This window comes from Cryptomeria japonica, chromosome 5 (assembly GCF_030272615.1).
Source record: "Cryptomeria japonica chromosome 5, Sugi_1.0, whole genome shotgun sequence".
Classification (NCBI taxonomy): Eukaryota; Viridiplantae; Streptophyta; class Pinopsida; order Cupressales; family Cupressaceae; genus Cryptomeria; species Cryptomeria japonica.
The window spans coordinates 765,548,838-765,620,926 of NC_081409.1; positions in this window are offsets into that span (position 1 = coordinate 765,548,838).

Below are 72,089 nucleotides of genomic sequence, written 5' to 3' on the forward strand. Positions count from 1 at the left end.
TACTCATAAGGGATCTTAGTAGGATAACCTCCTTCCATAGTATTAATAGGTTTCTTAAGAGTGCAAAAATAATAATTAGCATAACAACGTTGAAACACTAAGATAGGCTTACATTGAGAAATTTGAGAAGGACAAGCACCTTGAATTGTCAAGAAGGGTTTATTAGGTGTTTCATTCACATGTATCAAATTGATTGAACATGGTTTAGGAATATCAAAGGCATCCTTATGAATTTTAGAAGAAGAATGGACAAGATTGTTGGAAGAATTGTTGATAGTCTCTTCTTGCACCAAAATTTTATCATGGATAAGATCAATTTTAGGAGGTAGACTAGAAGTAGGCATTGATGTTTTAGAAGAAAGAGTATTAGTAGGAAAGTTCATATCATCCTTTATCATCAAAGGATCTACATGGAAAATAGACTCTCTAGGAGAAGGATCAACATTACTCTTTAAAGTTTCACCTTTGAGAGGGAGACCTTTGAAAGAGATGTTAACAATCTCTTCTTGAACTAAGGTATCCTTATGAGTAGAACCTAGTCGGGGAGAAGGAGATGTCTTACCTTTAGAGGAAAAATTATTGAGATTCATGGAAGGTGAGATGCTATCAAGGGGGTTACTCTCATATGGTAGAGAATAATCAACACCTTCTTCTAATGGATCATCCCAAATAGTGAGGTCATTGAAAAATGTATTAGAGATTTCTTGAACTAAGATCTCCTTATTATTATTGCCAATTTTGGGAGAAGGAATAATATTGTTCATTAATTATTCATCCTTAGGAGGAGGAGCATTACTACATGTGTTTAAATCATCCTCTTGACTCAAAATGTGTTCAATAGGATATTTAGGGGAGAGATAATTCAGGAAATTTATTATGATTTCATCTTCTTTTACTAAGGCATCTTTATGGGTAATACAAGCTTCGGGGCAAGGAGAAGCATTTCTCATTAATGCATCATCTCTAGTGAAAATTTGTTGAAGTAGAAAGAGGAAATTCCATCACTAGGAAAAGTAGGGACAATACCATATTCTTGCACAAAATGATCCTCATGAGGGGAGTATTCTTTAGGAGGGAAATGTACATCTTTCCCCAAAGATTCATTCTTAGGAAGGATATGTTTGAAAGAAGTGCTCATAACCACTTGTTGCACTAACATGCCCCCATTGGTAAGACAAAATTTAGGAGAAGATAAGTTAATGTTCATCAATAATTTTTCACTTAGAGAGGAATCATGTAAAGAAGGTAAAGTAACACTAAGAAAAGTGTGTATGATGTCATCTTCTTCCTCTAAGATAGTTAGATGGGAAGGGCATATTTTAGGAGAATTGTCAAGATCACTCTTCAAATATTCATCCATAGAGCATGGGAGAGTTTTGAAGGGGTTGGTATCAACTCTTTTAGGCACTAAAATGTTGTCATAGATAGGATGAGGTTCTTTAAGAGATGGAGAAATTGAAGAAAGGGAATCTAACGCATTATAACATTTATGAAACAAATGCATTATGACAACAATTTTCCTTTTTCAAATGATAACATATGCAAAACAAAATGAAATATTCAATTTTAACCAATCCAAGAATGCTAAATGTTGATTTAGAAAATGAAATTTTATGAGTGAAATCTATGTTGGCAAATAGGAGGAATTGATTATGTGCTTCATTGATGTTTTTCATTTATGTCAACAATAGATGTTTTGTTATCTACCAGATTTTGGTAGAGTGGTTGGATTATGATGTTGATCAGGAGATTTGTCTTCATTTTGGTCCATCTTGTGGAATTATCTTGGATTGGTTATTAATGTGTTCTTGATTCATATCGCATTTAGTTGGTTCAATATTTGATGATCCGAATGCTATCATTTGTTCTAGTAAGCCTTTTGGTCACCAGTAAGGGTTTTACCGATGGTGGTTTGATGAAGATCTTTTGATGAATCTGATAACTGGTGTTGGTGCAGCTTCTAGAAGGTTATCATGTTCGTGTTCCAGTTGATCATGGTATTTCATTTGGCTTATGGTGACCTATTTTGGGTCCGGTGTTATTTTGCTAAGTTATGGACCAATTTATGTAACGTGTTGGTTGATGCTCTCGATGTGTCACCGATTGGATTTATTGTTTGTATTATGTTGTTTCAGTTTAGGATGACTTGGTTTATCATTGGTTTGTGGGATTATGTAATGGGTCTATTGTATTATCTTTTAGGTGGCCAACTTAATTATTTAGGTCCCAAGTTGGTATAAATATGATGTAATTTCTCTTTGTAGATCATGTGTGGTCATGGGTTATTGGATTATCTCTGTGTGAATAAAGTTGTAATCATATACAGAGGCTTCGATCGATCATAGGTGATCGAATTGGGTTTGTGTAAGAGTTTTAAGACCTCTGGTATTTAGTTTAACAGAAATTGTACTTAGGAATAGGAGATCTTACTCTTGCAGTTTGCTCATCTTTCTGAATTGTAGTCTGGATTTCTTTGTAGTTAGTGAGACTCCTTTTGTGATGAGCAGTGCATTGTAGGCAGCGTGCCTTCCTACATGTGCAAGACCCTCTTATTGTAATAAAATACTTGCTGCAAAAGTATTATTTGACTGTGGGTAGGCTTCCCACCATGGTTTTTCTCTTTACCGGGTTTTCCACGTACAAATCTTGGTTTTATCTGCTATGGATGGTTGCTAACTATTTTGTAATTTATGATTGTGCTTAATTGTGATATCTACTATTCATGTATTTTGTTTATGCATTATGGTAGATGGTTTTTTGAGCTTAAAGTTTTATAATTTGTTGACAACTGATTCAACCCCCCCTCTTAGTTGTCCACCAGTTATCCTAACAATTGGTATCATAGCTTGGTCCTCTTTGCAGAATCTTAATCACTTGAGGAAGATCCTATGGCAACTAATAATTCAACTGCATCTATTTTTGAGAGAGAAACCCCTAAGCTTGATTCGACAAATTACTGAGTATTGGAAGATTCAGATATAGACTCATTTGAGATGTATTGGGAAAGAGATTTGGGAGATCATGGAGAAAGGCTATACCCCTCATAATCTAGCATCTGGAAATCCTCACATGAAAAACTTGGATAAGGACATTGAAAATGATTGTAGAGAAAGAGAAGCACTCTTGAGTGTACTTTCTGATCATCAAATAATGGGATTAACTGACCAATCAACAACAAAGGCTATATGGGATAAGTTGGAGGATCTAAATGAAGGTGACCCTACTTTTAAAATTGATAAACTTGATGGTTAACGAGTGAGGTATGAGAACCTGAAGATGGAAGAAGAAGAAAGAATTACTGCTTTTATGGAAAAAGTTAATGAATTTTTTATGGGAATTCATATTGTGGTGGATCTCTAAGAGAAGATGAGATTGTTTCAAAAGTATTCAGATCTTTTCCATAGCCTTACAAGATGAAGGCTACTACAATTAATGATTTGAGAACAATGGCTAACACTTCTATTAACATGGATACTTTGGTTAGAAAGTTATCTACTTTTGAGCTTAAAGAATTTTATCCTCAAGGAGTTGCAAAGGCTAAATCTGTTTTTCATGCACCTACATCATCAATCAGCAAGAGTATTTGGAAAACCTTATATAGGAAGGAAATGGATGAAATTAAGAAAGAAGATGGAGAATTTGAGAAAATTGAAGCCCGATTTGGTAGAAGAGTACCTAAAGGTCCGACAAGAAGTATGTATGAAGGAAAAACACCTTTTAAATGTTTCGTATATAATAAGATAGGTCATTTTGCATCTATATGTCCTGAGAGGAATTCAAGATTTGAAGAGAAAGCTAGAAGATATTTTAGGCCTAACCTTAATTATCAAAACAAGCACAAGTATAGAAGAAACAAATACAAATCATGTTACTATGTGGATGAGGAAGGTGTGGCTGATTTTGATGGTGAATCGACACAAGATTCAGCTAGTGGATCTGGAAATGGAAAGGCATGGGTATTTTTGGTTATCAAGGAAGATGCTTAGAAGCCTATCATTCAAAATGAGAAAAAGGCCCTTGCTGCTAAAATTGAAGACAAGGATGAATGGGTTATAGATAGTGGTTGTTCACATCAAATGGCTAAAGATAAAAGGAAGTTTTTATCTTTAAAAGAATTTGATGTTGGACTAGCTAGATTTGGAGATGACAAAGAATGCATGATTAGAGGAAGATGAACTATATCATTGGATGGTAAGTATAACACTGATAATGTTTATTATGTTGAAGGTTTAAGGCATAATCTTTTGAGTGTAGGACAATTGATCGATAAGGGATTTCAATTATAGTTCAAGGATGTAAAATTCAAAATCATTAATAGGTCTAGATTGGACATTGCAATCGGTAAACAAACTAAAGGTAATATCTTTCATTTGAACTCCGATGAGAAAACATGTTTGATTGCACAAATTGATGAGAGTTGGATATGGCATAAGAGGTTGTGTCATGTGAATTTTTATTGTATTGTAAAGATCATTTCAACTAATGTTGTTAAAGATATACCTAGGATTATGAAGCCCTATAATCTGGTATATAGGGAATACCAAATGGGAAAGTAGGTCAAAAATTCTTTTAAGAGTATACAAGGCAAATCTAATGTTGTTCTTGATCTTATTCATACTGATTTATGTGGTCTTGCTAGAATAAAAAAAATTCAGGGTGATAGATATTTTATGCTAATCATTGATGACTATTCTAGAATGATGTGGGTAAAATTTTTGAGGGAGAAATTTGAAGCTTTTAAAAAGTTTAATATCTTTAAAGATAAAGTTGAGACAAAGACAGGGTTGAAGATTAAATGCTTAAGGTCATATCGGGGTGGTGAATTCACATCCGGTGAATTTAATAGTTATTGTGATAAGCATGGGATAAGGAGATAGTTGTTTGCACCCCATACACCTCAACATAATGGTTTTGTGGAAAGAAAGAACATAACTATCTTGGATGTGGCCAAAACTATGATGATGGAAGATAATCTGCCTCATATCTACTGGATAGAAGTTGTGTGAATGACTGTATACACATTCAACAAAGTTTATATCAAAGGAGACACTGATAAGACACCTTATGAGTTATGGTTTGGTCATACACCTTTAGTTAAGCATTTTAGAATCTTTGGTATTAAATGCTATATCAAAAGAGATGATTCCATTGGAAATTTTTATCGTAGATGTGACGAAGGGATATTTCTAGGTTATTCTAATAAAATAAAAGCATATAGATGTTATAACAAGAGATTGGAGAGAATTATGGAGAGAGCTAATGTCAAGGTCGATGAGCTATAAAAATGTCAAATCATAACTTATGAGAGAGAACTGGAAGTGGAGATGATCATAATTGAACCAATGGCACTTGTATTGGAAAAAAATGTTGAACCGATTACTCTGGTAGTATTAAAAAATTCAATAGTAACTAAAGATCAGAGCAAAGAAACAAAAAGTCAGAAGACTCCTCGATATGTAAGGTTAAATCATTTAGAAGATCAGATCATTGGAGACAAGAACAAAGGAGTAATGATAAGAAGAAGGTTGGTAGCTGATGAGGTATATTTAGTTTCTCAAGTTTAACTAACATCTGTTATTGAATCTTTCAAAGATGAATGTTGGATGAGAGTTATGGAAGATGAATTAGATGAATTAGAGCTATATAAAAAACAACACATGGACTTTAGTTCCCCAGCCTAAAAATAAGAATGTTATTGGAACTAAATGGGTTTTTGGGAATAAATTGAATGAGGATGGAGATGTTGTGAGGATTAAAGGTAGATTGGTATGCAAAGGGTACTCTTAGAAGGAAGGAATTGATTATGATGAGAATTTTTCTCTTGTAGCTAGTATTGAAGCTATGAGATTATTTATTTCTGATGCTTCCAATAAGAAATACAAGGTTTATAAAATGGATGTTAAGTGTGTATTTTTTAATGGATATCTTGAAGAGGAAGTTTATATTGAACAACCTGATGGATTTTCACTTTCAGATGATAAAAAAATGGTTTGCAGGTTAAGGAAAGCTTTATATGGATTGAAACAAGCCCCTAGAGATTGGTACGCTAGATTGGACAAATATCTTTTGAAGCTTGGTTTCACTAAAGGTAATGTTGACAATAACTTAAGTTATACAATCGCGGATGATGACATATTGATTCTTGAATTATTTTTTGATGATATCATTTTTGGAGGTGAGGATAAATTATGCATGGAATTCTCTGAAAACATAAAGAATGAATTTGAGATGTCTATGATTGGGAAGATGAAATTTTTCTTAGGTTTGTAGATTGCTCAGAATGATAAAGGTATTTTCATATGTCAAACTAAGTATGATAGAGAGTTGTTGAAGAAATTTTGTATGGAAAATTCTAAACTGGTTGGTACCCCTATGGTTACAAGTGAGAAATTGACAAAGAAAGATGTATTAGCTCTGGTAAATCCTACAAGGAATAAATCCATGATTGGAGGTTTGTTATATCTAACTCAGACTAGACTGGATATAATGAATGCAGTTTGTTTTGTATCAAGATATCATAGTGATCCTAGAGAGAATCATGAGAGTGCGGTGAAAAGGATTTTTAGGTATTTGCAAGCAACAATTGAGTATGGTTTGTGGTATCCTAGAAATGAACTTTACACTATGTACATATACAGATGCTGATTGGGCTGGAGATGTTGATGAATAGAAGAGCACATCCGGTGGAGCTTTCTTTCTTGGAAAGAAACTTGTTTCATGGATCAACAAGAAACAATCATGTACTTCTTTATCTACTACTAAAGATGATTATGTTGTTGTTGCTACTAAATATACACAAATTTTATGGATGAAGCAAATGTTGAAGGATATAAGGGTTGATTGCAATGAACTGGTAGTTATTCACTATGATAACTCTGCTGCTATTGATATATCAAAGAATCCTGTATTTCATTCTAAAACTAAGCACATTTCTATCAAGTATAATTTTCTGAAGGAGAAGGTGGAAGCAAATGAAGTCAGACTAGTTTATGTGAATAGTAAAGAGAAGATTGCAAATATCTTCACTAAACCTTTATGTATGGAATCATTTAAGTACTTCAGAAATAGATTGGGGATCTCTGCCCCTTTGGTAGAGATGAGTGTTATTGATTGGCATTAGTTTGATATGCATTTAACTATGCTATCATTCATTTAGGATTGATATGTTGATGCTACTACTTATGGGGTGTAGTCAGTTGTATGGTTCAGAGGTTCTATGATTTTTATTTGATGTTTATGTTAGGTTTATGGCATTGATGTCAAAGGAGGAGAGATATATGTGAAAAATAGAGCTTAACTAGGATATCATTCAAGGGGGTGTTTGGTCTGTTGGTTCATAACTTCATTGTCATATCATCGGAGAGTTTGTTGGATGTCTTCCATTAGGGGAGAGTTGTTTGGCATTTCTTGGCACTTGGATATTTTTCACATATAGTTTTTCCATCAATGCCAAAGAGGGAGATTGTTGGCGAATTGGACGAATTTCTTAATCTGTTTGTTGGTAAATAGATTTGTCACTGCGGTTGTTTATCTGAAATTGACCCTTTTGCCCAAGGAGTAGTGACAAACGTCCCATTAGTTGGAGAGATTGGAGTAAAACCATAATCTTCCTCTGTGTTTGAGAGGGGCAACTCCCTTGTATGATAGGGGTATTTAGGATTTTTGTGTATTTTTAACCTAAAAGTACATAAAGGAGAAAACATAGAACTTAAATAAGATTAATCACATAAACCCTACTAGAAGACATACAAATACCAAGTAGGATTCCATAAATGATAACAATTAAAAAAGTGGTTACCACCAAATAGGTTAGTCATGTAACGATGATGAAAAAAGTACAATAAACCTCGACACACAAAGAGATAGGTTGTACTAGCACATGCAAGTCAAGATACCATGAAATGATGTGTTTCATCAATATGTTTCTCCAATACATAAAGGGATTACTAATTCAAAATATGAAAAAATTAGTAACCATAATTCATGAATCAAGACACACTAACTCAATGAATTCTTCATTATTCTTTTTGAAAATATACAAGTACAAAACCCCCCTAGTACAAAGGTATGAACATCAAAAGTTCTCAGTTATTTCCTCTACAAAAATTCTGCAAAGTTTCTCCCTCTCTGTAAGAGTCTCCCCCCTTGTATAATGCAAAAGCCTTGTCTTTATAGGCTTGTAGGATAACTACCTTATAACCAACTTTAATCATGGGTTAATAACTAACTCTTTTCTACGTAAATTTCAAGGAGTTAATAACTTACACTTTTATGCGCAGAAGAAGTCAACTTTCTAACCTTTGGTTACAATAAGTGACATAAGTCACTTTTTACAAAATGAATTTCAGACCCATTAATAACTTACACTTTTATGTGTAGAAGAAGTCAACTTTCTAACCTTTGGTTACAATAAGTGACATAAGTCAACTTTCTAACCTTTGGTTACAATAAGTGACATAAGTCACTTTTATTCGTTGTCAATTTTGTCGAGGAGCCTCCATCTTTGTTTGTTTCATGTGCATTGGTAATTATCTCAAAGTATCAACTATTGCAATGCTAGTCCCATCTCAATGGAAGATTCTGAGATGATTTTTGAAGTTCTTCAGTATCCTCTTTCAACAACATGTTCCAACATATCACCATAAGTTGTGTACTCTGAAATCAATGCACCAACAATATCATTTTCTTCTATGCTTTGGAAATTTCAAATTAGCATCTCCAAGGTAGGTTGAACATAACATATTAGTACCAACGGGTTTATATGGGCTAGACTCTCCATGGAACTTGAAATTGTCAAGACGTTTTATGCAATTTTCTTGAGGATATGAAACTTTTCCCATTATCAAATTCAAATATGCTACAACTGATTCAAATAGTGCAAGGAGTGTGTGAGGAACAACATAATGTTTTCAAACAACATGAGAAAATATTTTAGACCAATCATGGTAACCAACTGATTATCTAAGAGCACAATTTCCCACCAAAGGAGAGCCAACTGTAATGCATAAAGGATAGATATTTTTCAGCCTCTTATCCAGAAAGCAGATCATAGCCAGGGTCTCTATAATACCTCCTATAGAATGACCCACAAATATAATGGGTTATTCCTTGTTTTGTTTGATAAATTCTCGATCTGGGTTTCCAAGTCTGGTCAGTGCATAACATGAAGGAATTTGTAGAGAGCTCCTTTGTGAACAAGAGTCGGTTGATCATCATCATCCTTGAGACAGATAGAGAAGAGATCATTCTCATTCTTGATATCATATTGTTCATATGAGCTATCACTGAAACAGACATCTCCAATGTGAAAGGAAGCAATTTTGATATATACTACACCTTCAAGTTCATACTCACTCCAACAAAAATGAGTATTTGCATTGTTTTCTAGAGTACTGTGCTTATCCTACAATCATTGCATTACATGAGATGACATCTCTTTGAAACATTCTTTCAATTGGTTCACTAGCCTTGTCTAAGATTTCCACATTACATATATTTCATGGCATTCCTTCACTTGTCATGTCTAAGCTTTTGTTAGCTCGACCATTAGTTGTTCCGAGAGAGAAAGGCTTGTGGAATTTGGCCTTACATCTATCGATTGCACTTGCATTGTATCAAAATATTATCATGCAATGTTGACACTTCCATGATCTTTTCCATGCTTCACAGTTCTATGATCATTCTATCAAATGTCACGTGCAATGTCTATGCTTACCAAGATTTTGCAGTCATATATACCAGAATCATTGCAACTATAACATCTAACTAGATTCCTCTATTCTCTGTGGTTTGATGAATATCACGAATGTCATAACTACTAGAGAAAATGGACAACTAGTGGTTTGATGAATTCTATGATTAGTTTTGGGAATATCCTGCAATCATTGCACTAAACCACATTTCTTTAAGGCATTCAGTCAAACAATTCACATGTCGTGTCAAAGCATTTCGCATTGCACATGCATTTTAACCATAGTTTGTATTTATTAATACCACACTTCTTTAAGGCATTTTGTCAAGCATTTCATTGGCCATTCAAGCTCCATGCTCAATATTAAATACATTCATGGTAGCTACAACTCAACTTTAGATGAAATAATCCTATCTTCTATGCATTTGATGGATGTTGTGACATTTTGAAGACATTCAACTAGTTATCGGGCAAAGAGGGAATAAAACATATAATTGCCATAATAAAACTTTCATATTCTGTGAATTTTAACCACAGTTAGTATACATGTAAACTTTACATCATTCAGTCAAGCACTAGATCATATACATCATTCCCTAGGAAGATAGTTTGTTGAGGCATTCTGTCAAATGGTTCACACCCTATCCACGCATTCTACATTTTACACACATCTGCATTTTACGACATGCCTTTGCTTTTATATCTTTTGCAAACATCTCAGTCAGGGCATAAAACATATTATACTTTGCTGGATGTCGATACTCATTTCAGAGCTTCCATTTCAGCATGGGCAGGGAGGATGCTAGCATAGGTTGCAGAGGAGTTCATTACCCTTGCCAAATACATTGTGTGTTCTGCCATTATTGCAACCGTGAGATGAAATCTCTTTCAGAGGCTCCCCTAATTCGCTTTCATGTATCTAGTGCAGCTTGCAACTTCAACATATGATGAATTCCCTCTCTTCTTCATTACATTGATGAATGTTCATAGCCTATTATTTGAAGTTTCTTTTATAAAAACTCTTATAGAGGAGGTTAAGAATGCTCTAGAGCGAAGCATTTCCAACCTTCTTGACAAAGTGGGCCCACAAGGTTAGGAAATAAGGTTAGAGATGATCCATTTTAGAGAATTCCTAACCTTTTTGTGAAAGGTTATAAATATGGGTTAATAATTCTTGAAAATGAAGCATTCCTAACCATTTTTTTCTCAAAGGTTATGATTATGAGTTAAAAATGCTCGAAAATGGAGCATCTTTAACCATTTCTTTCAAAGACTATGACCTTGACCTTCAAAAACCATCGACCACGAAGGATAATAAAGGAGAAATTAAAATGAAGTATTTTTAAACAAATTTTTCCCTCAAATGACCAAAATATTAAAATAATCTAAAATATTAAATTATTTATTTGAAAAATAATTTAAATATTTTAAATTTAGTGCTTGGGCTTGAGAAAAATGACCATATTTTCCAAACAGTAGGGAGTTAGATCATAAAATTTGAAACACACATTTATGGTATGGAAATGAGCCAACAGCATAATTTGCTCCTCATGACAAATCCTAAAATGAGATATTTTAATCAGTTCTAGGCGATAGACACCAAAATTTGAAAGTTTAAAATATGACAAACAATTAACTGCGTTCATGCGAAAATTGGCCACATGACACAAAATAATGCTAAGGGAATGTGTATCAAATTATTTCCCTCAATTCTTGGTAATTTCCAAAATTCATCAATTTTTCATATTTTGACTGGCAACGACCTTGGACCATGTGCTCACTGCTTACGCATAAACAACTATTGGATCTTTACTCGATACTCAGATCGATTGGAAGTTCAAATTTTAGGTATGCCAAATATGGGGGCAATAGTGTTGCATTGATGTTTGTCATTGATGTCAACACTAGTTGTTTTGTTGTCTACTGACTTCCGGTAGAGTAGTTGGATTATGATGTTGATCAAGAGATTTGTCTCCAGTTTGGTCTGTCTTGTGGAATTAGCTTGGATTGGTTATTCATGTGTTCCTAATGCATATCACATTCAGTTTGTTTGGGATTTGATGATTTGGATGCAATAATTTGTTCTAGTAAGCCTTTTGGTCACCGGAAAGGGTTTAACCTGCAACACATTTATGAAGATCTTTTGATGAATTCGATAAGTGGTGTTGGTGCAGCTTCTAGAAGGTTATCATGATTCTTATGGTTATCATGTTCATGTTATAGTTGATCATGGTGTTTTATTTGGCTTATGGTGGCTTATTTTGGGTCCAGTGTTATTCTGCTAAGTTATGGACCAGTTTATGTAACAAGTTGGTTGATGCTCCCGACGCGTCACCAGTTGGATTTATTGTTTGGATTATGTTGTTTTGGTCTTAGGCTAACTTGGTTTATCATTGGTTTGCATGATTATGTAACAGATCTATTGTATTGTCTTTTAGGTGGTTGACCTAATTATTTAGGTCATGGGTTAGTATAAATATGATGTAAGATTGCTTTGTAGATCATGTGTGGTCGTGGGTTATTAGATTATCTGTGTGCGAATAAAGTTGTAATCATATGGAGAGGTTTTGGTCAATCATAGGTAATCGAATTAGGTTTTGTAAGAGGTTTAAGACCTTCGGTATTGACCTTAACCAGAACTATACTTAGGTATATGAGATACTATTCTTTCAGTTCACTCATCTTTTCAGATTGTAGTATGGATTTCTTTGTAGTTAGTGAGGCTCACTTTGTGATGAGAAGTGATCTCTAATAAGTGTTCCTTCCTGTATGTGCAGGGCCCTCTTATTGTAATCACATTCTTGCAACATAAGTATTATCTGATTATGGGTAGGCTTCCCACCATAGTTTTTCCCTTTACTGGGTTTTCCATGTACAAATATTGGTGTTATGTGTTATGGATGGTTGCTAACTGTTCTATGATTTATGTTTGTGCTTAATTGTGATATCTTCTATTCCGGTATTTGGTTTATGCATTCTAGTAGATGGTTTTGTGAGCTTAAAGTTTTATATTCTATTAACAACTGATTCACCCCCCCCTCTCAGTTGTCCACCGGTTATCCTAACAATGCATTCCTAAATCGGATCTAAAATTAATGATCCAAATTAAGCTATCAACAAGTTCAATTTTGAATTGAAAAATTAGGGTTTTAGAAAAAATCCTCCAAATTTTTAAAATTTACAAGGAATTGAAACTTGTAAATGTAAATTTGAATTTGAAATAGAAAAAACACTTAGATCTGAGAGCATAAATTATAATTAAAGAATATTGGATTCATGTCGAGCTCACCAAAATGTGGAGGGGAAAAAGCAAGACCGAGTGACTAGGACCTAATCCCTCATTAACCAACACATTGGGAAAATGAAAGAGCCTAGGGAGATAGATCACTTTTGATAATTCTTGTGAGAAAGAGACAGCCAAGGATTATCTCCTAGTTTTTCTATTCCTCTTTTTGTATGTGAAGATAAGATGTGAAGGACTGGTCAACTAGACTAGGAGATAAACAATTAAGGGTACATAAACAAAAATTGAAGAACCATGCAAATGTGAAACTAAGATACTGAAAGAAGAGAACGGGGAGCAATTTGGATGTGTACTTGATTCTAAAAAAAGAGCCAAATTGACAAGGACTAGGGCACCACGCCCCTATCCCAGATGATCTGGCAGAAAGTTGCAACTAAAGGGCTGAAATCGTGAGATCACAAGGTTTCACCCTGTCAAAAATAACTGAATTTGAGGGGGACCACGACGCCAAACCCTTTGTTGGCATTATAATAGACAATGAGAGATTTTTGGCATTTCAATAAGGATATTGAGAAGGTTGTTGATGATTATGGATATAACTGATTAAGGATATTTACTATCTTAATATCATTATTTTGTCATTGATGTCAAGAAATTGATTATCTGATTCAGTATGATGTTGCCATATCTGAAGAAGTATGTTTTGATGAGTATAAAGAAGTCGGTAAAAGACACAAAAAGAATATGATGAATAAGGGCAGAAATAAGTTATTCAATGGGCAACTATTACTGAGTTAGACAATGATGAGATCATGATGTTTTAGATTGTTTTGATATCTTACATATGTTATTGATTGTAAGGTTAATACTATTCTATGTTACCGAGAAAAGAACCTAGTCGGTAAACCCTAAGAAACCTAGTCAGTAAACCCTAAGGTTATCACTATCAGTTAATGAAGGCAGAATGTCTACCGAGTGAAGTTTAGTATCTATCGAGTGAAGTTTAGTATTTACCGAGTTGCAACCGAGTAATAACAGAATGCATTGTGTGTATGGTGAAAATGGATAACAATAATAACAATATTGAAAGGTTAAATAGATTCAACCACAAAACCCTAGCCTAACAATCAACAAAGATCCACCATAACATATGAAGATTACCTAAGACAATGCAAATCACATGAAATCACAAAGATTATACCATTACATGTCCAATAGTGTTTTGATCTCCATTCTTCCTATCTCCATTGATCTTGCTTGATATATTTGCTCTCAGATTTTATATGCACAAGAGCTCAACAAAGAATGGAATGTGGTTGCAAGTAGGATCATAGTGTAGTCAAGTCCTCCAAATTGTCAATTAGGTCATTAGAATGCTTCATTAGGTTGCATAGAACGATTAGGGTTTGATAATGAAGAAGGCATCTCCTTAAATAGAAGACACAATATGAAATGGAGGGATAAGATTGAGAGGTGTAAAAGGATGTCGGCTAGGATTAGAGGGTAGGTAAAAGAAATAATAAAATAATGAAAGGGGTAGGTAGTGTATGAGTTAAGAGATGAATGACATGTGTCATGTGTAGAAAAAGATTAATGAATTAATTAAATAAATAAAGATTTATTTAATTAATAGTAGAAGTGGGATCAATTAAATAAATAAGATATTTATTTAATTTAGGAAAATGATAATTTAAATAAATAAATGTATTTATTTAAATGAGAAATAAGGCTAGAAGAGGATAAATGAATTAATTAAATAAATAAATATTTATTTAATTAATAAAAGAATTAGGCTTAGATAATTAAATAAATAAAATATTTATTTAATTAGCTTGGACAATTTTAGGTGTCTACATTTTGCCCCTCTTTGAGACAATGCGGCTTGTCGCGTTGTTTCAAAGAAGATAAGATGAACTGATACAGAGTTGCCCCAGAATGGGAATCATATGCCCCCCCGAGAGATTGGATGAAAAAGTCTGGAAAGATTGCAAACAATCTCTCGATAAGAAAGACGGGATAGAATGGACTGACTGGATAAAGTGACAAAGTCACGGGATAATGAAGACTGACTCGGGAAATGAAGGTGAGGGTTAGGGTAGGCTATAAGATAGACCATGGGCAAAAGACATCCTCATTGTCATCTACACCTTCACGAGATCACAGTGCAGAGCGAGAAAAAGAGCAGCAGCAGTCAGCAGCGATGTCTTTCGTACACAGATTCGACCTCGTTCGCCGATTTCAGAAACCAGCAGAGGCAGGAGAGTCGGTAAGTACCACCAAACGTCCTCGTACTTTGACGCATTCAATTTTGTCATTAATGCATGCTATTTAGCAATAAATGCGCTTAGGAATAGGGCACAAAAAAAGTGCAAAAACGTGCAACCGCGTCTGCGTCGGTGCCAGGCGCGTCTGTGTCTACCAAGTGCGTCTGTGTCGGTGCCAAGCGCGTCTGCGTCTGGAACCGCGTTTGTGTCTAATGAGGGCGCGTCTGCGTCCTGAAGGGGAGTTTGTGTTGCAAAGTCGCGTTTGTGACAAATGTAGGCATGTTTATGTCAATCAGGCGCGTCTGTGTTGTTCAGGCGTGCTTGTGCAGTCTAGAGGCGCATTTGTGAGTTAGAAACGCGTTTGTGTCTGAAAATGCAAGGTTTTGGTCTTCTAGGTCAAATCGGCAGTTCTGTGATGAACATACGCTGTCGATTGGATAAGCCGCTGAGAGGATACACTCAAGCAGGTCCTCTAGGAAGACTAGGATAGATCAAGGCACTTTGTGATGAACAGGGAGCACCAAGATAGAGTACTTTGTGATGAACAGGGAGTACCCAAAGTATGAGCAACACTTTGTGATGAATAGGGAGTGCAAAATGTGAGTAACACTTTGTGATGAACAGGGAATGTCACACACGTAGTACTTTGTGATGAACAGGGAGCACTACTAGGATAGATAGCAACACTTTGTGATGAACAGTGAGTGTCACTAGAATAGATAACCATATGCATTTAGATAGCGAGTAGCATTTTGTGATGAACAGGGAATGCCACCATGACTGACATGATTGATTTGTTTGACTGCAGGAGTATTTGCCTATGCTAGAGTCACGAGAGAGATTCCCGTCCACACAGAGGTTGCGACCAGAGTTGTCTTTTCAGGATAGAGCTGCCATCGAGGAGATGGGTTTGAGACACGTATTGTATGTGCCTGAGTTTCGGGCAAACATGGGTTTGCTGACTGCGCTGGCCGAGAGATGGCATTCAGAGACATGCACATTTCATTTGCCGATGGGTGAGATGACAGTCACCCTCGAGGATGTCTACCGGATTCTGCAGATACCGATTGATGGAGAGCTGATTCCATATGATCGTGATGGAGACTGGGAGGCATTGAGATGGATGTTCCAGGATCCCGGACTAGAGATGAGAGCAGGACATGTGGCATGGGATACCATGATTGCGACAGGGTTAGCTTTGCCAGCTATGATTGGAGGAGTTATCAGTGGGTTCCTATGTACGGACAGGGCGACACGGGGGTTGGCAGTGGGCTGGGGAGGAGCACTGGAGACATTGGTGACGCAGCACACCAGATATGCGTGGGGTCCATGTGTTTTGGCCCACCTATATTATGAGCTTCACCAGTTTGTCTACCATGGATCAGTAGGACTGAGTTGTGGAGTGACACTATTGCAGGTTTGGGCATACGAGCATCTGCCTATCACGCGGCTGATACATTTCAGAGGCAGGGGTCACGGATGGAGTTTTGTTCATCTGTACGACATGATCACATCACAGCCTCGGATTGGCAGGTTATAGTATTGGCGGCGAGTGATAGATGACATTGATGTCGTCATCTGGAGGCCGTATTTGGGATGCGAGGAGTGGGAGGATGATGCAGTGGAGTTGCCTTACACCTTCACGAGCAGATATTTGATTGGGCGGACACCCTATATATTAGAGAGACAGTTGGTGGACAGGGTTGGCCGATAGTTTGGCCGGATCCAGCGGATGCCACGAGGCTCGGGTATGTATGCCCGTACAGTTAGGGATCAGGCGTAGTTCGGGCCATTGTTGTCATATGATCAGGCAGTCACACAGCTGGCAGAGATGATACCCCTTCCTTGGGACATTTGGCCTGAGATTGAGGACGCTGGGATGGATGCAGAGTATACAGCGTATTGGGCCGAGCATCCATTCCCCCGATTGACAGATCCAGGAGAGCTACTGGATGGAGATGGAGGAGGAGATGATGATGATGATGGTGGGGGTGATGGGGGTAGAGGCCGACGGCAGCGAAGGGGAGTAGTTGGGGAGAGGAGGGTGGCACCTCGGAGAGAGTGTGGACAGGAGGGACAGGCCCAGGTGGTGAGGGGTCGCGGTGGAGTGCCCCTGCAGGTACCAGCAGCATAGGGTCCTAGAGCACAGGGACAGAGACAGGGACAGGTGTAGGGACAGGTGCCAGTACAAGCATCGGGACAGAGACAGGTACAGGGACCTAGGCATGTACCGAGATAGGTACCCATTCAGGCACCAGTACAGGTACAGGGAGAGGTACATGGGCAGGCACCCGCAGAGGCAGAGGGGGTTGACCCAGTGGAGGCTGAGCTACTGGATCTGAGAGAGATTTGCTAGGGCCAGGCAGATGAGATTCAGGATCTGGAGAGGGAGAGGGATTAGATTCCATCAAGGCTAGGCGGCTCCGAGGGAGGGAGTTCATCATAGCCATAGAGGGCTCCCTTGTATCAGTATTTGTACCATTTTTTGTATTGTAGACACCTGCGGGTGATTGTAGCCATATGATTTTTTGACATCATTGTATCATGACATTTTTGATTATATATATGAGAGATGATTCATTTTTTGCGGCAGCTATATGCATGTGTACCTATGTGATGAGATGTTCTTATGTGATGCTTTATGATATGGATGCAAATATGTATATGATGCAATGCAATATTTTTGTTCTTTTATGACTCTATATGTTATGCATGATGCAAATGTGAATGTATGTGATGCAGATGAATATAATAATGCAAATGTAAATTGTGCTAACAGGTGTTGTGTGCAGGATGTGATGCAGTTGTGATATCTATATGTATGTATGAAATGCTTATATGTGGTAATGCAGGTGCAACTACATGAAATGCAAATGTTTTTGGTGTGTCATTATACTCAGTCATGTGATAGTAGGCTACGCGGACTCGAGAAGGACGATGGAAGTCAATCAAGAAAGGGGGGATGAAAGACAGAAGATACGAAAGTGAAAGAGCTTCTTGTGCATTATCATCATTGAGCTTTATTATGGCAAGTAGGTTATGACAATCGAGGCATATGTTTGACCCAGAAAGTCATTGTACCTGTTTGCATGAAGATAAGACAATCACAAACAAGAAATGCCCCAGTTCATACTAGACTCATAGTGTCCTCATATCCTTGGACAAGTCATAGCATTACTAAGAGACAATCCACAGACAGCAAAGAAAGATAGGTGACGATACCCCATCCTTTCCTTTCTAGTCAAAGACATCCTGGAGATAGAATCTCTAGTCAGAGACATCCTGGAAAAGCTAAAAGACATGTCACCAAAAGATAAAATCAACAGAAAACCAAGACTCGACACCAACATCCACTGTAATCCTCAAGTTTAGTGTCTCTTGTCACTTGTATAAGTCATATTTGATTGTGGTCACAATGTTTACTTTCACAAAAAGGATAGATAGCACTGAACCATATGTTGTTTGAGTCTGTTGAAAGATTTGATTTGTTGAAGCCCATTGTTTTTGCTGTGTCTCATCTGAAACTGACTGAATCCATGAAACTGATACTTTATTGCGGAGAAGATGAAATTTTATTGCAGATCTGTGATGCAGATGTTGCTTTATTGCAGATTGTGCGTGGATAGACTGAAGGAAGCTGGAAGAAACTGTACTCCTCGAAACATGTGATGTTCTCAGTTCCACACCCATCACTAGACGTAGGATTTTGCCTTAGCCACAGATAGGATCTGATTTATTATGGATGGAAAGGGAGGTTTAGGAATGTTTATTATGAATGGCTAACCAATCTTAGGTAGATCAATAACAAGCCATGATGGGAATGGGTAAGTTTATTATGAACGAATTGGTCGTGAGTGTGTGCAAAGTGAAATGATGAAAGAGAATCCTGAAGGAGGGAGGAGCAATGTCTCTACGCATGGCGCTGGGAACCAATTTTTCACCATGGTACTTGCCCAGGGCGCCACCGAAGTGGTTTTCACCGTTGGACGAAATTATTTCTCTTTACTTTTTTCAATTTTTCAATGTTTTTTGTGTCACAAGGCGCCTGTTTTCCAGGTTTTCACCAAGTAACGATTTTTTTGTTTTATAATTTTTTTTTTGTATTTATGAATTTTTTGATTTTTTTGTATTTTGAATTAGGATATTCCGACGAGCTATGTGTAGAACCTGCGAAGGTGCATGCTGTTGATAGGATCCTCCAAAGGTTCACCTTCTGTAGTAGAGAGCTGATATGCCCCAGATCCATAGACTGCTGTAACGATGTAAGGACCCAGCCAATTTGGTTCAAACTTGCCCTTCTTCTCTCTATCTTGCTGATTTTTGGGATTTTCTCTGAGAACCAAGTCACCTACCTCAAATGTGCGAGGCTTGACTTTGTGATTGTAGCTGCGACTCATTCGTTGTTGGTAAGCCTTGAGATGATTAAAAGCAATTTGTCTCCGTTCATCCAACAGTTCTAGTTCTTATAAGCGAGAGACCCTGTAGTCTTCATCAGTGATGATGTTTTGCAAAGAGACCCGTAAAGAGGGTAACTCAACCTCAATAGGCAAGATGGCTTCAGTGCCATAGACAAGTGAATATGGTGTAGCTCCTGTAGGTGTTCGGACACTTGTGCGGTAGGCCCAAAGTACAGGATTAAGTTGGATATGCTAGTTACGGCCAGCGTCGTCGACTGTCTTTTTGAGGATTTTAAGAATTGTTTTATTAGACGCCTCAGCTTGGCCATTACCTTGGGGGTAATATGGTGTGGAGAAACGATGGGAAATATGGAAGCGGTCACAGAGTTCACGAACATCTTGATTTTTGAAGGGACGCCCGTTATCAGTAATAATGGACTTAGGAATACCATATCGGCAAATGATATAGTTAAGGATGAAAGTAGCAATTTGTTTTCTAGTGACTTGTGTGAGAGGCATGGCTTCAATCCATTTTGTGAAATACTCTGTGGTAGTGATAATGAATTTATGACCATTGGAAGGAGGGTGAATCTTGCCTATGAGATCGAGTCCCCACTAACAAAAGGGCCAAGGAGATGCAAGTGGTTGTAGTTCTTGTGATGGTGCATGTATGAGGTCTCCATGAATTTGACATTGCTTACATTTCTTGACAAGCTGATATGAGTCTTTTTCCATATTGGGCCAATAATATCCAGTCCTGATGAGTTTCTTGGCCAAGGTAGGACCACTAGCATGTGGACCACATATCCCTTCATGCACTTCCCGTAACGCAATCTGAGCTTTGTCGCTTTCTAGACATCTAAGAAGAGTGCCATCTAGACCTCGTCGGTATAGGATATCAGCTAAAATGACATATCGAGAGGATTGGTGAATGAAAGTGCGGCGTTGGTTGTTTGATAGATCAGGAGGTAGGGTATTGTCGCGAAGGTATGTGAAGATGGAGCCATATAATTGGGATTCAGGACCAACAATGCATATCATCTCAGTAGGCATTATCTCATATGAAGGAACCAACAGGTTGTCTACTAGGAACTCATAGCAGGTTTCATTTTGAGGCAGGTTAATTAGTGAAGCAATTGTAGCCATGGCATCTGCAGCACGATTCTGCTCTCTTGGTATCTACTCAAAGTCTATCTTTGTAAAGTGCTGTTTCAGATTATCCACCATTTGTTTATAAGGCAGTAATTTTTCATCTTTTGTTTTGTAATCATCAGTTGCTTGACGGATAACAAGTTGGTAGTCTCCAAAAATGCGAAGTTCTTGGATCTTCCATTGAACTGCAATTCGTAATCCTGTTGTTAATGCCTCATATTCCGCTATATTGTTGGTGCAAGGAAATGATAAGCGGTATGATTTTGGTATAGAATCGCCTTGAGGAGTTATAAAAAGAATACCAACTCCTGCCCCATGTTGTGTGTATGAGCCATCGAAGTACAATTGCCATGGCTTTGCACGTGACACTGTTAAAATGGATTCATCTGGAAATTCTGAATTTAAAGGAACATCATCTATCATGGGAGCATCTGCTAATTGATCTGTGATGGCTTGTCCTTTTATTGCTTTTCTGTCCACATACTCGATGTCGAATTCACTCAATATCATTACCCATTTGCCCAGCCGCCCAGTAAGTGTAGCTTTGTTGAGAAGGTACTTTAATGGATCAATTCTTGCAATCAACTTAGTCTTGTGAGTGAGCATATAATGTCGTAATTTCTGTGAAGCAAAGACCACAGTGAGACATGCACGCTCGATTGGTGTGTAGTTTAGCTCATATCCCACCAATGTGCGACTGATATAGTATACTGCTTTTTCCTTGCCGTCACCAATTTGTTGCGCTAAGAGTGCCCCCAGTGCTGTTGGAGTAGCTGAAATGTATAATAACAGTGGTTGATCTGGAACTGGTGGCATCAGAACTGGTGGATTTAGGAGATAGTCTTTGAGCGTCTGGAAAGCCTGTTGACAGTTATCATCCCATTTGAATTTGATGTTTTTATGTAGCAAGTGTTGAAAAGGATTGCACTTATCCGCCAGTTGTGCTATGAATCTTCAGATGGACTGGAGTCTGCCCTGTAAGGATCGAAGTTGACTGATATTTCTTGGTGGTTGCATTTCCAAGATAGCTTTGACTTTTGCTGGATCCACTTCAATTCCTCTTTTGGACACGATGAATCCTAGGAGTTTCCCGGAGGTTACTCCAAAGACACATTTCTTAGGGTTTAATCTTACTTTGTATTTTTCCAACCGATCAAAGGCAACTGAAAGTATGTCCAAATGTGTATTTCTGTCTATTGATTTGACCAAGAGACCATCAACATAATCTTCCACAGTTACATGCATGAGATCATGAAAAATAGTAGTCATAGCTCTTTGATATGTAGCACCTGCATTTTTCAGCCCAAAGGGCATGACATTCCAACAGAAAGTTCCCCACGGACAAGTGAATGATGTTTTATGTTGATCCTTGGGTACAATTCTTATTTGATTATAGCCAAAGAATCCATCCATTAATGATAGCATTTCATGACCTATTGTGAGATCAACAATCACGTCAATGTTTGGTAATGGGAAGTCATCCTTTGGACAAGCTTTGTTGATGTCTCTGAAATCTGTGCAAATTCTAATGCTGTGATCTAGTTTGCTAATAGGTACCAAATTGGAGATCCATTCGGGGTAATCAATTGGGCGTATGAATCCGACATCGAGTAATTTCTCAAGCTCTTCTTTGACTAGTAATGCCACTTGTGGATGCATTTTCCTTAATTTTTGTTTCACTGGCTTTGCCCCTGGTTTGACTGTCAAATGATGTATTACCAAATCCGGATCCAGTCCAGGCATATCAGCGTATGACCATGCAAAGTTGATTTGTCATTCTTTGAAGAAGCTTATGAATTTTGAACTTTTGGACTCTGTTAATGATTGAGCCAGGAATATGTTGTGTGGAACCTCTTCTGTACCAATGTTTGTTTTGATAGTCTCCTCTACCAACATGGATTATTTTTCCTCATATGATGCTGGGAGAATGTCGAGCCTTCCATCTTCGGGTGCCTCAGAGAGGTTTTCACCTTCAGATACGTCCTTTCTTTTTATTTTTTTGGGGTCAGATAGCGCCATAGTGTGGTTTTCGCCATAAGACCCTTGATTTGTTCTTATTTTCACATTTTTGCGACTGGAAGGTCCGACACCCTCACCAAAATATGCCATGTTGTTGAGTTCTATGGTGTATCCTGCTTTGTGGTCCCTAGGGGGAAGATCATCTCGTATGCCAAGATAGTCAATAATAGCTTCGTCATTCTGAAATGTGTCAAATTGTGCTAGTCCTTCATAATCCCAGTCAATGAGTTGGTGGTGAACAAGGGGAAGGCCTTTAATGTTTTCAGAGTTTGCAGGGCTAAGAGTGAAGATATGGTTATATTCAGGTATATCGAGGCAATCGTCGAGGTCATCGATGGCACTCTCCTCATCAGTCTCGATCACGAGTGAGTGCAAATTATCATTACTAGTAGCACATTCCGGGATAGGTGTCCTCATCCTATGTGATTTCGACCTAGAACCTTGAGACGAAGACTGTGCGGAATCCTTATGGGTTGTTTCTTGACCAACTCTGAACTTTTTATAAAATTCCTCTTCTTCTGTGGGTTCATCTGGCTCTCTGAATGTCTCGGTGAGCTCGTAGTCACTGGAGGATTTGTCTGAACCCCATTCCCATTCATTGGAGTCTGTGGAATAGTAATCCTCTTGTTGAATTTTGGCAATTTTGATTCATGATGCCTCTTCTGTCCTTTTAGTGTGGATCTTGGAAGTCAAAAAACCAAGTCCCTTTGAGCGTTCTCTTCTTATAGTCAATTCAGGTTGTAGGGGTTCCATGACGCCATCTTTGCATAACCCAAGAGGGCTTTTTCCATCATACCCAAATTTTTGTAGAATCTTGAAGCCTTTGCCATATTTCTCACAAGGTATATTGATCTGATCATGTGTGTCATCTTCAATGTCTTTATAGAGCATTTTGTATAAATCTTCCTCTTCCAGTTTGCCCCATCTTTGAAAGGTAGTAGGATCCCATTTGAGCGTTATGATGAATGTTTGCTTGTTAGGATGTGGCCTTCCAAATTCTTTTGGAGAGCTCATGACTTGTCGTAAATACATGGTCTGATTTAAAGTGTATTCTCCCATGCCTTTGTCCTGAAATCTGCCTTTAAGTTCACCTTGTTTTGATGTTGAAGGTTTTAATGACTCAGGGTCAATGTATGCCGAAGAAGGAACAGCTTCATGATTACTGGGAATGATGGTCTTAGTATGTGATCTCAAGTTATTGCAATATATGAACGGATTAGGATCACCATTAACTGTTACCTCGACTCCATTGTGAGGAAACTTAATGCATTGGTGATATGTCAATGGGACTGCCCTCATTTCATGAATCCAAGGACATCCTAGCAATATATTATAAGTGAGATCTAAATCCAGGACTTGACAAACCACATCCTCTGTAACTGGCCCAATTCTTAGAGGTAAGGTGACTGTGCCCTTGGATGAGTGCTCTTCATCATCGTATGCCTTGATGGTGATTTGATTTTTTGAATTCACAGCTTTATCGGAATATCCCAATTGTTTAATGGTGCTCAATGTATAGATGTTTAGACCAGCTCCTCCATCTATCAGGACTCATTTTATTCGATGTTTGTGTATGAAGGCTTCAATATGTAATGGTGCATTATGTGGCTGACTTACGGAGGGGTCATCAGCTTCTGTGAATGTAAGGGAATGTGGAATGGAAAGGTATCCCACCATGGCTTGAAACTGGTCCACATTCAGATCAGTAGGAACGACGGTGTCTCTCAAGATTTTGTCGAGAATAGCTTTATGAGTGGGGGATATGCGTAAGAGCTCAAGGATGGAGATGAGCGCAGGTGTCCTCCCTAACTGTTCTACAAGGTCATACTCAGGTTTAATAGATGAAGAAGAGGTGTTTTTAGTGGAGGCACCTGGCAAAGTAATTTTACCTCGACGAGTTGCAACATGACATTCAGAGGTAGGCTCGGAAGGAGATCCAACACCTCTTAGGACAATCTTGGGTCTCTGAGGAGGATTCTCAGGATTTTTGTTCTTGATGGTAATAGTAGAGATATGATTATCCATTGAGATGTGATTGATAGTTGAGTCATAGTTGTAAGGTGCTCTAGTATAGTTGGCCTGATCGTCTGTGACTTGGGCTTTTCCTTTGTCATGCTTTGGGAATGGTTCCTTAAACATCTCATGTTCTTGATTAGACGAATGTCCCTCAATCTCAATCTCACCTCTATTAATGAGATCTTGCACGATATTCTTCAGTCGATGGCAATTTCCTGTCTTATGACCCTTGCTCTTATGAAACTCACAATACTCATCATCATTCCACCAATTTGGTTTGACCTTTGGTTCATATGGAGGAAAATCTGGAACTGTGATCACTTTGTTTGCCACTAGCTTTTTGAAGACTGATTCAAGTGGTTCTCCCAATGGAGTGTACTTCCTTCGTGATCTGGAAGTTGTTTGAGTATTCACTTGATTGTTTGTAGAACTTGATCCTGAAAAGATGAACTTGGGTCTCACTGTATTGGCATCAACAACGCCATCGTTGACTGTGTTCTTGTTTTTATTCCAAAATCTTGGCTTGTCTTTTCCTTTAAAGTCATCTTTGTTTTCCTTGAATAGCTTGATGACTCCTTGTTCAATTAGGACCTTTTCTATTGCTAAGCCCTTTTCAATAACATCCTTGAAGGTGGACAAACAAGCTTTCCTTAGATCATAGCCAATATCCTTGTTAACATTTTGAGTGAACATTTCTACCATTTGTTTTTGGGGAATTTCACAAGAGCATCTGCTGGCCAGATTTCTCCATCTTTGTAAAAATGACGCAAAAGATTCTTCCTTCTTTTGCTTAGTATTGCACAAAGTAGTGACTGAGATATCTGTTTCTATGTTGTAGGAGAAATGCTGAATAAATGCCTCTGCTAAGTCACCCCATGACTTAATACCAGGAGGTAATTGAGAGAACCATTCCATAGCCTGATCGCCTAAGCTTTGCGGGAATAACCTCATCAAATATGTTTCTTCTGCCGCTACCTCTATGCAAGCTATGAAAAATTGTCGTATGTGTGCCTTGGGGTCTCCTTTTCCTCTATACTTGTCAAATTTTGGCATCACAAAGTGTGCCAGAAATGGAGGCATTGGAATGCTCTTATCAAATGGATAAGGACATATGTCTCTCATAGTGTATGTTGGTTTTGGTGTACTCATGTCCTCCATTTTCTTTTGTAAATCTCTGATTTGTTGCTCCAAATTATTCTTAGGTGGCGATCGATTTCTTGTAGCATACCCCATGTTTGGGACACCAATTTGAGGAGGAGCTTGTTACATGTATGGATGATATTGATCATAGACATGTTTATATGGAGGAGGTCTATATTGATGCGGCATATAGGGAGCACTTGGTATAGCTTCATGTTGAGGAACCCCATATCTATTTTGTGCATATATACCATATTCTATAGGCACATCATGTTCTATTGTGTTGCCCCCAAATTTGACATGAGGTTTCCTTGTGTCCAAATTTTGAGCATGCCTTTGAGTGTCCACTTGTTTTGATTGATCCATAGCTTGAGCATGTGATTGAGCATATCTATCTACATAAGGCTTCCATAATGGTCTTCGAAGGTAAGTATCATATGTTTGACCATGCATATGTGGGACCTCTGGCTTTTGAAGCAAGGCTGATGGTGATTCAGGTACCATGTGTGGTCCTCTATTTCCTCCACTATTGGGTCTCCTTTGATCCATGTTGGAGTGAGTTTGTTGCGAGGGTTGGTTTTCCATAAGTTGAGACATGTCAAAGTCATGAGGTATTTTAGCTCCACTTTGTGCCATCATGTGTAAGAAGTATTGTCTATCCCTCTTCATTATCTCTTCAACCAATCTATTGAAATGAGGATTCATTATGGATTCTTCTACATCTGCTGATTGTATTGAAAAGTTGTCCACATTGTCATTGTGTGTCGCCTTGTTGTTTGTAGTGTCTGTGTTTTCCACATTTGGAATGTGTCTATAAACATCCATGTCAGGCAGTGTAGTGTGCTCAGGATTGAAAAATAAATCATTGTCATACTCATAAGAACTCATGTTGGCGGACTCTTGAGCTTCTTTAGCTTTTCTCCTAGATTTTTGAAGACGGGTTTCAACCATGAACTAGGTGTTTGACCAAGATGTGTAAGACTAGATGAAAAATGGAAAGAGTATGGAAGACCAAGAGTTGTATGGAGTGTAAATGAATCTAAAGTTTACTTGCAATGTCCAAAGTGTAAGACCAAGTATGTATGTAGTAGAGTAGGTGTGACTTCCAAAGAGAGGATAGTTTCTCTTGATGAGGTAAGCTGACCTTGACTCTAAGTAAAACCAAATGAGACCCAAAGGTAAGAAACCTTGATGAGGGACCACCTAGCAAAGTGTAGTTGTATGTAGTGTGTTGACAAAGTATGATGAGGACAAGCAAGTGACCTTTTGACTCAAGTTTAGACAAGTATGAATGTAAAATGAGATGTGAAGCAATGATGGACTATATGAGACCTAGAGACAGGTTGAATGCTCGATGAAACCTGAAGAAACAACCTAGGAAGCTCAAGTATTCCGAAACTGATTTCTTTTGTTTGTTGGACTCTGAAATTTTCTTGCAATTTTGAACACAAACGCGACTGTATACTGCACAAACGCGGTTTCCTGACACAGACGCTACTCTGTTTAACCCAGACGCGCTTCTGCGATTTTCTTGTTTATGTTTGCTGGACTGTAAAGGTTTTTGCAATTCTGGACACAGACGCGCCTGTATACTTCACAGACGCGATTCCCAAACACAGACGTGTTTCTGTTTGACACAGTTGCTGCTAGACACACAGACGCTATTATGCCCTTCACAGACATGCTTAGATTACTCAGACGTGGTTAAAATAGACACAGACGCGTTTCTGTAAACTTCATGCAATTTTTCCAATCTGTGAAATTGTTTTGTTGTGACCAAATCTGACTGTTTGACTGTTTTTCGTGACAAGAGGACACAATGTTGATGAGGACTCAATATCTGCTAGTGTTTAGACTCCAAAATGACTCCAAGAAAAGTGTGTTGTTTGATGTAAAATTGTTTTGCATACACTTGAAGACACAAAAGACACAATGTTTTGTTGTTTGGTCTTGATTATTTTGAATGTTTAACATAAGTCAAGCACAATTCTTATGGCTGGCCAAGACAATAGTTGTTGATCCCACATGGGGTTTTACCCCCGAGGCTATGCTATTCAGAGTGGATACTTAGATGCTTGACCTCACTGGCTCCACCCTCAGCACTCACTTCTCGAGTCAGCCAAGCATCAGTCCCCATGAAAACTCCCCATGGCGAACTTTGTATCTCTACTAAGAACCGTATGTGTGTGGGCTGCTACCAGAGGTCCGACCTCCTGCCCCAACAACTAGAAGGATTTGGGCCTCTAAAACAAAATGGTGCTAGTAAGGGCATCCACTCATGTGGCCATACATGTGGCACTTTCAGCTCTGTAAATACAGAAGGCTCCCAGCCGGTAGGGGTTACGCCCTACAACTGATCAAATAAATTTGATCAAACGGGTTTATGGGGAGACATAGTGTCGGTATGAACTAATCAGCACACGTTATTCATAGTTTTCACCATGAATACATTTGATTATAGTGGTTCGGATGAGGTGGGTTTTCCTCACTACCACTTGGGTCGTCCTCTTCTCACTAGTAGTCCTAATGACCACACGGGAAGACAGGCCCTCTAAAGATTAAACAAAAAGAGCCTATTGCTCAAGACACAAAAGACAATGATTCAATTTTAGTGCACCAATGGAAGTGTTTGCTAGTCTATGAAAACAAGGCACACAATAAAAATCCAAAAATCCTTGCCACGGATCTGCAACAAAGATTTATTAGTAGTTTGGATTGTTTGAAATAATCACCCCTTCCTGCAAGCACACAAGTTAGGTAAATTTTAAAAACCCAAAAGACTTTGTGAAAGAGGGGCCTTCAACCAAAACGTTTTAGCTTCCAAGGCGAGCTTCACCAACTTAGTTAGCTAGATTTGAAAGGGTTAGTCCAAAAATAAACCAGATCTGAAACCCTAAGTACGAAATCCGAAAACCGAATCAATGAAAATTTGAAAATTTCAAAACATTCAAAACATAGACGCTGTTACCTACGACACAGACGCGTCTGTATGACACAGACGCGGTCAAAAATCACAGACGCCCTTATCAGACACAGACGCAATCATAAACAACACAGACGCGCTTAGCAAACATAGACGCCCCTGTCTGAGACTTGCAAAATAAAATTTGTCAAAAACACAGACGCGACTCCAGTATCCGCAGACGCTCCTGAAAATCAGAGACGCGATCCGAAAATTCGCAGACGCGAAAAAAAACCTAAAATGTCGTCAAAAAATGTCCGATCTGCAATCTTCAAAAACGCAAAATCTGCAACAAAAAAGGTTAAATGCAAAGGGACAAGAAGTCCTACCGGGCGTGCCAAAATGTGTATGGTGAAAATGGATAACAATAATAACAATATTGAAAGGCTAAATAGATTCAACCACAAAACCCTAGCCTAACAATCAACAAAGATCCACCATAACATATGAAGATTAACTAAGACAATGCAAATCACATGAAATTACAAAGATTATACCATTACATGTCCAATAGGGTTTTGATCTCCATTCTTCCTATCTCCATTGATCTTGCTTGATATATTTGCTCTCAGATTTTATATGCACAAGAGCTCAACAAAGAATGGAATGTGGTTGCAAGTAGGATCATAGTGTAGTCAAGTCCTCCAAATTGTCGATTAGGTCATTAGAATGCTTCATTAGGTTGCATAGAATGATTAGGGTTTGATAATGAAGAAGGCATCTCCTTAAATAGAAGACACAATATGAAATGGAGGGATAAGATTGAGAGGTGTAAAAGGAGGTCAGCTAGGATTAGAGGGTAGGTAAAAGAAATAATAAAATAATGAAAGGGGTAGGTAGTGTATGAGTTAAGAGATGAATGACATGTGTCATGTGTAGAAAAAGATTAATGAATTAATTAAATAAATAAAGATTTATTTAATTAATAGTAGAAGTGGGATCAATTAAATAAATAAGATATTTATTTAATTTAGGAAAATGATAATTTAAATAAATAAATGTATTTATTTAAATGAGAAATAAGGCTAGAAGAGGATAAATGAATTAATTAAATAAATAAAGATTTATTTAATTAATAAAAGAATTAGGCTTAGATAATTAAATAAATAAAATATTTATTTAATTAGCTTGGACAATTTTAGGTGTCTACACATTGAATGAATAAAAGCATTATTTAATGAAGGAAGCTGATGAGCTGGAGTTGATTAAATGATTGGTAAGACATGAATCAAGTTTGTTAAAGAATCTATGGCAAAGGAAAATTGGCAAGAAGATCTACAGCTCAGATTGAACTGCAATACCCTAGCACAAGTTCTAAGAAATGTATGCAAGCTCCAAGGCGGGGTAAAACATTTTCAGATTGAAGGATACATTGAACCTAGTCAAGTTTGAAGATCTGATGGCTATGATTGATCATGGGAAATGTGATCAAGGAGATTGAGCGATTGGAAAATTGTTTATAAATAAGGAATTGTTGATAAACAATGTATGTAGGAAAATGTAAGCACAGGGTTGCTACATAGTGATTACCGAGCATAGAAGCTTGAAGACTTGTTTGAGAAACGGAGTATAGAGACCAGCATAGGGACAAGATAAGTCCTATGAATAGATTGTATTGAGCAAATAAAAATCTGCTTCAACATTTTAGATGTGAAGTTGCAGATAGATTTTTATTACTGTTATTTTGTGAAGTAACACAAAATCTCTTAACCGAGTGGACTTAACAGTCTTATTTGTAAATCCTCTAGCAAGGTGACATTCTGATTGAGTGTTTGAAATCCTTTGATAAGGTCACTTTTAACAAAGTGAAGATCCTAACGGATCTGAGGGAAATCCCTTAACCGGGTCACATCTAGCAATGTGTTTTGTAATCTTTAACAGGATTTGCTTTTAACCGAGCATACTCTAGAAGAGTATATTTCTTAGTGGGTTTGAAATCCCACAGTGGTTTTTCCCTATTTGAGTTTCCACGTTAATTCTGGTGTTATGAGTGTTATGATGTTTATATACTTTTGAGTTTACATGTTTTGCATTTTTGGTTATATTACTGATGTATAGGTTACCGAGGTTGAATATGATGTTTTAATGGAAGATTAAGTTAGTATTATACACCCCCCCCCTCTCATCTTGTTAGTTTGGCATCTGTACTAGACATTTTGTATCAGAACTATCAGTTTGTATCAGAGCTTTGGACTTCGGAAGAAAAAGTTTAAAGGTACTTGAGGCAAAGATCCAAAGATGTATAAGAGGGATACACTGAAGCTGAACAAGTCAAGTTTCTTTACATGGCAGAAAATGATGAAGTTGCACTTATCAGGAGTTGTAGAACATGCTATATATTATCTGGAGAATGATTTCATTCCACCAAGCACCTATCCATTGACAATGGAAGAGATAAAAGAAAAGCAAGAACATATCCAAGCAATCATTGAAATAGCATCTGCATTGACCGACTCAGAGTTTAATGATCTAGAAGGCTGCAATGATGCAAAGGCAATGTGGGATAAGCTCATATCTGTATATGGTGGTGATGAACATGTTCAAAGAGCTAAAGTGGATAGTATAAGAGGACTGCTTGAATCTATGAGGATGAATGAAGGTGAGAACATAACCCAGTACAGTACAAGGCTAAAAGAGATTGTTAATCAAATCAAAGGAGTAGGTGGAACTATTGAAGAAAAGGATATAACAAGTAAGTTGTTAAGAACCCTTCTACCAGCTTATGCAATCCGAGTCTCTACAATCAATGAATTGAGGTCTCTACCCAATATGCCAGTTTCTTTAGATTCTACTATTGGTAAGCTACATGCTTTTTAGTTAAGTAATTTTGATAATAGTGGGTCATCGATAAATAAAGTAGAATCTGCTTTCAATTTTTTTCATCTTGATGAATCTGATGATTACAATGATAGAATGGGTAAGTAAACTGAAGGAGATCACAGTGGAGCAAGTGAGATATTTCACAAGAATATGGAAAAAGTACACAAGCTGTATGAGGAAATCAGGAAATAAGAAGAGTTTGAAGCACTATTAGCCAGAAGGTTACTGAGAGGCAAACGTAAGTATAAAGGAAAGCTACCTTTAAAATGTTTCAATTGTGATAAAATTGGACATATGGCTTCTAACTATCCTGACAGAGAATCTAGTGAAAAGAGAGATTATCGAGATGATAGATAGAAAGATAATCATTACAGAGGACACCGAGATTTCAGAGGAAGAGATAAGAAAACATGCCTAATAGTTGATGAGGAATCTAATGATGATAAATCAGATGAAACTGATACAGAGGAAGTTGTTTATGTGGCTATTAAAGATGGATCAGATGAAGAAAGGTATGAAGAAAAAGACTTACTATCTCATATAAGTAAAAATGATTCTTGGATCATAGATAGTGGATGTTCACATCACATGACAGGTGATATACACAAGTTTGTTATGTTAGAAGACTATGATGGAGGCTATGTAAGATTTGGTAATGATGCACCATGTTCGGTAAGAGGTAAAGGATCTATAACACTTCTTGACAATGCAAAATGGAATGATGTTTATTGGGTTGAAGGTTTGAAATACAATTTCTTGAGTGTAGCATAGATAAACAACACAGGTTACCGAATAGAATTTCAGAATGGAATTGTCAAAGTTCATGACAAGCATGGAAAGTTAGCTGCTACTGGGATACAAACAAAAGGTAACACATTTCACCTTGACTCAACTCGGAATAAGTGTTTATATGCAAAGATAGATGATACCTGGTTATGGCATAAAAGGTTTTGTCATGTAAATTTTGATAATCTAATCAAAATAAGCAAGAAGCACTGAGTAAGAGGTCTATCGAGTATTGAGAAACCTGAGAATGCTATATGTCAAGGATGCTAGATGGGAAAAATGACAAGATCAAGCTTTACAAGTAAGTCCTACACTTATAAGGGCATTTTAGATCTTGTGAACACTAATCTTTGTGGTCCTATGAAAGTTTAGAGTTATTATGGTGATAAATATTTCATATTATTTGTGGATGATTACTCAAGGATGATGTCAGTAATGTTTGTATAAGAAAAATCATAAGCTTTTCAAATGTTTAAATGGTACAAGGCAAGAGTTGAAAATGAAATAGGAAGACAACTGAAATGTCTTAGATCAGATAGAGGAGGTGAGTTCACATCTGATGAGTTTAATTTATACTGCAATAATCATGGTATTAAAAGACAAGTATCTACACTGAGAACTCCACAACAAAATGGAATTGTTGAGAGAAGAAACAGATCTATTGTGGATTGTGCCAGAACCCTGATGATTGAAAAGAAAGTGTCACAAACATTTTGGAGAGAAGTAATAAGCACCGCAGTTTACACCTTGAACCGAGTACAACTGAAGAAAGGTACTTTAAAGACACCATATGAAATCTGGTATGACAAGAAACCTAATGTAAGTTATTTTAAAATCTTTGGAATTAGATACTATATTCACAAAGATGATAGAAATGGCAAGTTTGATCAGAAAAGTGAAGAAGGAACATTTCTAGGTTATTCTTCTAGAAGCAAAGCAATTAAATATCTGATCAAATCATCTAACAAAATAGTAGAAAGTGCAAATGTGAAAATTGATGAATTTATAGAAAGAAATGATGAAGTAAATTCCAAGGAACCAGAAGATTATGATGAATTTGTCTATGTTCAACCGAGAAGTCTTACCGAGTAGACTGCTGAAGGAAATGAAGAGAATATCTAGTTACCAAGTGATGAAGAAGATCATACAGAGCCTACCAAGCCTGTATTAGCTAAATATGTCAGAAGACATCATGCATCAAGTTAGATTATAGGAGATAAGGATGATCCAGTGATGACAAGGAACAAACTAAGACATAACACATGTCTGATATCTTAATTTGAACCGAGAATAGTGAGAGAAGCATTTAACAGTAAAGATTGGATAAATACTATGACAGAAGAGATTGATCAAATCAAGAAGAATGACACATGGACATTGGTCCCAAGACCAAAGGACAAAAATCTAATCGGTACAAAGTGGATTTTCAAAAACAAGCTGAATGAAAAAGGTGAGGTCATTAGAAATAAAGCAAGACTAGTTTGCAAAGGGTATGCTCAAGAAGAAGGAATTGATTATGGTGAAACTTTTGCACCTGTGGAAAGACGTGAAGGAGTAAGAACATTGTTGGCATATGCTGCTTACAAGAATTTCAAGATATATCAAATGGATGTCAAATCTGCATTTCTGAATGGTATACTAGAAGAAGAAGTTTTTATTGAACAACTTGAAGGATTTGTTGAAGATAAAAATAAAGATCAGGTATGTAAATTGAACAAAACTTTATATGGTTTGAAACAAGCACCTAGAGCATGGTATGACAGATTGCACTCTTATTTGATCAAAATTGGTTTTATAAGAACAAGTGAAAACAATAACATGTACATGAAGAATGATGAGAATGAAATACTGATCTCAGCCATATTTGTTGATGACATTATATTTTGTGGAAATGACTCTCTATGCAAGAACTTTGGAAATGAAATGAGCAAATAATTTGAGATCTCACTAATCGGTGAGATAAAGTATTTTATAGGTTTACAAATACTGCAAATGAAAGATGAGATCTTCATTACCCAATCCAAATACATAAAGGAAATCTTGAAGAAATTTGGAATGGAGGATTCAAAACCAGTAAGTACTCCTATGACTACAAACTGTAAACTATCAAAGAATGATGAATCTGCATCTGTTGATGAGACATTCTATCGATCTATGATTGGAAAACTACAATATGTTTTTCACAGCAGACTAGATATAGCACATGCAGTAGGTATAGTTGCAAGATTTTCTGCAGATCCCAAGGAAACACACATGACATTAATCAAGAGAATTTTTAGATACTTGAAAGGCACTGAAGATTGTGGCTTAGTATATCAGAAAGGAAATGATTTTGATTTAAAAGTTTACACTGATGTTGATTGGGCAGGCAACATTGATGATAGGAAAAGCACAACTGGTGGAGCTTTCTTTTTGGGAGAAAGACTAGTGAGTTGGCTTAGCACGAAACAAGGATGTGTTTCATAGTCAACAACGGAAGCTGAATATGTTGTTGCAGCATTGAATTGCACTAATATAGCATGGATCAAACAACTATTGGAAGGCATAAATGAGCAAGTTACCTGGCCAGTAACTATATTCTGTGACAATACTAGTGCCATTAACATTTCAAAGAATCTTGTTATGCACTCTAAGACAAAGCACATCTCTATCAAATATCATTATCTTAGAGAAGAAGTTAAAGAGAAGAAAGTGGTGTTGGAGTATGTTAGCACAAAGGAGAAAATTGCAGACATCTTCCCCAAGCCACTGCCAAGGGACACTTTTGAGTATCTCAGAAGCAAGTTAGGGGTCCTACCCCTATCTTCCATTCACTGACCGAGTTTGGTGAAAGCATCAATTCGATGACTCTACAGAATATCTTTTCAAGAGTTGATGCTAATTTACACACTTTAGGATATCTTCGAAATGTGTACAGGAAATAATAACAGGGAACAGGAATTGAAGACAAAATGCTCTGACCGAGACTGAGTAGATACATATCAGCAAGGAATTCACTTTTCAGCGAAAAAAAAAATCATGTTTAGTTCTTCACTTTTTTTGGCATTGTTGTCAAAGGGGGAGAAGACTAATATAGGGGGAGAAGACTAATGTATGGGGGAGAAATCTAATAATAGGGAGAGCATTTCAGCATTTCACAACAATTTGAATCCGAATCAATTAGGTCAAATCAATTGGTTTTGCCATCAATGCCAAAGGGGGAGATTGTTGGCATTATAATAGACAATGAGAGATTGTTGGCATTTCAATAAAAATATTGAGAAGGTTGTTGATGATTATGGATATAATTGATTAAGGATATTTACTATCTTAATATCATTATTTTGTCATTGATGTCAAGAAATTGATTTTCTAATTCAGTATGATGTTGCCATATCTTAAGAAATATGTTTTGATGAGTATAAAGAAGTCAGTAAAAGATACAGAAAGAATATGATGAATAAGGGGAGAAATAAGTTGTTCAATGGGAAACTATTACCGAGTTAGACAATGATGTGATCATGATGTTTTAGATTGTTTTGATATCTTACATATGTTATTGATTGTAAGGTTAATACTATTCAATGTTACTGAGCAAAGAACCTAGTCGGTAAACCCTAAGGTTATCGCTATTGGTTAATGAAGGCGGAATGTCTACCGAGTGAAGTTTAGTATTTACCGAGTTGCAACCGAGTAATAACAGAATGCATTGAATGAATAAAAGCATTATTTAATGAAGGAAGTTGATGATCTGAAGTTGATTAAATGACTGGTAAGCCCTGAATCAAGTTTGTTAAAGAATCTATGGCAAAGGAAAATCGACAAGAAGATCTACAGCTCAGATTGAACCGCAATACCCTAGCACAAGTTCCAAGAAATGAATGCAAGTTCCAAGGTGGGGTAAAACATTTTTAGATCAAACGATACACTTAACCTAGTCAAGTTTGAAGATCTAATGGCTATGATTGATCATGGGAAAAGTGATCAAGGAGATTGAGTGATTGGAAAATTGTTTATAAATAAAGAACTATTGATAAACAATGTATGTGGGAAAATGTAAGCACAGTGTTGCTACATAGTGATTACTGAGCACATAACCTTCAAGACCTTTTTGAGAAATAAAGTATAGAGCCCAGCAGAGGGACAAGATAAGTCCTATGAATAGATTGTATTAAGAAAATAAGAATCTACTTCATCATTTTAGATGTGAAGTTGCAGATAGATTTTTATTACTGTTATTTTGTGAGGTAGCAGAAAATCTCTTAACCGAGTGGACTTAATAGTCTTATTTGTAAATCCTCTAGCAAGGTGACATTCTGATTGAGTGTTTGAAATCCTTTGATAAGGTCACTTCTAACAAAGTGAAGATCCTAACAGATCTAAGGGAAATCCCTTAACCGGGTCACATCTAGAAATGTGTTTTGTAATCTTTAACAGGATTTGCTTTTAACTGAGCATACTCTAGAAGAGTATATTTCTTAGTGGGTCCAAAATCTCACAGTGGTTTTTCCCTATTTGGGTTTCCATGTTAAAGCTGGTGTTATGAGTGTTATGATGTTTATATACTTTTGAGTTTACATGTTTAGCAATTTTGGTTATATTACTGATGTATAGGTTATCGAGGTTGAATCTGATGTTTTAATGGAAGATTAAGTTTGTATGATTCACCCCCCCCCCCTCTCATCTTGTTAGTTTGGCATCTATACTAAACATTTTGTATCAGAACTATCACCCTTTTCCTAGGTAGGACCAAGGAGCCACACCCCTATCTCGGATGGATTTGGGGCAATCAAAGACTTCTAGGTTGTCCTTGTCCCTATTGTTGATCTGTGAGTCCTCCAGGGTACCTGTACCTGCACTGTAGTTGAAAAGATAGGGGTTGGGTGGCTTTGTAGGGTTTTGCCTCAAACAAAACCCTATGTTGGTGATTTCCACCTTCGTAAATAGCCAATTTGTATAGTAAAATAGTGTGTGCAGGAATTTTTTGTGCGTGCAAGACCCTAGGATGAATGTAAACAATCTAGAGCAACCCTAAAGAGTAAACCCTAAATGCTTGTAATTCACAAACTAAATTATTGAAATCAATGATGAAAAGTGACCTAAAGAATGAATTTAAATATTTAAATTGATATAATGAATCTCATTTAAAGACATGAAAACAACATGGAATCATACCCAACCCCTAAGGGAGAGTTACAAGCCAATCATTAGTCAGTAACCTCCTATTATTCTTCAATTTCTTCAAAGGTCTTAATTGATGATGAATGCTTGATGAATTTTGTTTACTATTGTTGAAGACGCCATATAGGCTTCTCTTTCATTAAATATAAGACTCCTTATGCTTGCTAGCTCTTTTTGTAGATCCTCAAATTATTAGATCCTTTCAAATGAAGAAAGAGAGCTCTTATGTATGAAATCCTTGATCTTAATTTTGTCTTTAGGCTGACCTATAATTTGAATTTCCTGGCAATCATTTAGGGTTAAGAATTATAATATCATAGAATTATGCTCCCAAAATTTTGAGGAAAAATGTCAAGGACCATGTTGCACTTGCACATTGTCGAACCAAACTTTCACCAAATTTTTAGCACCATTAGATATGATGATATTAAAGATAATTCCAAATTTTTAGCTTATTTTGAGATGTTTTGATATGTGAAATCGGGCCATAAAGGTCAAAATAAGACATAATTAGGGCTTGTGATTTAATGATTTATTGGAGGAATAAAATAAAAAGGGGCACACTTAGGGTAAAGGGCCCAATTTAGTAGTGTGGGGAGTGATGAAATATGACTTTAGATTTAATTAAATTCATTATTTAAATGCTTAAAGGGAAATTATAATGCAAGATGCAAACAAACTAAGGTGGGTGCTAAAATGAGCATAGAATTGTACCACACTAGCAAGGGTGTACAATTTACGACACTACAAGTTGAAGAAGATTTCCAGTATACTTTGAAGGTTGAGGAGAAGGTGAGAAGAAGACAAACAAATAACACTAGAGGGAAGGAGAGATTCAAAGGGCATATGAGTACAAAGAACCAGAATTTTGAGGAAGAATCTAAACCTAAGTGGAGTAAATAACCAGAACAAAAAACATAGAGGAAAGGCATTAGCAATACTAATAGAGAATTCCTTAGAAAATGTTTCAAGTGTGGGGAAACTAGACATAGATCTTATGAATGTAAGTAGGGAATGGCAAGAATTTGTATGGCAGATGAGGGACCAGATGGTTAAGTTACTGGAGCTAACTGTGCACCAGAGCAAGGATAATCCCTTATGTTCAGAAGTATCATGATGGAGAGCAGAAATGAAGATAATAGATCTACTCAAAGAAGGAGTCTTTTCTGGATTGTGTGAAAATCAGGTGGCAAGTGTTGCAAGGTTATTGTGAATAGTGGGAGTATTGACAATTTTCTATCTAAGGAGATGGTTATGAAGCTTGGATTGAAGAGGCTTGAGCATCCTTGTCCTTATGAGGTAAGTTGGTTACAAGATGATCAAAAGATAGAAGTAAAGGAGCAGTGTTTGGTGAGTTTTAATATTGGGCCTTTTAGGGATGAGGTTTTGTGTGATGTTGTGTCTATGAGTGTTTGTCATGTCTTGTTGGGAAGATCTTAGCAGTTTGATAGAAGAGATATTTATGACCGTAGAAGAAACCTAATCACTATTGAGAAAGATGGGCAGAAGTTCACATTCACCTCTTTGAAGGAGAAAGAGAAGGAGGTGAAGAATCTGAACCTTGGGAAAAGTTGTAGTACTGAGAAACCGGTTGGAGAGCTTATGCTAAAAGGTTTGTAGAAATATCTGATAAATCCAATTGTAGAGGCTATACTGGAAGGTGACTTGAGTTTGCATAAAGATCTAATAGATGAGCCTAATGGATAGATGGAACCGGATGACAAAAATATTGAGTAGACAAATTGGATGAAATCTTGTGGCAAAAGAAAATAAAATTTGTAGGAGAAGGAAATCAATAAACAAAGACAATGTGTAGATTTGAAGAAAAGGATGATAAACAAAGGGAGTCAGGGGTTACAGAAGCGGTTGATATTCTGGAGGAGCTAAAGAAGAGGTTGGTAGATAAGGAATATGTTTGGATTAGAAATGAGCATGGGGTCTTTATCCTGAATCCTTTTAGATGTTCATGATTTTCCTCTCATGGAACATCTTCTTTCTACCTGGGATGTCTGACGCAGGAGCATCCCCAATTGATGAGCAATCTTGCATCAACCAAAAATATTTCCTTTCAGTTTTGTTCTTGTTTAGTTCATTGTGCAGTTTTATGTGTTCCTACCAGTGGGTACCAGTAGTTGCTTGCTTTTTGTTGCAGATCCTATTTTAAGTTTCTAGGCTAGTTCATTTGCTTAATTCTAGACTTTTTAGTTCATTTAGGTTCTTTTTTCAGCTAGTTATCACTTCCAGTTGATTGTTTCTGGGTTTTGGGATAGTTCTAGTTCTTACCGGTTGGTTTTCCTTCATTATCAGAGCGATTATTGGTGTGTGGACCTATTTGGGATCTTGTCCAATGTTTTTTGGCATCTGGCCGACCTTCCTGCTGAACCACACCTCTTGGTTGTTATTTTCCAGAAGGATTTCTTTAATTCTTAAGGCCAACCTAGTTACACATTTCATTTTCCTTTTCCTACATTAGTAAATGTAATATTATGAGGCAGACCCAGATATGTTCTGGTGGCTATATATATGACATTATGTAATCATTTGTAGGGGAAGAGGAAGTCGATTTGAGAATAAGAATTGTGATTCGCATTTAGTGATCCAGTTGATTCTTAGAGTCCTAGTTGGATTGTATCTGGCTTGAAGCCTGCATGTAACCGGTTAACTATCAGATGTTCTATGATGATTATAGGATGATAACAAGATGGTTGCCATAATTTATAAGGCAATAATATGATTTGTTTATGTAATCTTTCTATGTTTTCTTATCGCTTTTATTGTGTTATTCTTGCTACATAAGCTGATTAATTCTCTTTTGAGGGTTTCACATGTTCTGCTGCATCACACTTTGGTCTTAGTCTGGAACTTATACTTAGAAAACTTAAGGATGTTAGCTACTCCTCCTTAGATATTATGGAGCATAACTTAACTAATACATATTCTTTAATCTCTCATCTTCCTTATTAGTTGTTAGTCTCCTTCCATCCAAAATTTCATACAGGATCTCAGGTATGACTAACAGTAGTTCAATTAGAGCTTTACTATATACATTCAAGTATTATACAGTCTCTTCCTCTAATGTTATTTTACTAGTTTCATCAAAATTATCATACCAATTAGATAATGGCTTCATATTTCCATTCTTCACAACCTCATTTACAATTTTATCTAATGTCATAGGAAGTTCAACAAAAAAAATTTCCGTGAATGATTACCTCATCAAACTTAGATGGCTTTGATTTCTTTCTTGACTTTTCTCCACCGGAAGGCTTTTCCTTGGTAACTTTAGAGGCCTTAATAAATTTGGCCTTAACTTCCTTCATTTCTTCATCGTACTCAATCTCCTCATCATCTACAGTCACAAATCTTAATTTTTTCCTCTTCTTCTCGCCACCACTAAATGGTCTGGCTGATGATTTTTTAGGCTTCTGTGGTGTAGAGCTCCTTGCTTTCCTTTGTTTAGGAGAAAAGACTTCTAGTTTAGTATTCTCCTTCTTGACAGTCTATTCTTCCAAGAGGATGTTCCTTGACTCTCAAGCTTTCTGGACCACTTGCTTGGAGATTCCCATGCTTTCTGCATAAGATTCAACTTTCTTTTTTACTTTCTTCAATATCACCAACTTCTTAAATTGTTGATGTAGATTTAAACTCTTTTCTGCACAAGTCCCAAATCTTTCTTCCTTGGCATCAACCAGTTTACTCAGAAAATGTTGTGCATACAATTCCAAAATATGCTCATCGACATGATATCCCATAGGCATTATCCATGCCATGCAGGGATCCACATCTTGCATTAAGAACAGATCTATATCTACCATAAAAAAGATTGTATCCTAATACTTCTCCATAATTGTCATAGGGATTCTCTCCCTATTATGCATCTCCTTTTGTAAATTATTGAAATATCCCCACAGGTTATCATTTCAAACTTTGGAATCATCTGAGCTGTACAACTACTCCCAAATCTACAAACCCATCAGTCTATTAAATGCCCACTATACCGAACCAATACCTGGAACTTAATTCATGAAGTAGAAAAATATGAATAGAATGAGAGTTCCATATTTGAATGAATGCTTCTTGTTCTCCTTTATTGTCTTCAATTTCTTTATTAGCTCACTCCAGAGCAACTCAAAAATGTCATACTTCTTGTTTTATCTCATTATCTCTTAAGCAATATATATCGTTGTTCCTGAAATAGAATTCTCTCTACTATAATAATAAACCTTGTAGCCAATCACCATAGAATAAAATTTGATTTCATATTCCATGATGTCATTGATTGTCGTTTCTATTTTGTCAAACTTAGATCGGGTCGCATTTATAACAATGTCATTTTTCACAACCTTCAATGTTGGCAGCTCACTGAATGAACACAAACCTATAACAGCTCTAATTACATCCTCCATAATCTTATGGGGATCGTTTAGCCACATGAATTCATTATGCATTTGGATTAGCACGTACTAGACCCATTCTAGTTCTTCAAACATTGGGAATCTTACATACTGCATGAAACCCTTGTCTTCCAACCCTCAAAATTTTGGTTTCAGTATTGAACTCATGTCAGACAACTAATTATTGTATAGATTCAACATGCATGAGCTTCCCAATTCCTTCATGGAATGATGGGTGTAAACCCTAACATCTTCAATATACAGGACACCATAGGGCATTAATGAAAATGCACTTTTAGAGTCATCTTCCATAGAAATGAATGGATGAATCTTGAAATTTAGTTGTGCACACTTAGTGACATCAATAACAAGAGAGGTACTAGTACAAGATGCAACCATTCAAACATTTCAAACTTCAAAATTTCTACTGATAAATACCTTGATTACCAGATTAAGGTTTCACCATATCACCTCAGAAATATTCTTTCACGCTTTGGTCATTGAAAATTCCTCTTGTAGATCTCTCCAAACTTATTATCTTCAAACGTAAAGTGAGAAAGGAAGTGGTAGAATCACTTTTTATCTTTCACATACCTAACTTTTTATTGTAATAAATTCACTTTAGCCTACTTCTAGATAATTTGCAACTTCAAGAATTCTTTTCTGGATCTTCAAATATGCTAAAGAACTTCCATAAATCCTTCAGATGGATAGACATCATCAAATTCAACTTTTGTAATCTATTAAAAGCAGGAACAAATCTCAATTAGGGGTTTATAAGATTTGCATGACAAATTCCCCCAAGGCTCAATGCCTTAGCTTATTTGCCGGATGTAGTTCCAACACCAATTTCAGGTACGGACCCACTTCCTACTTCAGAATCACTCTTCTTAAACCAATTCTTCTTCATATCATCTTCAATCTCTTCAAATTTCACTTTTCCCATCTCATTCACCTTCACATTCTTGTTCTTATCTTCCGGACCTCTCCTATTCACATTTCTTCTTTTGATATACTTGTCAATGTGACTAGATTTGTTGCAATCATAGAAAACAACATTTCCTTACATAGGCCTGAATTTCATATGATTTTCTCTTGATCTACACTGATTAGAAACATGTCCAAACATACTACATGCATAACATTTGACATTTCTTCTATTTTGAAAGTTATTCACCACACTTCTACATACATTTGAGTTATGACCAAATTTGTTGCATTTAAAATATTGATCAGAGAAAGATGGACCATTATTGTTCATCCTATTTTTGCATTAACTAGCCATATGACCAAATTTATTTCAAAAACAATAGTTACCATTGAACTTATGAGCATTAGGTTTCCTTACTAGAGGCCTTCTTGAATAGTTCTTTTGATGTGCTGATTTGGAGTTTTCACCTTTCTCAAATTCAAAGCCTTGAGTATCATTTGGATTCTTCTGACTAGCAAGTATTTCATCAAGGTTGGTTAAATTGATCTGGAAATTCTCCTTGTACTCATTTGTGTCATCAAGATTAAACTTAAGAAGAAGTACATACTTTTCAAGATCTTCCTCATTTTCTCTAGCTTCTTGCAGTTTATTCTTCAATTGTTCATTCTCATTCTCAACTCCACAACATTCTTTAGATTTTTATTTCAAGGATTGAGCAAGCTTCTCCTCATTCTTCTTCCTTTCCTCAATCTCCTTTGTCAATCTCATCACAATAGCTTCCATCTTATTCTTCTAGACTATATTAGCTCTAGCAATTCTCTCACATTCTTCTACCTTTTCCTTCAGTGCTTCTTCATCAATGCTTTGACTTTCATTCCCTTTTAGCTTATCAACAAGTTTCTTTCTCTTCTCCCTTGAGTTGTTCAGTTGATCTTTCAATGATTCAATGAAGTTCTTAGCATATCTAAGGTTTTATTTTATCTGTTGAACCTGAACTTTTGAATGATCAAGATCCTCTAGAGTAAAAAGAAGCTATTGTCTAAGACTACCGAAATCCATTAAAGCACCTTCCCAGATCTTCCTCAAGCTATTAGGCTTCTTCTGAGGAACTCGACTCTCATACCAATTGTTGAAATCAAGGAACACTAAGAGGGGAGGGGTGAATCAGTGTTCTATAATTTTTAACCTTATTAACCTGTATTTTTAACAACTTAATGCAAATGAATCAAAGTAAAGAGCAGGAAGACAAAGCAAATATCAATAACACTATAACACTAATATTTTTATGTGGAAACCCGGCTAAGGAGAAAACCACAGTGAGTTTGAGACCCATAATATTAATATACTATGTTAGAAGTATAGAGATATTACATGAGGGGAATGTACATGCATTCAGGCACACTGCCTAGAGCTCACTGCTCAAATTACAATAAGGGATACAACCCCATGAGCCTCACTACCCTACAAAATGATTACAAAGATAATTGGAATATCTGAACTGATAGACAATATCTACAAATGTCAAGTTACAGTTTCAGTTAAATCCAAATAACACAATCTTACTCTGTTCTTATATAATTATCTATTTTGATATTTTGTTGTATACTCGAGCACAAATGCTTCACTTGCGCACATGAAACTACGTACAATCGCTCACAAAAATTCACCACATGATACAAAAAATGATCATATCAACCGGTCTTATATATTCACAACCTCCATTTAGGTCTTCCTTCATCACCAGTACAAAAACAATAATATATGACTAAAAAAACTACCAAAAATTGAATATAAATGACTAAATTTGATCATGTGACCATTAGTAGTTTATTGGCAGCCATTAATCATGTGACAAAATTTATGAATAACAAATTTTAGTCATTTATTGGTTGTTTTGATTGATCAATTTGGTCTTTGATTTAGTCATTAATTTGGTCATTGATTTATTCATTAATTTGGTCATTGATTTAGTCATTTATTTAATCATTGATTTAGTCATTAATTTAGTCATTGATTCTTGTTGACCATTAATTTATTTAGTCATTGATTTGGCTATTGATTTGATCATTGATTTAGTCTTTAATTTAGTCATTGATTGTTGTTAGTTGGTCATTTATTTAGTCATTAATTATTATAAATTGATAGTATATTTACTCATTTTAATCATTATTTTGTTGTCATCTGGTCATATATTTATTTAAATTAGGGCAAGATAGAATCGACTCACCATCCTCATGCTTGTAAAGTAGGTGCTCTTCCATTTGAGCTAGCACCCTTTAAAGAATAGTTATACCATGTATACATCCTATTTTAGCCTATAAACATACATTTCTACAAAATACAAAATCAAGTATTTGATGACAAATAATAAATGTTTAAGGACATCACATCACTATCTAAAAGATCTACAAGAGAGGATTTCAAAACAACAAGATTGACTCACATCTTTATTTTTGCCCCATGTCTCCTCTGCTAACTTCTTTGATATTCAAGGTCATCATACACTAAAATATTATCGAATAAGGTTCCTGATTTGACCTGTTGTACAAGAAAATAAGAGAACATATATTGTCAAACAAAATAATTACTCAAAGTCAACCAAGATACAACAAGTAGGCTGAGATGACAACTTTAAAGATGAAATAATATAGTTTCAAATAAATCCAAGAACAACTCCTTGAGGACCCAAAATAATATTCATGATAAAGTAGTCCATAGATCAGACTTTTGGACAAAGGAACATAGCTTAAGGGAGAAATTTTGATAAACAAATAAAGCAGTATAAAGACACAAAACCAATAAATAGGTCTATGATGCTAAAAAGGATAGTCTCAAGAGTCAATGATCATAGATTTGTAGCAATGAAAAGGGGGATCAATGTCAATACCCTATTGTCAAGTGAGTATAGTGAATAAGACTTGTAGCAGTCAAAGGAAAATGAGAATTCAAATCAATCTTTGTCAAACCAACCATCATGCATGGTACAAGTTCCTTATGACAAAGATATAGAAGGTTTGTAGGAATTTTAACAGAGTTCATGGTGTGAATACCATACCTTAGGACCATCTTCATTTTTTTGGAACCATTATTTCAAAGACTAAAGTCAAAGGAATAAACTTAGAAAATAATAGCAGTGATAGTATCTTTATGGAAAGGATTGAATGCCAAAGCTGATTCAAGTAACAAAGAGAAAAGAACACAAACCTAAAACTTATAATAGCATTAGATTTGTAGTCAAGATGAAGTTCCAATACTTATCTCAACCTTTGGAGGCAAAGTAGCTAGATGGAATAGTAAGAATTAGGAAAATCAAGACAATAATATCCATAATAATCAAAATAAGATTCAATGCTTAATAAGGCCATACAAAGAAGCATCCAAATATAATGGTATCATCAATTTTTCATAGGATGCAATGATGAGATATGATGTCACAACCACATGAAGGACATGTTAGGTCCCGGAGACAACTAAGAGGGGGGGGTGAATCAGTTGTCCAATAAATTCAACCAAAATTAACTTAACCAAAACTTAATGCTTAATACCGGTAAACCAAACTTTATGCCGGTAGACAGTCTTAATAGTTAATTGTAGTACCGGTAAAGATTAATGCATAAAACAGAAAGACAATAACATCCACAACACATAACACAAATTTTTTTACGTGGAAACCCTGTAAGTGGAAAAACCACGGTGGGAAGCCTTACCCACAATCAAATGGTACTACTACAGATAGTATGTGTTTACAATATGGATTCTGCACATGCAAAAAGGCCAGCTCCCTAGAGCTCATTGCTCAATCACAAAATGAGAGTCACATTGACTATAATTGGATGGTTAAACCCAATGATAATGTAATCCATAAAATAGCATCTTCATATGTTGGATTCAGTACTGGTTTAGTTTTGATTGTGTTCACAAAATCCTTCCTTCAACCCTCAAATGATGTTTGCGTGTATAGCTCTTCTTATTTTTGCATATATCTTATTGCAATCCTTTTTTGTATTCACACTTCGATCTCACAAATGAGATCTTACATTTATACCATAACCTAAGACCAATTGAATAGGTCAGCTCACTAAAAGAAATTACAATAAAATCAATTACAAACAAATCAATATCTGATGCATGATGTTGGCTCAATGCATTTACAATAATAATAAATCATCTCCATAACATGATGTGTTGACCTGGAATAGATATGTCTATCGGTGCTTATCCTAGACCTATTTGCCAGTAACAACAAATATGCAAACCTGAATAAACAATTAACCAAATCGCCAAAACCAAGTGATCAAATAATGTCTTGGACATACCCAAGTAGTCTCCAATTCATTCCAAGTGCTGGTGAACAATATAATCTCCCGGTGAACCAAATACTAGTGACTTTGCATAAGTCTCTGACTTGCCGGTGAACATAACCAAAATCTCCAAGTGCTGATAAGTGTTGACAAGCGATGACAAGTGTTGACATAAATGACAAAACCATATCAACACATCCAAAATGCCCACAATCTCCCCCTTTGGCATTGATGGCAACACAAGATGGAAAAACCATCAAAGTGCCAAAAGAGAAATGCTAAAAACCAAAAACCAACAATCTCCCAAAGAGATCATTAACCAGAAATAAAAAATACATAATATGTCTCCCCCTAGGAATAATCTCTCCCAAAAGAAAAAGATAATGTGCTTTTTCATATCAATCTCTCCCCCTTTGACATCAAATGTAAAAGAAACACAAAACCAAATACAATTAGTTCAAAGAACTTATCCACAAAATACCAACTCATTGAATATACCAACTACCCTCCTTGAGAAGTAGCTCTCATCATCAAAGCTAGAATAAAAGATTTCTCTGTTAATTCTGTCAGTTGATGACAAACATTAACTGTCAAAGTCTCTACTGGTGGGGGTAGGACTCCAAGTTGCTCTCTGAGATATTCAAAAGTCTCCTTGGCAAAGGCTTTGTAAAAATATCTGCAGTCTGCTCTTTAGTATTCACATAAACCAATTTCACTTCTTTTGCTTCAACATTCTCCTTTAGAAAATTGAATTTGATAGTAACATGTTTAGTTTTAGAGTGAAATACTGGGTTCTTAGATATATCAATTGCTACCATATTATCATAGTAGATAGTTATAGGTTCCTTGCATTTTACCTTTATGTCCTTCAACATTTGCTTGATCCATAATACCTGTGTACAATTAGTTGTTGCCGCAACATATTCTGATTCTACTGTTGATAGACTTGTACAACTCTGTTTCTTGCTTAACCATGAAATTAGTCTGCTGCCAAGAAAAAATGCTCCACTAGTGGTGCTTTTTCTGTCCTCCACATCTCCTGCCCAATTAGCATTTGTGTATGCACATAAGTCAAAATTTTCATATGTAGGATACCATAAACCAAGATTTTTAGTGCCTTGTAGGTACCGAAAATCCTTTTCATTGTTGCTTCATGATTTTATTTAGGATCACTCTGAAATATTGAAACAATACATATTGCATTCATAATATCAGGTCTTGTTTGTGTCAAATATAGTAAACCTCCTATCATATATTTGTATCTAGTTGGATTAACAGGTCTAGATTCATCCTTCAAAGATAATTTATCAGTTGTAGTCATAGGTATGCTTACCGGTTTACAATTTTCCATGCCAAATTTCTTTAGTAATTCCTTCAAGTACTTAGATTGACATAGTAATATACCTTTATCAGTATGTGAAATCTACAATCCTAACAATAATTTTATCTCTCCAATCATAGACATTTCAAATTCTTGCTGCATTTTGTTACAAAAGCCTTTACACAAACCATCTTCTCCTCCGCAGATTATATCATCAACAAAAAATTCAATAACCAAGAAGTCATCATTAGTCACTTTGTAGTATAGATTGTTTTCAGCATTACCTTTAGTGTAACCAAGCTTCAAAAGATATTTGTCTAATTTAGCATACCAAGCTCTAGGAGCTTGTTTCAATCCATATAAAGCTTTCCTTAACCTGCAAACCATGTCTTTGTTATTTGTTAAAGAAAATCCATCACGTTGTTCAATAGAAACTTCTTCTTCAAGATCTTCATTCAGAAATGCACATTTAACATTCGTTTGATATACTTTATAGTTCTTGTGTGCTGCAAAAGCCAACAAAAGTCTTATTGCCTCAATTCTAGCTACCGGTGCAAAGGTCTCATTGTAATCAATTCCTTCTTTCTAAGAATACCCCTTACACACTAATCTTTCTTTTTTTTTGATTACCATGCCATCTTCAATAAGTTTATTTCTAAAAACCCATTTAGTTCCAATTACATTTTTCTCTTTAGGTCGGGGAACTAATGACCAAGTGTTATTCCTTTCAATTTGTTCTAATTCATCTTCCATTGCTTTAATCCAATATTTATCTTCACATGCCTTATTAATTGATGTAGGTTCAATTTAATAAATAAGACATACCTCCTCATTTTCCAATCTTCTTCTAGTTATAACTCCTTGAAATTTGTTTCCAATTATCTGATCTTCAGAATGATTCAATCTTACATACTGGGGTGTTTTCACTTGTTGTTTTTATTCAATGTTTGTTGAATCTCCAGATGATGCCGGTGTAACTGGATCACCATTTTCTACCAGTGTATTCACAATAGGGTCATTTGTGATTATTTCTATTGCCGGTTCAAAGTCTGTGTACCTTGAATTTCCTCTAAACTATTCATCTGTCTTCACATTTGCACTCTCAACAATTTTCTACAATCTCTTGTTAAAACATCTATATGCCTTGCTCTTAGATGAATAACCAAGAAATATTCCTTCATCACTTCGAGGATTAAATTTTCCAATATACTCATCTCTTCTAATAAAGCATTTATTTCCAAATATTTTGAAATATTTAAGAGTGGGAGTATTACCAAACCATAGTTCATGTGGGGTCTTACTAGTTTCACCTCTGATGTGAACTCTGTTGAATGTATAAACAGTTGTATTGACCGCTTCTCTCTAGTATATATGAGGTTGATTTGCTTCTTATATCATACATCTAGCTACATCCAAGATAGTTATGTTTTTCCTTTCCACAACTCCATTCTGCTGGGGTGTCCGGGGTGCTGATAATTGTCTTGTTATCCCATTCATTTCACAAAATGTATTAAATTCCTTAGATGTGAATTCACCTCCTTGATCTGATCTCAAACATTTAATTTTCTTACTCTTTTGATTTTCTACCATTACCTTGACTAGTTTGAATTTCCCAAATGCTTCAGATTTCTCCCTGAGAAAAGTATCCCAACACATTCTAGAATAGTCATCAATGATTAGCATAAAGTATCTATCTCCTTGTATACTTCTAGTTCTTGCTGGACCACATAATCAATATAAATTAAATCAAGAGCATTGTTAGACTTCTCTGGAATACTCTTGAAAGTTGCTCTATCTTGCTTCCCAAATTGACATTCCTTACATACTAGATTGTGAGGTTTAACAATCTTAGGTAAATCTCTAACTGCCTTAGTAGTACTGACTTTCACAATGCAATCAAAATTTATATGACAAAGTCTCTTATGCCGTAACCAACTTTCATAAATATGTGCAATCAAACATACTTTCTCATTGTTGTTCAAATTAAAGATATTACCTCTAGTCTGATTACCGATTGCAATTTCCAAACCAGTTCTATTTAAGATTTTGTATTTACCATTCTTGAATTGTAACTGAAATCCTTTCTCAACCAATTGTCCAACACTCAAAAGATTATGTTTCAAACCTTCAACATAGTAAACATTATCAGTATTGTTCTTATCATAAAACGATATAGTGCCTTTTCATTTGATCAAACAAGCTTTATCATCTCCAAATCTTACTAGACCTCCATTGTAATCTTGAAAGGTTAAGAATTTACTCTTATCACCAGTCATATGATGTGAACATGCTGAATCAATAATCCATTCATCCTTATCTTCAACTTTAGCTACCAGGGTCTGCTCTACTGGTAGAATAGTAGGTTCTGATTGATCTTCTATTATAGCAACAAAAGCCCATCCATTGTCTGTCAGATCCTCATTAGAATCATCAGTAAGTCCTTCATTAGCATAATAACAATATTTGTCTCTATTCTTCTTAAACTTGTATTTCTGATAGTCAGGGTTAGGCTTATATGTTCTTTTAGCTTCTTCTCTTAATCTTGCATGTCTATCAGGACATATAGAAGCCATATGAGCAATCTTATTACAGTTAAAACATTTAAAGTGTGGTTTACCTTCATACTTACTTCCAATTGGACCTTTAAGCATTTTCCTTGCAAATAGTGCTTCAAGTTCTTCAAGTTCTTCGTTTTCTCTCTTGCTTTCTTCAAGTTCTCTTGCATAGAAGGATTTCCAATCAGATTTATCATGTGATGATGATGATGCTGTAGTTGATGATGATGCCTTAAAAGATAGATCTATCTTGATAGTAGTAACAAGACCAAATTCCTCAAGCTCAAAAGCTGAAAGTTTTCCAACCAAAGTGTCTCTAGATACTGATGCATTAGGCATTGTTCTTAATTAATTTATAGCAGTAACTTTCATTTTATATGCCAGTGGAAAAGCTCTTAAAACTTTAGAAAAAATCTCATCTTCAGTTAAGGTTCCTCCACAACATTGTATACCCAAAACAATTTCATTTACTCTTTCAATAAAAGCAGAAATTCTTTCTTCTTCTTCCATTTTTTAGACTTTCATACCTGACCCGGAAGCATTCAAGTTTTGTAATTTTGATGGTGGAATCTCCTTCACTCAATGTTTCTAGTTTGTCCCAAATAGATTTAGCAGTAGATCTATCTGACAATCCCATGACTTGCTGATCTGATAATGCGCTAAAAATGCTTCTCTTGATTTGCAATCATTTTCCTCATCTTTAGCCAAGTTAGGTGGAATAGGTTGACCTTGAGTAGGAGAAGTATAGAAATTCTTTGTAACATCCTATATATCCTTTCCAATTCAATTCAAATGTGTCTCCATCCTGATCTTCCATATACCATAGTTAGTTCCATCAAGTTTCGGACTGTCCTTCCTGAAATAGTTAGAAGACATTTGATTTCCTAAAGCCGTTAAACTTTTGCAAAAAGAGGACTATGCTCTGATACCAATTGTTAGGTCTCGGAGACAACTGAGAGGGGGGGGTGAATCAGTTGTCCAATAAATTCAACCAAAATTAACTTAACCAAAACTTAATGCTTAATACCGGTAAACCAAACTTTATGCCGGTAGACAGTCTTAATAGTTAATTGCAGTACTGATAAAGATTAATGCATGAAACAAAAAGACAATAACATCCACAACACATAACACAAATGTTTGTACGTGGAAACCTTGTAAGGGGAAAAACCATGGTGGGAAGCCTTACCCACAATCAAATGATACTACTGCAGATAGTATGTGTTTACAATATGGATTCTTCACATGCAAAAAGGCCAGCTACCTAGAGCTCACTGCTCAATCACAAAATGAGAGTCACACTAACTACAATTGGATGGTTAAATCCAATGATAATGTACTGCACAAAATAGCATCTTCATATGCTAGATTCAGTACTGGCTTAGTTCTAATTGCCTTCAAAAAATCCTTCCTTCAACCTTCAAATGATGTCTACGTGTATAGCTCTACCTTTTTTCACATATATCTTATTGCAATCCTTTTTGCATTCACAATTCGATCTCACAAATGAGATCTTACATTTATACCATAACCGAAGACAAATAGAATAGGCTAGATCACTAAAATATATTACAATAAAATCAATTACAAATAAATCAATATCCGATGCATGATGTTGGCTCAATGCATTTACAATAAACAAAACCATATCAACATATCCAAAATGCCAACAGGACATATGGGAGTTTCTCAATGACAACACGACTACATGTGGCATAGCTTTCAAAATAGTGAAGAAGAACAACTTTCAGTCACCCAAATGATAAGAGGTCATTGTCAAAGATGGAGACAAGAAGTCAATTATTGGAAGTCCTAAAGCAAGGAAAATACACAAACCCTATAACACATTAAAGAAAGTAACAACAATAAGCTAAATGGCTATTAGAATTTTCTTAAGAATCAGTCTATTGTTAGAATCATATCACCATAGACAATGATTCATAAGCTATTCCATATGCTTTGCAAAAAATGGGTTCTCCGAAGGGGCTTCCTTTTTCTTGACACATTGCTAGAATAATAGTGACAAGCAAATTATTCATGTTTCCTCCAGATAAGAAGACCTCAAAAATATTAGGGAAGAGTTGACTTAGTCTAGTCCAAATGGAAAAAACTAATACTGTGATTTTAAATTGATAAAAATAACAATTCCATTCTTTACTTTACATTTCAATGAAATTTGATTCAAGATTGACTTAGAAAGAGTCGATAAATTTAGAAAGAGATGATACCTTTAGCTACAGTCCGTACACTAGTTGTGGATGTTCTAGTAGAATGTTGTATGGCTAAATAAAAGATATTTATTATTTGTTGGTTTGATACAAGTCTTGCACTAGTTGTGGATGTTCCTAGAGACACAAGCATCACTAGAAATTGGATGTTAGATTGAATGGCAGTCCCAAAGACATTGAGAGCAAGGGTGAATCAGTGTCTAACCGGTTAGCAAAATATTTAAACTTATTAATAACTTTGCATCCCAAAACAATGTATCAGTAAATAAGAATTATTGCAATAAACATAAATAGTAGAGACAACATATTAGAAACACACCATAACACAAGATATTTAATTAGGAAACCCAGTGTGGGAAAAACCTCGGTGGGATTTGTGACCCACAATATTTAATCACTGGCTAATGAATAAATACTACTACAATGAGGGGCCTGCACATGCAGGGAGGCCAACAACCTAGAGCTCACTGCTCAATCACAAAATAGGAGTCACACTGACTACAAAATGGATTATCAAAATCTACTATAATGTACTACTCAAAACATCATCTCATATACCAGGTTCAATACCAGTTTAAGCTCAAACAATAACAAAAACCTTTGCTGTCAACTATATCACCTTATACAAAATTTCCTTATCCTTCTCATCCATCTACTTCCAAAATGACCTATAAGATCTCATTCATATATGAGTCTTTTACAATGTACTATGTCACCTTTCAAAAGATAACTACATTACAAAACAATAAACAAAAGTTTATTCCATGTCGGCCTAAGTGTCAGTATGCATTATTTCTGATGCTAGTGAAGTGCATGTCAGTGTATGTAGAAATCTATTGCCAGTGTTGGTATCTATAGGTGGGTTGCCAGATGGTTTCCAGTTGGTTACCATCAATGACAACATCAACTTTTCTCATAAGAGTGTAGAATGCCAACAATCTCCCCCTTTTCTCATAGATCCCTAGGATACCATATGACCCCTAAGAATACCATATGACATGAAAAAACACAAAATGGTGTCCTCCAAGTTCAGGTTCTCCTACGACCTCTTAAGACACCATTTGACCCCTTAGGAATCCATATAGTGTCGTTATGGGTCGTATGGTATCCTAAGAGATCATATAGTGTTCTATAACCCCCTAGGACACCATTTGGTGTCATTATGGGCCGTATGGTGTGCTAAGGGGTCATATGGTATCCTATGACCCCTTAGGACTCCATATGAGCTCTTATGTGTCGTTATGGGTCATATGGTTTCCTATGACCCCTTAGGACATATGCATGGATCCCTAGGATATCATATGACCCTAGAGAGAGATAGAGGGTGAGGAGAGGGAGGGAATGGGAGAGATATACATGTAAGGGAGGAGGGGAGTGAGATAGAGAGATAGAGACTGAGAGGGAAAGACAAAAGATAAATGAGAGAGAGAGGGGGGAGACAATGATAGAGAAAGGGAAAGGGAGGGGGAGAGAGATGGAGAGAGAGAGCATTATAGAGGGAGAGATAGAGATAGAGAGCGACACATAGAAGGGGGTTGAGAGAGAGAGAGAGAGAGAGAGAGAGAGGGAGTGGGGGACATATAGAGAGACCTAAGAGGTGGATAGAGGGATTGGGAGAGAAAGAGAGACCTAAGAGGTGGAGGGAGTGAAGGTGAGAGAGAGAGAAATAGAGGGTTGGGTCAGAGATAGAGAGAGTCTGAGTGAGAAAGATGATGAGATAGAAGGAGAGTACAAGAGACTACATAGAGAGAGGTGCAAAGAGAGGGAGAGAGTGAGAAAGAGAGGTAATGAGAAAGGGAGAGAGGGAGGGGGAGGAGAGAGGGAGATAATGAGAGAGAGATACGCCTGAGAGAAGGAGAGAGTGAGATACAAAGAAAGAGGATGAGAGGGAGAGACTTCAGAGAGAGAGAGAGACTTAAGTGAAAAATAGAAATGGCAGGGGGAGGTAGTGAGAGAGTGGGAAAGAGATACACTTGACAAAGGAGGAGAGTGAGATAGAGAGATAGAGGTAGATGTAGAGGTAGAGAGAGAGAGAGAGAGAGAGAGAGAGAGAGAGAGAGAGAGAGAGAGAGAGAGAGAGAGAGAGAGAGAGAGAGAGAGAGAGAGAGAGAGAGAGAGAGAGAGAGAGAGAGAATTGATAAAAGAAGAGAGAGAGAGAGAGATAAAGGTTGATAACCATAGACTTGATAGAGAGAAGGAGAGAGACTTGAGAGAAAGAGAAATGTAGTAAGAGGGGGAGAGATAAGGAGAGTTAGAGAGAGAAATACTTGACAGAGGAAGAGAAAGAGGGGGAGGGAGAGGGATAGAATGAGAGAGAGAGACTGGAGAGAGGGGGAGAGAGAGATATAGATATTTGAGAGAGGGAGAGAAATAGAGGGATAGATGAAAGAGAGAAAGAGGGTGAGGGAGATGAGAAAAAGAGGGAGAGATACTCGAGAGAGGGAAGAAAGTAGAGAGGGAGAGATACTCGAGAGAGGGAATAAAGTAGAGAGCGAGATGCATAAGAGACAAAAAGGTATGGGTTAAGGAAGAGGGAGGGGGAATGTAGGGAAGAGACAAGAGAGATAATGCTGATATAAGTATGTTGATTACTAAAATTTGACTAAGTCTTAAATTTATAAGAATACTCAAAAAAATAGAATCTGCATTATAACTCTTAGAGATCTGGAACCACTCTCAAACATCCTGACAATATATACATAAGATATAATTTTATGTATATATCCTACCAAAAAACCTAATGGAATGCTAAATGAATTGCATTTTATTGACAGACAAATGCATACATGGTTTAAAAACTAAAACCGCATACGGGGTTTTTAGTTTCTAAACCATGTACATGGTTTTAGTTTTTAAACCGTGTACGTGGTTAGTATACTTTAAACCCTGTATGCGGTTTAGCTTTGGTTAGGCTCAGCAAAACAAGCCTAAACACATACAGGGTTCTTTAAATTTGAAATACCCCATGTGCATTTTGTTGTTTTTCATGGTTTTTTTTGGTGTGTCCACTTTTTTGACCACCATCTTTGTGCACTTATCCTTTTCTCCATTGATACTTTACTAGCTATGGTTTGAGTACTTCCAAATATTTCCTCTGATGGTTCTCTAGGTGCTTCAAGCAGTGCTTTTGCATACATTTCCAGAACATGTAGATCAACCTCATATCCCATTTCAGTAGCCCAAATAGTTCTAGGGCTTACTGCTTCCATCTAGGTTTCATCTCTTTTAATGACAAAATAGATTTTCTTGTCATATTTCTCAACTATGCTCTAAGGAATCCTTTCCCTAGCTCTCATCTTAGATTGGAAAGATTTAAAGTAATCTGTTATGTTGTTATCTCTATCAGCTCACATGCTGGTAAAAGCTTCCTATAGTTGTTTTCCTAAAGGTGTATCATAACCAAAGTCTTTGGGTCTTGTACCAAGGATATCTTTGGTGAGATATAACATCAAACATACCAAAAGGTTTCCAAAGTGGAAAGTACCCTTTTTGTCTCCCTTAATCTTTTTTAGGTCGTCAATAAGCTCATCTTTTAACCATTCACACACATCTATCTTAGCATTGTTTTTTATCATTTCATGTGCACTATAAATGCAAAGACTGGAAACAAAATTGAGTTTTTTAGCATGTGTGGCTCTGTATCCAAGGACCATACTTACATATCTCACATTGATGTCCTTAATGTCATTCACTCTAGTGATCTATTGTTAGATGTTTCTCCAGTTAGGATTATCACCATTTTTTTGAGAATATTCTTTGTCTTATCAGGTCTACTACCAGTTGAGGGTAAACTAGTAATTGCCCTAATTGTGTGTCGGGTTATCTTACAAAAAGAATCCAACCATAAGAATTCTCCATGTGCTCTACTCAATACAATCATTACCACTTCCTCTGGAAATTGAGGGATACTCAATATCTCCACAAAACCTAAAGTTTCCACAATCTTATGTTTGGGTTTAACAATTCCATGTTCATCACAAATAACCTTGTTAAACATTTTCATTAAGTCCTCAGATGCTAGGTCTTCTATATTGCAATGTATGTAAATCCTAGGGTCTTTTGCAAATGCTAAACCCTTAGGTATTTTTGAAAAATCTCCTACAAAGTTGTCTTTCTTTGTAATCTCGATAATTATTTTGAATACAGGCCTAGGGCATTTCACATTCTCCACAATGGTAGGGTTCGGAATAAATTTAGGAATAAAAGATGAAGCAACCATAATGAAAAATACCTCTTATCTAGATGTTTGCTGAATGCTTGAAAAACACTTCCCAGATTCACCTTGAATGCCTTTGCTCAATTTCTCGCTCACAGAAAGTTTGAATGCCTAGTGAGTTTGAAATGAGGGTTTCCCAGTTCTTTATAGGCAAAATGTTCTCTAAAACATCATTAAATTCTCGTTGGTTAAGTGAAAACTTAACACACCTGTCGGTAAAGAAGAAATGTATCTTCTCACCATCAACCGAGGGTAGAATGCATGTTTTTCAATTCGTTGCCATACCCCCAAGGGATTATTCCTCAGTTAGATGAAGAATCTCCTTTCGATGGAGAGTTATTCTATTCTACCGGTGAAGATATAGTTTCATCAGTTCTCTGATCTCTTTTCTTAATCCACTATTTTGAAAACTCTTTCTTTACTTCTTCTACCTTCTCTTTTACCTTCAAGCTTGATCTCATATTGTTTGTCGGTGCATTCTTGCTTCTACAGAATTTAGCAATATGTCCAATCTTGTTACAAGCATAACAAGTCACATTATTCCTTTAAATAGCCTTTCCATATCCTTGACCGGTTTGTCCAAATCTTCCACAAACATAACATTTCACATTCATTCTGTAGTTTTCTGAATTATGACTAACTTTGTTGCATTTGGAACATTGACTAGTGGGTGAGTTCATATTCTGATTATTTCTAAATCTACACTGATTTTCTCTATGACCATATTTATTGCAATTGAAACATTTCCCATTAAATTTGTAAGCATTAGGTTGTCTTATTAGTTTGTTATGATCTTGATTGTTTGTAGTACCAGAACTTTCTCCAACTTCAAATCCAGGTCCATTAGTATCTCCATTAGGCTTCTGACTTTTCAGCATGTCATCAAGTTCTTCTGAAATTTTCTTGAATTTGTCTTTGTGTTTATTTGCAGCAGCCAACTCATTTTCTTGAAGTCCAACTTGTCTCATAAACTCAATTTTATCATGTTGCATGTGAATCAGATCTGCCTTCAACATATAATTTTCATGACTAAGTCTCATATTTTTCATTTCCAACATCATTAAGTCTCCTAGTCAAGTCTTCTTCATTCTTTTTCCTGTCTTCAATATCTTTACATAACCTCATAGTCATATCTTGTATTTCATTCTTCATATTACTGTTTTCTTATCTCAACTTGTTTGCAATGTCTCTAATAGTTTCTTTTTCATCATCATCATTCGACATCTTTTCATGAAGTTCTTTTCTTTTATTTTGTGCTATAGCAAAGTTCTCTTGAATTCCTCTAATGAATTCATGTGTAGTCCCTATATCATCTTGAAGTTTGATATTTTTCAATTTCTCTGCATCAAAAAATTCAAAAGATCCTTCCAACTATTTTCTTAAGTTCTCCATCTATACCAGTGTCAAAATCTTCCTCAAGCTGTTAGGCTTTTGAAAATAGAGGACTAGGATCTCACACCAATTGTTAGATTCAATGAGAGTCCCAAAGACACTGAGAAGGGGGTGAATCAGTGTCTAACCGGTTACCAGAATATTTAACCTTATTAATAGCTTTGCATCCCAAAATAGTGTACCAATAAATAAGAATTATGGCAATAAACATAAATAATAGAGACAACATAGAAATACACCATAACACAAGATATTTAATGAGGAAACCCAATGTGGGAAAAACATCGGTGGGATTTGTGAACCACAATACTTACTCACTGGCCAATGAATAAATACTACTATAATGAGGGGCTTGCACATGCAGGGAGGCCAATAGCCTAGATCTCATTGCTCAATCACAAAATAGGAGTCACACTAACTACAAAATGGATTATCAAAATCCAATATAATGTACTACTCAAAACAACATCTCATATGCCAGGTTTAGTACCAGTTTAAGCTCAGACAATAACCAAAACCTTCGTTGTCAACTATATCACCTTATACAAAATTGCCTTATCCTTCTCGTCCATCTACTTAGAAAATGACCTATAAGATCTCATACATATATGAGTCTTTTACAATGTACTATGTCGTCTTTCAAAAGATAATTTTACATTACAAAACAATAAACAAAAGTTTATTCCATGTCGCCTTGAGTGTCAGTATGCATTGTTGCCAATGCTGGTGAAGTGTCTACCGGTGTATGTAGAAATCTATTGCCAGTTCTGGTATCTACCGGTGGGTTTCCAGATGGTTGCCAGTTGGTTGCCATCAATGAAAAAATCAACTATTCTCATAAGAGTGTAGAATGCCAACATTGGAAACTGTCTTAATATGTTGTTTACCTTGACTTTGTATTGTAGCATACTTTGTCATTAATCTTTTTTATTTTATGAGAACAGTTATAAAAACAATTTCAACTAATTTTCTAATGATGTAACCGGATTTAACAAGATTTTGGATAGCAATTGACAACTAGAAGCTCACACATTTTTTCTCCTTTTTCCAATGATTCACCTTTTAATGAGATTTTTCATGCTTTAATTTGTCAAATTACTTTGTTTCTATAGGATATGAGCTACAAAAGAAGGTTGTGGTTGAATAAATCACAACTAAAAAAATTAATTTCTCTCTAACCTATGTGCATTGCATCCATGAGGCTTGAAACCTCTCTGGAAATGTTCTTGCATGTGTATTAAAATTAACTGGCTGATTATTTGATCATCCAACAAATGTTTTGCAAGCAACCCCCTTTGTCATAGCTTGTGTAGTAATGTATGTTGTTGTAAGGATAATATATTGGATTTGAGTAAATGGTAAAGCAAGATCAAAATTATAGAAGCTTCATAGTTTAATCAACACATTTCTGAAGAGCTTAAGTCTATATAATTCATCTCATTTATTGCAGCAAAACTCTGGTTTAACTATATAAACTAGTTCATTTCATAGCATAATGTAACAATATCTAAGTTCTAACTGTTATGCCAAATTAACAGTAAAGTTATTATGTCTACCTTAACGTATTGAGGTCAACTATGATGCATGAATATCAAGGAATTATTCCATACTCTCTTGAGACAACATAATTTTTTGCTAAATTGGTATGCTTCACTATACACATAAACTAAATTGATTTATTTTCTTGCTGCATCTTAGTTTAACTTGCTTTGGCATGTTACATCTAATAATAATTTTCTTGCATGAAAAAAGAGTTTAGTTATAGGTAGTGGATATCCATAGAAAGCATGGTTGATAGAAGATATTGTCTCTAATGATTTAATTATTGATAATTTGATATGATTTTGGAGGTTCTAAGGCTGATCAACAATTATGATATTCAACTTTTTATATTATATCTGTCGACAAAGTAGATGTCTTGTGTGGTTGTCAATTGTGTGAACTCAAACTGATTGACTATGAGAATCAACTATGAATTGGCTAAGCATTTGTTTGGAAGAAATGGCTAATTCTCGTCGCATCCAAGGGATGGATATCTATGATGTTTCATTTGACTCTGTGGATGCACATCTAGGCACCCAAAAGGTAATACAAATGCTAATGAAAGGTCTTGGGGACAATGAAACATATGGATAAAATACGAAAAGGAGGTGTATTGGTAATACTATGCATGGGCAATGAGTGACATGGAAATTTCTTAAGTGCCATGTTTTGAAATTCTCATTTTATTAAATGTGTTTCTAAAGATTTTTAGTGATCTTCAAAAATTCATCCTTTTCTTTCCTTCCCTTTGAAAACTTAACATTTACCTGCCCATACTCTTTACCTTCTTTTAGCATCCTCTAGTAAGGAATACTTTATCTACTCAAGCATCCACATGCAGGCATATGTACGAATGAGCACATCACATTTTCATTGGGTTATATTGACTTGTAGTCATGAGATATGAGACTATAACATCTTTGAAATATTTGTGGGGGCTTTGGTTTTGTAGTATTGATATGTGCCTCTACCTAATGACAATATTGAAATTATGTTCAGTGTTTTTTTTGCAGATCTTTGTTATTGTTGGGGTAAATAATTATTCATCTTGCATATTATTACACTTACTTAAGTTTACTTAGGAAATTCATTTCATAGTAGTTTGGGTATGAGACACTTGGGTGTTTGTGCCACATTGGGATAGTGTGTGTAGGAGATTTTCCACCTTTTATGGTGTTGATCTTGTTGTTACACTCCACATTCAGTGGGTGATCCACCTCATGTGGACTATTATATTATTTCTCCTGCCTACCCACACCTATTTCCTACCTACCCTTGTTTCTTATTGAGCCACATGTCATGTTTGTGTGCTCACATATCCCTAGCCTTGCCTATATAAGCAGGCTCATCTACATTGTATGTAATGGAACAATTGATCATTTATCTATTGACGAGAATACAGTTTATTCTTATCCTATATTTTGTTTCTATTGTACTTTTCACTGAGCTCTTTATCTTGGCAAAATCTCACATGGCATCAGAGCCATTGGGGCTTCATTGATTGGTTTTTGGAGACATCGTGGAAGGCTTCTATTTTCGGATCTGAGGGACTACATTTTTTGGAGGCATCTTAGAGTGTTTTCAACCTCACCATTGCATCCAGGAGGCCATTCCGTAAAAATTGAGTATAAATTCGACCTATTTTGGCTGCCAAATCACCTTGCCACATCAATAGTCCAGTTGGCTGCCAAATCACCCTGCCACGTCAGCAGCCCAGTTGGCTGCCACATCACCCGCCAAATCACTTGCACAGTCAACACCAAGTCAGCACCCAGTCAGCCATGAAGTTTGGGTGACGGTCATATGGCCATCAAATTTAACCCCACAGTCTGCTGACGTCATCATTTTTTCAAAAAAATTGCAAGCCCCTCTCATTGAGCTTTTTGATTTTGCAGTTCAACTTCAAATGGCCATATCTTGCTCATTTTTGCTCCCTTTTGGGTGTAATGTTTTTTGAAATGGGCTAGAATTTTGTGTACTTTCACATGGTGGAATTATTTTCTAATTTGGATGGACAGATTTTTCAAAATTCTCAGTTTTTGGTGACTGTACCTGTCCAATCCCCATTTTTGCAACTTCCAGGTCTCTGTTCGGGCTCATACGAACTCCTTTTCAAGTGCCATTTTTTTTGAAAGTGTATTATCTTTTGTCTACTCTCAGAATATGCTATCATTTTCAGCATTTATGTGTAGAAATTGTACTTTCATCATATGGTCTTATTTGTCCAATCTAGCATCTGTATTGCATAGATCTATCTTTCTGATCTTTTGCTTTGAATTTCTCAACCTATTTGGGCAGTTGTAAAACAAAATCATAATTCCACCTTGCCATTGTTTTCAAGTGGCCTATTGTACATGCACAACATATAAAGTGCCAAAATCATCATTTTTGGGGGGGTACTTTGATTGAGTGAATTTGGGGGGGTGTCTCTTGTGCTTTTGTGCTCTTGTGTTCCTTCCTTTTTGCTGCTATGGGTTCTTCTAAGTTTCCTCTCTTAACTCCTCATAATTATGCTACTTGGAAAATTGATGCATGGAGTAAACTTATGGAAAAGGGACTAACTCATTACATTGATGAAACTATTGTTTCTCCTGTTGATCCTAAGATTGATCTAGTTGGTCACCTGGATTGGCTCACTAAAAATATCATGGAAATTGGTACCCTAAGAAAGTATGTATCAAAGGATCCCATTTTTCATATTGAGAAATGTACTTTAATCAAGGATGCTTGGCAAAAGTTTCAAGACTTATATGGTCAAGTTGATGAGATTAGGGGATACCAAATTGATAGTGATCTCACCATGTTGGATCCCAAGAACTTTGATACTATAGAAGATTATGTCACTAAGGCAAATGAGTTGAGGGCACAACTCAAAGATTGTGGCATTGATAAGAAGGAATACTCGATATTCAGCTTGATAGGCAAGCTTCCACAAGAACATGTAGCATTTGTTTCTAGTTTCCAAACCCATAGGATGACCATGGGTTCAAGCTACATAATGCCTACTTTTGATACTTTCAATGATATGTTGATGATGGAACAAACTAAGTTGATAAGCATGGGCATTCTTAAGTCTTCTAAGTCTCAAGCATTAGTGGCAAATCAAGGGAACAAAGGAAATCAAGGAAAGGACAACTCAAACAAGAAGAAATGGCAATCAAAGCCTAAGGACAAAGCATCATCCTCTCCATAACAAGGAGATACATCCTCTTCCAAGAGGGATAACTCAACAAAGAGGGAGAGACCTACTTGTGCCTATTGTAAAAAGGTTGGTCATGAGGAGCGTTGTTGCCATTCTAAGAAGATTGATGAGATCACACATATCATTAGAAAGCATAACATTGATTTGCTTAATGTCTACAAGAAGGATGATTCAACAACTTCTACTTCCTCACATTCAAAAGGAAAAGGGCAAGCATTCATGGCTTCTACAAGTGGGAAGACTCACTCTTTTGGGACAAGAAAAGGAAAAGCTCTATGTGCTACTATTAGTCATGATTCAGAGAGATGGCTTCTAGATTCGGGGGCTTCTCATCACATGGCATCTTTGCATTCTATGCTCTCTACATTTGATCCTTGCACCATGCTGCAGATTTTGATGGGCAATCATACATACATGGATGTGATTGGGAAAGGATCTATTTACATTGGGGATAACTCCTTCAATGATGTGTTGTGTGTACCCCACTTGACAAACAATCTCCTTTCTATCTATCAAATCACACATGGCACAACTAAGAGAGTTGTGAAGTTCACACCTGAGTCAGTTTTCATTAGAGACTTGGAGACTAGAGCTATCATTGTGACTGGGGTGGTTGATAATGCATCTTGGTTATACTCCTTTTTAGATTTTGTTGATGATGATGATTTCACATTTGATGATTCTACACATGATGATCACACTTCTTGTGATGGTTCAATTTTTTAGGAGAACTTTGGACACTTGAACATGGGGATTCTCACATGTGACCCCATTCTTGAGCCTTGTATTTCATCTCCTCATATTGATATCACATCACCTATTTCACCTAATGATGCAGATAGTGTGATAGTTTTGCCTTCATGTGATTCAGTGCAGCAGGATATTCATTGTCTTCCAACTTCAAATTCATGAGATGATTACTTGATAGACATTGCAGGTTTGTTTGTGGAATCCTACATTGCAGATTTGAGAGACATCATTAATGACATTCATCTTCTCTTTGATGAAGGTGATCCTTCTTCGATTGTTGCAAGGCAACACTCTGACCCTCTTGTGCATTCTCTACATGATCAATCTTTAGAGGTTGACATGATTGTGGATACTTATGTTCAACAGTTGGAGGAGGTCTCTTTATCTTTTGAGGAGACATGTGAGTCTTTGGGACATGTTCTACATCTATCTCCACTAGATCTTGGAGTACCTTTTTCAGCAGTGTGGCACAGTTTACCACCTTTGGAGGGGGTATCTTTGAGCATCGACATGGGGACACTTGAGCAGTTTTGAGAGATTCCTTTCATCATGAGTTTTTTTCATACATCTTCCCTTCATGATTGGGGAGACTTCATGGATACACCTTTGGTTTTGTTTCTTCCTAAGGGGAGGAATTTTGTTCGAAGTTCGTGGAGCAGTTTCTTCATACATTGAGCTTCTATCATTGGTGTAGATTTCACATTGAGGGGGGGCTTCCTAGTTTCTCTTCTTCTATCATATGGTAGGGACTTTTCCCTCACATGGGGTTTTATCTCATGTCTTGATGGCATGCAACTATATCTATTTGGAATGCAACTGTATCTATTTGGAATGCATTACTCAAACACCACAATTGATCACTCGACCACGAAGTTCCACGAGTGTGATCTTTTTCAAATCCTAATATGATTTCTATCTCATCAACCTCTAGAGGAGCCACCTAACTTGGCCCCACCCAAACCAAGATCCATTCTTCCCACTTTTCAAGATTGTATTTCTCTTCACCATCTTCCAGTTTCCCTCGTGAATTTTCAATTATAGTGTAGAGTTCTTCACGAAGGACACCACCACATCGTCTAGAGTCTATGCTTTAATTTTTTTCTTTGATCCCATGGAGGTCAATAGTCCTCTGTTTGAGGAAGTGCTTCCTGAATAGTCATGGGGGGGAGAGGTAATTATTGAAATCGCTCTTTTATTGGGATATTGTGTACATAACCTCTTGGTCTTCTAAAAGCTGACAATTATACTTCGAGTCCACCAACTCTTGTTCCACACTATAGAAATTTTTGGATATTGACTTCCAAATATCCATAGGTGCAAAAGTATCATTCTCATAATAGAAAAAAGGTTCTCCTTGCATGAACACATTGATTTCCTCCAAGCATGGCCCAATAGGTTTCGTAGGAACTCCAAAACTAGTTAGACCCTCCGGACATAAATTAGAAATGTCACATCAGACACTCCAGACATTGTTTGTTTGTATTGCATACTATCTATCTATTTATCACCCTTAAATACTTTCCTCTACCATTCTCCAATTGCTCTCTTCTAGGAAGCTGATGAGCTTGTTTCCATGTCATTAAAGATAATGCCTGCTTGCTTTCTTTTAGGAAATTTTCTTGCACATGACTCTTGAACTTGTATGTTCTGCTTCCGTATAGATATAAATTTTAATTCACGCTGAGATAATAATTAAATAAAATAAGCATTTGTAATGAAAAGATTTAGTCATTTGATGTTACATATTATCTGACAGAAAGGTCATAGACAATTCTTGGAGAAAGGAAACATCATTGATAATCATTTTTTGCAAATAACACTGAATCAAATAAATTAGAAATGTTTCATGTAATTTTTAAAAGTAGAACTCATTCAATGCTTTCATGCACCGACGACAAAGCCGTCTGACCCACACCATTATGCATAATAGAAGAAATCAATATAATAGGCTATTATAAAGAATATATACAAAAATATGAAAGAACATTAAATTACCATTACAAACCCATAAACCATTAAATAGCGAAAATAGATATAAATTTGTAAATGTCTCCCTATAAACACCACAACCATAACCAAAACAAAAAAAATTCTTACCTGCAAAAACTTAGCTGGTGAGTTGCAAGTCTACAACATCTCTCAGATGATCAAACCGTTTCTTAATTTTGTTCTTCTAGTTAGTCAATGGATTTAGTTGCATGTTCAAGTTTACTATTTGAAGCCTTCTATTTCCCTATATTTGAGACATAATAAAATTCTTGTGAGTAAGAAATTGATTCAGGAGTTATGTGTGAAGAATTTGGCAAAGTAAATGATGACAATCAAACTCAAATTTTATCTGTCTTGATTAAAGACTTTTATCCTGATGACATTAAATTAAAGTTCTTTCTCTATTTTTTGGTGATCTCTAGAGCAGAGGTTGCTTTGCATCGACCTGGGATACATTTAACTTGTGTTGGATCTACAGAAATATGTATCCTAGGATGAAGCAATGCAACCTCTACTCCACCAATACCAGATAGAAGAGAAAGTACTTTAATTTAAAGTCATCATAATAAAATGCTTTCAAGACATATATTAGGTATAAAAGGAAGCCTACCCTGTCATTTGAAGGGGTTTACCTACAATTCAAGTGATCTTTTAATTATAAAATCAATTCAATTCCAAGTGAACGTGCAATCAAGCATTCATCAAGAATTGAAGGAGAAATCAAGTTAAAAAAGATATTTAATAAAGATATCATCTTTTAAATTAAGAAATGGGTAGGAGATTAAGAATACAAACCTTCCATATTGCACACTTCAAGGTATATTAAAATCAGTTTAAAGTGTATTCATTTAGGGACCTTTAATAAAATATTCTCAACTTACATATCATAAAAGGATCTGCTCCACCAATACCAGATAGAAGAGAAAGTACTTTAATTTAAAGCCATCGGGATAAAATGCTTTCAAGACACATAAAATCAAGTGATCTCTTAGTTATAAAATCAATTCAATTCCAAGTGAATAGGCAGTCAAGCATTGAAGAAGAATTCAAGTTGGTGCAGGTGAATTTGGAAGACAAAAGGACTCAATGAAGCCAGTAAAGACTTTTGAAGGTCTTAGGAGTGAAGAGCCAATCAATTATGCACACAATGAAGCCATTAAAGACAATCACCATTAGCATAGATTGTAGGATATGCACAAGATGTGTTTGAAATGGACTTAGAAACTTCCAACTAGATGTGATTAGTGAGTATAGATGTTGTAGTGCAACTGCCCAGGTACACATGCATGCAAAATATGTAAGCTTAGATAAGGCACATGAACTATTTGACATAATGCCTCAAAGATCACCCAATATCCAATGATGGTTGGGAGAAAGAAAACATCAATTTTTCCATAATCTTAAATATTTCTTTATTCATCACTATAAATCTATTATGAATATAGTCTCAATATTGCAGAAATTTATTCTATTATGAATGCAATATTTAGGGATGTAATCTTTATATATTTTTTTTAATTAGGAAAAGGTCCTAATACAATCCCCAACTAATTAATCTACAGAAAGATACCACTAAAGAAAGAAATTCTATCCTCACCACTATGGTCTTGAAGGCTTTTAAGACACTTGGATTCCTATTTTGGCCCGCTTTTCCTTGACCCTATGTTAAGATAGTAAACTAGTTTGAGAGAATCCATTGGGTGGGAAATTGTGTATGGTTGCAATTATTTTCATGCATGGAAAGTGATTTAAAGTTTGGACCAATAGAGGATAACTATTTCTTGAACCTTCAAGGACATGTGTAGAGCACCGCATGGATGTTTCTCCATTATTGAACTCTTTGAATATGTAGGTAAATTATTTTTGGCTGATGACATAGTAAGTGTGGTATTTGTCTTTTCGATATGTTGTGGATAATATTAATCAAATATGGAATTTTTTTGATGCTATATACACTATGTTTTGGATTGAATTTAGGTAAGCGAAGAGGTAATGGAAGAATAAAAGAGGTACACAAAGGAAGAAGAGTGAAATAGGTGGTTTGGGATGGAGGTTACAAGTATATATGATAATTCATATGGATAATTTGTTGTCTATAAAGAGGCAAATAAGCTATCACAACTTCAACATGAATGAATGTCTCATCTACAAAAGTAAAAGGTACCTCTAATGGTTTCAAAATTTGTCAAAATAGTTATGATATACCAAATAATCAAGTGGAATATCCTTTAGGTAACTAATATTATCTTCAAACTATTTATTTTGATTTTCATCATATCCTTTCCATGTGAATTTCCCTTGGTTTTAGTCCCATTTTTTCTTTATTTTATATATATTCAAAACAAAATTTATAGATGCATGCCTCTACTTGTCTCACCACTCATTAATTGTTTGGGATTTTCATTCCATTCACCAAGGTTGGCATCTATTCTAAGACTTTGTGTCATGGCCAAGCTAAATTATTTGCCTCTAGTTTCTCTCCAATCTAGTCACCTAGTAGCATGTGAAATCTATCTCTTCCTAATTATTATTCTCTCCATCTTGTTAATGACCATTTCATTAATGAATCCTTCCTCATAATTTTGGATAAGTGAGACAATGTTAGCTCAAGGAATATTTTCAATCCTCTTTCAAGATTCTTTCCCAAGTAATAATCTTGCATATTGGAAAATAAATTACGCTTCTATTTTTCCAAGCTACTCTTCCTTATAATGTTTAGATTTATTCTAAAGTGCTCATTGTGACTCATGTTTACTACTCTTCCTATTAGTCTCATTCCAATATCTCCTACAAAAATATGGAACGATTACATTTATATTTTATTTGTGTCTCCTAAATATCCACAAAATTTGGAACAATAATACAATTTTTCAATAATATATAATTGTAAAAGAACGGATTAAAATGGAACTAAACACTCAATATAAATTAATTAGGGTTAAAGGGATAAACTAGGATCCATCTCCTTATAGTCTAGGCCTTAGAATAGATTTTATTAACACTTCACTTTTGCCCTTTTTTCAATTCAAGTTAGTTTAGGACAAAAAGCATCGTGAGATTGAAATATCAGATGATCAAGTTCCAGCTATTCAAGCATTCGACAATTCAATGTAAGTCCCCTTGTGATACCATCAATAACATCAACCAACTATGTTTATCCACATGTCCTGACCTGACATACCAGAACCTTCGAGTTGTCTCAAGTGATCCTTAAGCAAATCTCCAACATTTGAGTAACTTTGTTCAAGAGAGGATAAGATACTTTTGGGTGTTTTATTCTACATTTGCATGTGCATAAAAAACACATCAACACCTCCCACTTGTCAATGGATAAGCTAAAGTTTCTCTATAATGAATGGTTTATAAGGCACACCACTTGATGAAGGTTTTACAAATGGGGTGGCAAGTTGAATGGGTTTGATCTTGGGACAATCTACATGGTTAAACGTGCTTGATTTAGAGTAGTATTAGTATGGGTGACCTCCTAGGAATCCCTAATGCTTCACCGCTATGAGCATCACTTTGATGAAATGAGTACTAAGTGATCCATTCTTATGAGGGGTTCATGTAAACTACTCATGAGAATGGGTTAGCTTGACTCTAGAACTATGCAAGTGAATTTTGATATAAATATCATAGTATGAAAGTCTTGTGAAAACACTCATTCTTATAGCATTGGAAGTTGTGAGAGAGTTATTAAGGGGATTCTCGTGTGTATAGATTCAATGTATACGTTCAAGACAGATATTGAGGTGATATTTCTTTCCTTTTGGTACATCAATCTTTAAATTGGATGTTCTTTTTCCTTCATGGTAGGGAGTAAGTAATTTTTATGTGGGTTCCTTTTTTCATTCTTGGATTATTAAGGAAAACATAGTTTGTGAAGAGGAGGTTTTGCTTGTTATCTTATAAAAAAATTGGGTATTAGCTATTATAATAAATGATAGACAAAACAATGTCCTCTAAGGTTGTTGAAAAGAAATATCTATATGATGGATTCTCTTCCCAATTTATCTTCAAAGTTATTTAGTAAATATTTGGGAAACCAAAATAGGGTATGTTGATTTGCAAAGGAAGAACTAAATACAAAAATTCCCAAAAGAAGATGTGTTAGCTAATTATTTTTGTTCCTTTGGTATTTTGGAAGTTGAAATGTTCCTTATATCTCTTCAATCTCCCAACCTTGTTCCAACAACCATAAAATTTTATGATTGGGATGCAAGGGAGATTAGTGGATTTTATGGGTTGGCTTTGGCTAGATTCACCCAAGACAATTGATGATTTATTAGGCATTGTTGTCATCGATGCATTGTTAAGGTTATTATGGTTGATTATCAAAGCTAGTGGGATTCAAATATAGAGGCGTGTTTAAGATAATTCTTATCATTGGTTGGTTAATAAAAATATGGTTTCAAGATTGATGCACAAACATATTAGAAGGGCAATTTTATGATGTATGTGAAATAATCACATTATTAGACAAAATAATAGGTAATCTATAGGCAAGAATACTCCATATATAGATATTCTATATGAGGGATATCACTAATTCCACAAACTATAAGATTGACTAGGCTTTTCTCATTAGTGGAATCATATAATAGCTAGTGTGTATTGTTGCCTAGATGCATGAATTTGTAGTTTACATACAACTAAGAAATGATAATGTTTCTAAGTACAAACCAAGTGGGAACTATGAACCCACTAATCTTATTTGTAACCACTCACCATGACTATATTATGATAACTCTCTTATTGATAATAGAGAGTATCTAATACATTTATTAAGACCCTGATTATGGTCATGGTAGACCACACAAAGAATGACTTCCATAGGAGGCTAAGAAGGTGATCCATGAACAAGAGTTTGTTTCATTCAATCCTTAACATTAACTATCATTAAGGTGGAAGAATTTAGTGAACAACCTCTTATGATACCTAGGTACCCTAATGTCATATTCTATTAGAATTAAACAAGTAGTTAGAGTTCATTCTATTTTTAAATCCAAGCATAGAGCGGGGACTATAATGATCCATCATCATTGAGTGTTTTTAATTAGATAAGAAGGGATTTTGAAAGGGCCCTGATCCCTTGTGCAAACAGAAAGATGAAGCATTAATCCCAACAAAACAACAAAACAAAATAGCTCCAAAACAACAAAACAACAAGAGGCAGAATAACTAAAGCAAAAATGAACCATCCTAAAATCAGGGTGGTTTAAAAAATTGATCCAAAGCTCTTTGATTGAGCACAAAGGAAGGACCCTTCTCTCCAAATCCTATTTTCTTGGGACAATGAAGGGACATAATATCATTGGCACATCCATCATTAGAACCCAAAGCATTATATATCCTTGAACAGTCCAAAGGGGAACTCCCTTGATTAGAATTAGTATTTTGAATCTCCTGGGAAATAGGGAAAGTTTCATCCTTATTTTTCTCCTTACAAGCATGACAAATAACCAAAGAGTACTCATACTCAAACTTCTGCATCCATTTTCCAAATTTACAGATAGGTTGATCTAGGTAGGGAGAGCTTGATTGCCATTGATTGAGGATGCCAAGAATATCTTTGATATAGATTAAAAAAATGGGATTAAACCAAGGCTCAAGGACC